At 33.0% G+C, this 72,089-nt stretch overlaps 5 protein-coding genes across 5 annotated transcripts; 2 read left to right on the top strand and 3 right to left on the bottom strand.

The window, feature by feature from the left end:
• Window positions 1-9,728: 9,728 nt before the first annotated feature.
• LOC120276433 (ubiquitin-conjugating enzyme E2 28-like) lies at window positions 9,729-13,275 on the top strand. The gene is made up of 4 exons (XM_039283179.1): window positions 9,729-9,883; window positions 11,660-11,787; window positions 12,285-12,389; window positions 12,934-13,275. Exons 1-4 carry the CDS (start codon window positions 9,814-9,816, stop codon window positions 13,075-13,077), a joined length of 447 nt encoding a protein of 148 aa, XP_039139113.1. The 5' UTR covers window positions 9,729-9,813; the 3' UTR covers window positions 13,078-13,275.
• An 18,268-nt stretch (window positions 13,276-31,543) lies between these two features.
• On the top strand, window positions 31,544-35,154 carry LOC120276324 (probable receptor-like serine/threonine-protein kinase At5g57670). Its single transcript, XM_039283046.1, has 12 exons — window positions 31,544-31,828; window positions 32,052-32,275; window positions 32,346-32,431; window positions 32,512-32,630; window positions 32,718-32,833; window positions 32,921-33,331; window positions 33,420-33,668; window positions 33,769-33,929; window positions 34,013-34,092; window positions 34,172-34,319; window positions 34,406-34,555; window positions 34,685-35,154. The coding sequence occupies exons 2-12, from the start codon at window positions 32,107-32,109 to the stop codon at window positions 34,931-34,933; spliced, it is 1,938 nt and encodes a 645-aa protein (XP_039138980.1). The 5' UTR covers window positions 31,544-31,828; window positions 32,052-32,106; the 3' UTR covers window positions 34,934-35,154.
• A 2,200-nt stretch (window positions 35,155-37,354) lies between these two features.
• Window positions 37,355-40,556, bottom strand: LOC120275697. Its single transcript, XM_039282367.1, has 3 exons — window positions 40,286-40,556; window positions 38,384-38,723; window positions 37,355-38,301 (listed from the first exon to the last, which is right to left on the bottom strand). The coding sequence occupies exons 1-3, from the start codon at window positions 40,349-40,351 to the stop codon at window positions 37,643-37,645; spliced, it is 1,065 nt and encodes a 354-aa protein (XP_039138301.1). The 5' UTR covers window positions 40,352-40,556; the 3' UTR covers window positions 37,355-37,642.
• An 8,018-nt stretch (window positions 40,557-48,574) lies between these two features.
• Window positions 48,575-52,096, bottom strand: LOC120276159. Its single transcript, XM_039282888.1, has 3 exons — window positions 50,920-52,096; window positions 48,665-50,845; window positions 48,575-48,582 (listed from the first exon to the last, which is right to left on the bottom strand). The coding sequence occupies exons 1-3, from the start codon at window positions 52,094-52,096 to the stop codon at window positions 48,575-48,577; spliced, it is 3,366 nt and encodes a 1,121-aa protein (XP_039138822.1).
• A 15,826-nt stretch (window positions 52,097-67,922) lies between these two features.
• LOC120275729 (SKP1-like protein 1A) lies at window positions 67,923-70,661 on the bottom strand. Its single transcript, XM_039282415.1, has 2 exons — window positions 70,239-70,661; window positions 67,923-68,345 (listed from the first exon to the last, which is right to left on the bottom strand). The coding sequence occupies exons 1-2, from the start codon at window positions 70,560-70,562 to the stop codon at window positions 68,172-68,174; spliced, it is 498 nt and encodes a 165-aa protein (XP_039138349.1). The 5' UTR covers window positions 70,563-70,661; the 3' UTR covers window positions 67,923-68,171.
• Between the last annotated feature and the right edge of the window lie 1,428 nt (window positions 70,662-72,089).

Raw genomic sequence — 72,089 nt, 5'->3', positions numbered from 1 at the left:
AAGTGTATTATAATATTTTTAGAATCATGATAATCATTGATTTGCACTCTTTCAACTGTAACCTTCCAGTTTGACAGTGGCTTTTCATTATGATATCATTAACCCTCAAATGCTTAAAACTTGGAGCAACTTTTTAGGTGTATATCAATGATTATCTTGTGATTAGAAATTTAATTATTTGTGCTTACTGAGCCTCTAGTCACATAAACCTGCAATTCAAGCTACAATTCTATAGCGCCTTAGTAAGTTGGCTGATGATTTGCTATATCTTGGCACCTTCAATTCTTAAAAAATTTCAATTAGATAGCTCTTGTGAATCTGTGCTATTTTTTAAATGTTGTAGTAGAATGGCCACCCTATGTTGCTCCAATGTTGTTTTTATCGCACCTGGGTATCTTCAATAAAGTATTCATTGTGATTTATTTTATCCTATTGGTTTGATGATGACATTGATGATCTCTCTTGATTGGATTACAATCAATTGTAGAAATTTTTTTTATTCAATGTTGTTGTACAATTGATTGTCTACACATTGAGCATAATTTTTTTTAGTCCTCTGCTATATCTAGGAGGTTAATGTTTCTCAATTTTAATTTGCATCAACCACTTGAGCTTATGCAATATCAACATGAGATAATATCTTATGCAGTATCAACATGGCATAAATCACTCCTATAAATCATAAACCTAATTTATTATTACTAATTATTAAATATAACATTTTTAAATATAATAATAAATAATATAAATAAATTAAATAATAAAGTTAATAATTATTAAAATATTTAATAATTAGTAGATCATAACAAATTGATACATAATAAAGTATAGGGGTAATCTTACCATGAGTAACCATATCCTCAAAATACATCCAACCAAACATGTGTTTTATAATTTCAGATATACAAATCCTTCCAAACAAACATAAAATCTTATATATAGTAATTCCAGTTACATCCAACCAAATACAAGATTTGACTGCAGTGCATTTTAAAAATCAAATATTTCAAGTTACATCCAACCAAACACAAGACTTGACTGCACTGTATTTTAAAAGTAAAATATTTTCAGTTATATTGTAAATGAAAATCCACTGCATTTAGAATTACATCCAACCAAACACCACCTTATCTTTTTTTTTATGAAGCATTTTTTTACCATTCTTTTGAGTGTTATAATGTACCTTTTTTTTAATTAAAAGTATGATAGGATTTTTCTTTGCCATCTTATTATGTCAAGTGACTTTAAAAAGTCTTATCAACATGCTTATCTAATTTCTCCTTGAATCTTTATTTGTGCATTTATAAAGAATCCATTAACTCATAAAGAGGTATGGTAAATTAGTTTTAAGATTCCTTTAAATTCATCACTAAATAATCAAATAGTAAAATAAGTAACCAAAGCACCTTCTCAATTATCTTGTAATAATTATTTTTTGGCTATTGGGATTCATCTATAACTAAGGCCAATGTGATGCACTTCTAAGAGAGGTCCTCCAAGATGCAATAAATAATCACAAAACAAAGGCTCTACTCTGCTAGGGCATGGCTTAAAAGAACAAACAAGCTAGTTTCTTGCAATAGAAAATACTCAACCAAATATCAAATGAAATAAATAGCAAGAAAATTAAAGGGTAAAGGGAGAGATGATCGACAAGGGTGAAGCAAGTCTAAGATAAAAGAACTCACCCCTCATATTAGCCTCTAAGCTTATTACCACTTTTGGAGCACTAAAAGATAAAGAAACAAAAGCATTGAGAGGCCTACTTTGCTAGACCTTATATTAATGTTCAAAAATTGTTCCATAGATTAGGGAACCTTTTAAACTAAGATTACAACTTATAAAAATAGAAATAAAAAGTTATTAGAAAATCCTATATATTTGAAGAAAACTAGAAAATAATAGGAGACTTTAGATTAGTTAGGAAATAATAAAATTAACTATAAATTAAGGAAAATTTATCAGAGGTTGATTAATTCACATAATCTTATCTTACAATACCTTCAGGAATAGGATTACTAAGAATATGATTCCTAAGTCAAGTTAATGGAAACATATGCAATTTTTATTTGGTTGACAAAGCTGTAGTATGGCTGAAATGTAACATTACGATATTTGATTATCTAAGAATCTTATATTACTAATTGTCATTTTACCAAAATACCTTAATCTAATATATGTCAAAAATATCAAAGTTCATAACATTTTGAAGTAAATATATAAGTTATTTATCATATTATATGTATATATATATGCAAACCTGGATTCAATGATTTTTTTCTCTATATCCTATCTAGCTACGTCTCTATTAAAACCAAGTTAATTACAATCAATATTAAAGTTACTAATATATTATATTTTGAATAAAGTGTTGAAAGATTAAAATGTCTTATTTTTATAATTTTAAAAATATTTACCAAAGTGATATTTTTGAAATTTTAAAAATTTTGAAAATTTTTTAGTCAAAAAAGGTAAAATAATGAGGTATAATTCGAAAAAAAATGTTAGTCAGAGACATTAGCTACCAACTCTACTCTTCTAAACCATCAGCTTAATCCATTTGCTTAAACAATGGATTACAAATCAACTTGCGCCCATTTGTTAAACGCCAAAAATGGTGGCTGAACTCTTTCTCTCATATCCATAAATAAAGATGGATGAAGAGTGAGAAGAGTGAGAAGAATATTTTGAGAATTAGTATATTCTCCTAGTATAAGAGAGAGTATTGGTTTTCTCCTTATTATTAGAGAGATTGTAACTCATAAATTTTCTCACTTAGTAAATTCTTCCATCCTTTCCCATGGTTTTTACCCTAATTATTTAGGGGGTTTTAGCGTAATATATGTGTGTCTTTTACTTTTCAGTATTTTTTTTTTGCCGCTGTACTTCTTTATTCGGTCCTACATTTTATAACAAATGGTATCAGAGCTAGATTTGGGGGGGTGTGTGTGTGTGTGTGTGTGTGTGCGCTTACTTATCGGATGCTCTATAATTGCCATTATAAGTGGATCCTCCACATCAAAAAATATGTTAGATTATTATTCACTCATTGAATAAACTGATTATTACTCTTGAAGCAATTGTAATTGAAGCAATTGCAGCAAAATACGAGATGAAAAATTCAATGTGAGTAATTTCTCACTATGGAAGCTGAAGATAAAGAAAATCCTGAGAAATTACAACTTACGAACCATCACCGAAAGACGAGCTGAAGTAAAAGATGACAAGTAGAATGAGATGGGTGGGAACATTGTTTCCAATCTTCATCTAGCACTTCCTGACGGAGTTCTATCAAGCATCGTAGAAAAGAAGACGACGAAGGAGATTTAGGATTACCTCATTATGTTGTATGAGGCCAAGTCACTCCACAAAAAGATTTTCTTTAAGAGAAAACTCTATACTTTGTGTATAACAGAATCCACTTCAGTAGCGAAGCACCTGAACACACTGAATACTCTATTTTCCCAACTCACATCATTGGGACATAAAATAGAATCAGGTGAACGTACAAAAATTCTACTCTAGAGTCTACTATATTCACATGATCAACTCATCATCAACTTAACAAATAATGTCCCCACAGATAGTCTAGTCTTTGACAACATTGCAGTTGTTGTTCTGGAGGAAGAGAGTCGGCTCAAGAACAAGGAAGGCAAATTAGCAAGTTCACAAGCGGAGGCCTTAACGGTGATGAAAGGAAGCCCAACAGAATGTGGCCCCAGTGGGAGCTACAATCATGGTAGATCAAAGTTAAAATTTAAGAAGACTTTCAAGTGCTATCACTGTGGCAAGAAAAGTCACTTGAAGAAGGATTGTTGGAGTCTAAATAAAAAAAATTCCAATCCTCAAGAGAATGTTGCAAACACTTCAGATGATGGAGATTCCATGGTGTGTAAAGCAACAACGACAACATGTACAAGATTTGCTGATGTATGGCTTTTTGATTTAGTAGCCACTTTTCACATGACCTCCCGAAGAGAATGGTTCTATCACTATAAACCTATCTCTGGGAATTTGTGTACAGCTGCGACGATCAAGCCGTGAAGATTGTTGCCATTGGCATCATCAAATAGAAGATGTATGATGGCATGGTATAGATCTACCAGAAGCCCGACATGTGGAGGGGCTCAAGAAGAACTTGTTGTCTATAGGATAACTTGATGATCTTGGTTCCAAAACTGAAGTCAAAAACAATATCATGAAGGTAATTTGAGGACTTCTTGTATGCATGAAGGGAGACAAGACAATTGCAAATTTATACATGCTAAAAGAAGAAACTTTACAAGAAGGAGTAGCTTTAGTTGCTATAAGTAGCTCAAGTGAAAGATGCACAATGACATGGCACATGAAACTTGGACACATATCGGAGCAAGAAATGAAGATTCTTGCAGAGAGAAATCTATTTCAAGGTCTCAAAAAGGTAACACTAACCTTCTGTGAACATTGCATTATGAGCAAGCAGCATCAAATGTAGTTCACTACATCTAATTTTAGAAGCAAAGCAATTCAAGAATTTGTTCATTCTCATGTGTGGCAAGCACCGGTTATGTCCTTGGGAGAAACAAATTACTTTGTGTCTTTTATAGATGACTATTCCATGAGTTATTGTGTGTATACTATCAAGAGGAAGGCAAATGTGTTTCCAAGTCTTCAAATTTTACAAAGCGCGGGTGAAGCTTGAATTTGTCGAGAAGATCAAGTGCATAAGGATTGATAATGAAAGAGAATATACTGTCAAAAAATTTGATGAATTCTGCAAGAAAGAAGGCATCAAAAGGCAGTATACTACAGCATATACTCCTCAACAAAATGAAGGGGTAAAGTGGATGAACAGGACTTTATTGGAAAGAACAAGAGCAATAATGGGAGTTGTAGGCCAAGACAAGAAGTTTTGGTCAGAAGAAATAAGCACCACTTGTTATGTGGTGAATCGGGCTCTATTAACTGCAATTGAGTTGAAGATACCGATGGAGATGTGGACTGGTAAGACAATTGACTATTCAAACATTCATATATTTGGAAGTCCCATGTATGTAATACACAATACCCAAAAAAACTACAAAGCTAAATCTAAAATCTCAAAAATGTATATTCTTAGGATATACTGATGGAGTTAAGGGGTACTGCTTGAAGGATCTCATTGTCCATAAGGTTGTAATTAGCAGAGATATTATCTTCATAGAAGATAAAGAAAAAGAGCAAGTGGACAGTTAAAGCACTTCAAAAGAAAGCACAAAGACAACAACAATACAGATAGAAAAAGAAGCTGAAGCTACACCAGAGCACATGGTATAACAACCAGCTGAATCTGAAGTCTAAGAAGTTCGGCGGTCAACTCGTACAAGAAAGACACCAAGTTGGCATTCTGATTATATTATAGAGGGTAACATTGCATACTTTCTACTAACTGAGGATGGAGAGCCATTAACTCTTCAAGAAGCACTGAACAATTTAGATGCATCTCAGTGGATGGCAACAATGCAAAAAGAAATCAAAGCTTTTCATAAAAATAGGATATGGGAACTGATGTTACTACCATAAGGGCAAAAGCCTATTGGCATCAAATGGGTTTACAAGATCAAGCACAATAGTGATGATCAAGTAGATTGTTATCGTGCTAGATTGGTGGTGAAAGGATATGCTCAGAAGGGATTAACTTTAACGAAACATTTTCACCTATGGTTCGACTCACAACAGTTCGAGTAGTCCTAGCAATATGTGCTATATTCGACTTGCTGCTTGAGTAGTTACATGTCAAAACTGCATTTCTTCATGGAGATCTTAAAGAAGAGATTTACATACTCCAACCAGAGGGATTTGAAGAAAAAGGTAAAGAAAACTTGGTTTGTAAGTTGAACAAATCTATGTATGATCTAAAATAGGCGCCAAGATGTTTGTATAAGAGATTTAATTCTTTCATTATAAACCTTGGATACAACAGACTCAATTCAGATCCTTGCTCATATATCAAGAGCTTTGAGGAAGAAGATTTTGTCTTATCGTTGTTGTATATTGAAGATATGTTGATAGCAAGCCCCAACAAAGATCGTATCCAGGAGTTGAAGGCACAATTGACTAAGGAGCTTAAAATGAAGGACTTGGGACCGGAAAACAAGATTCTAGGAATGCAAATTCATCGAGACAAAGATACTAGGAAGATTTGGCTTTCTCAGAAGAATTTTTGAAGAAGATCTTGTGACGCTTCAACATGTAAGATTATAAGCCAATTTCTACCATACTTCCTGTTAATTTCAAGCTATCCTTAAGTATATGTTCTAGCAGTGAAAATGAGAGGATGGAGTTGTCTTGAATGCCATATGCATTAGCAGTGGAAAGCTTAATGTTCGCCATGATCTGTATATAACCAGACATTGCACATGCACTAGGATTAATAAGTTGGTAAATAGCGAATCCTGGTTGAGAGTATTGGAATGTTGTCAAGAGGGTTCTCAGATATGTAAAAGGAACCTCAGATATTGCATTACATTATGGGGGATCAGAGTTTTTTGTCAACGGATATGTTGATGCTCAGGTGATCTTAATAAAGAAAATCCACTACAAGATATGTGTTCACACTAGCATGAGGAGTTATGGGTTGGGTTTCAAAACTGCAGTCAGTCGTGGCTACATCAATGACAGAGGCAGAGTATTTGGCAGCTACACAGCCAGCAAAGAAGCAGTGTGGTTGAAGATGGTGTTGGAAGAACTTGGACACAAACAAGAGAATATTACTCTATATTGTGATAACCAAAGTGCTTTGCATCTTGCAAGAAATAAAACATTTTATTTAAAGGCAAAACATATCAGAGTTTAATATTACTTCGTTCGTGAGAAAGTGGAAGAAGGAACAGTGGACATGCAGAAGATTCATACCAAGTATAACCTAGTAAACTTCATGATAAAAGCAATCAACGCTGATAGATTCATATGGTGTCGATCCTCTTGTGGCCTGATAAAGATATAGGCAACATCAAATGGCAAGATAAAAAGAATGGTATGAAGATCTGATTGTCTTTTAATCACATCTTCAAGTGGGAAAATTGTTAGTCAGAAACATTGGCTACCAACTCCACTCTTCTAAATCATCAGCTAAATCCATTTGCTTAAACAATGGATAACAAATCAGCTTGCGCCCATTTGTTAAAAGTCAAAAGTGGTGGCTAAACTCTCTCTCTCTCTCTCTCTCTCTCTCTCTCATGTATATAAATAGAGAAGGATGAAGCTCTCATTCTTACACAACCAAGTCAATGAAAGAGTGAGAGTGAGGAAATTAGAGAGAAAGAAAAAAAAAGTGAGAAGAATATTTTGAGAGTTAGTATATTCTCCTAGTATAAAAGAGTACTGGTTTTCTCCTTTTTATTAGAGAGATTGTAACTCCTAAATTTTTCCACTTAGTAAATTTTTCTATCCTTGTTCGTGGCCTTTACCCTAATTATATAGGGATTTTCCACGTAATATCTGTGTGTCTTTTACAGCATTATTATTATTATTATGCTATAGTAATGCTCTATTCGATCTTACATTTTACAAAAATTTACATTCCTCCAGAATATAAGATTATTGCCTATTGAGTTGATAATCACATTATCGGTAATATTGCCAAAGCTATCACATTCCATAAATGAAATACTTCCATCATAAAGAACCAAACGAAGTAATTTAATATGACTTGGTATAGATACGGGGTACTATCAAACCAAATGGCACCTTAAGGAAAATTCATATTCCCTCAAAAGTAGGTCCTTATCTTTTATTAAAACTCCAATCAAATATATAAGAAACTTCTATGACCAGGCTTTACCATTTGGGGCCTCCTTGTGTCTCTTGGACTACAGAAAAAAAAACATTTAAAAAGTCCTAAAGAACCCAAGAGAGCATAGGAAAAACAAACTCCAATTCTTCTTTCCTTATTCAAATCAAACCCAAATAAGATTCACAATATTTGAACTTATATTTGGACTACAATGCGTATAAGAAATAATTTTGATTTCTCAATTTGAAGAAATTCAAATAGTCTTTATAATGCCTGAAAACAGATCTCCTAAACCTTCTCAACATTTTTGTAAGCTTTTACATGAGTATCTCATGCCTTTTTTCTTGTGTTCACAATCACCACATTCTCAAATATGGTTTCATCAATCCTTGAAAAATGTAAAATAATTTTTTTAAGATCTTCCTTTTTTTAATTTCCGTCAATACTTTTTTATTTGCATATGTTAATGCATTAGGTCATTGTAGATTCTGTGAAATCTTTCTTGGCTGACTCTAAAAGTTTCCATCTCACTTTAAAAATTGAAATTGAAATAGCCTTTGTTCATATTTGGAACCCCTTATTTATAAATCACCTGCAGCAATTTCATATATGCACTTCCCTCCTCAAACCCTATTTATTTATTTATTTACTTTTATGGAAGATCTAGAAGTGTAGAAACTTATGATAAGACATTAAGAGAAAATTAACACAGATATGTTGATAAAGGTGCAATCACTCTATTCTAACAAGCTTCCTAATCCAAGTGTGTGGGTGATGATGCACCACAATACACTTAAAAATAGTTTGCAATATAGCGTGTTTACATGGACATGTACCATATGAATTAGCTTCTACTAACTAATTCTATTTGAACTCAATGTGCATAAATAAACATAAACTATAACCTGTTGAAACTTATAATCACCTTCAATTAATATTTGGGTTATCTGTAGCATTTTTTTTAAGCAACACATTCTTCCTTTTTCTTAGTAATAACAATTTTCTTCTTTGTTTAAGTACTTACCATCAATGGATAACATCAAATTTCTAACATTACTAACTCTTTCCCATTCAATTTAATTTTGTTTAGACTCTTCACAACCTTCTTGAATTAAAAAAAAATAAAAAATAGATGATGATTTTCAATACTCAAATATATATATATATATATATATGATGGTCATTCAAGGTTTTTCATGCTCGCAATCAAAACTATGTTGTAGTCTATATCAATTTTCTGGTTCATCTTATATTGACCATAAGTTTGTAGGAGCATGTTGAAATGTATTTGGTATTTAGACATATCTCTCTATATATTATTTATGATTACTATATATAAAATATTTTTCATTAAAAGAATATTCTAATATATAATCTTGCTAGAGTTCAAGTATTATATGAACATAAATGTTTTCTGTAAAGGTGGACTATTATCCTTTTTTTTATTCTCTATGGATTAAAACATACAGCTAAAATGAATAGCCATTGGATTCAACTTGACTAAAGCTGAGTTTAAAAAAAAAAATCGAAGTTTCATGAGTTGGTCTTTTTGCCATCCTATGTGCTTGTATATACATAGAAGATGTAAGAGATTGAAATAGAAAATGTGAAAGTCAAAAGTAGTTGATTAAAGCTTAGAACTAAATGAAAAACACATTATTCTCATACCATCACATCAAGCTGCAGGCAAGAAAATGCTATGAATTGATATGCATGCATGACACCAAAAAGTACTTCATTTTTCTGCAAGAACTTGTTCTGAACATGACAGCCACTCACAGCAGCCACCAAAATAAAAAATTAAACAAATAAATGAGCTCCTTTTCATTTCATCCCTAGTGAATCTTTCAATATTCTTTCCTCACTTGCAATGCCTATCCTCTCTAAAGTCTAATGAAAAGAATCTGTGCCTTGGGCTCCACCTTTCACTACTCTCTATATATGGGCCATGGTTTTGGCTCTCTTTCTTGTTGTTCTCAAGGTCTCCAATTCATTCATTCATTCAACCAAGTAATTAGTTTTGGAGTTTTCAAGTTTTGTCAAGATTTGAGCTTGTTCTGATGGCTTCAAAAAGGATCATCAAGGAGCTCAAGGACTTGCAAAGAGACCCTCCAACCTCTTGTAGTGCAGGTGAAACATCTTTATCCTTTTTTATCACACATGCCCCTAGCCAAGATTTAGAATAATTAGGGTTGTCAATTTACCCCAGGCCCTACAAAAAACCCAATTCTCTGCCATGATAAAACTAAGATGAAAACTAATATTTAAAAAATTAGGTCCGAATCGGGGCAAAGATGTAAATCCCCATCAAGGACGGAGAATCTCTCCCTTCCTTGCCCCATCTCTGAAATTATAAAAAATAAAAACCCTCTATAATATGTTTATTTAATCATCAAATTAGTGATGATTTCTAAAAAATATTATTAAGAAAATTAATAAATAAAACCCTAGACTAGTATTTTTATATCTTATCTTTTGAATGTTTTTAAGTGATTTATTTTAATTTTTAAATCATTAGTAGAGATATTTGTTGATGGAAATAAAACTTGGATTAGGGATTGTGAGAATAAATGATGGGGGTTTGAAAGTGAAACCCATGGATTTTAGAAGACAAATTTTATTTATCTATTTTTAAAAGTTGTAATATTATTTATATTAAATAAAATAAATTATTAAAAGATACAATATTTGGTAGATTTGTATAATAAAAGGGAATAAATACATGATTTAAAAAAAAATTGAGGAATCTCTGAACCCTTATAATCCCCGCGAAGTTGAACTCTATTAATCCTCGCAGGGTTGAGGATGGGGTTGACAATTCAAAGTCAGGATTGGAGAATACATCCTCAAGCTCTGTTAACATTTTTAAGAATGATACATTAGGGTAAATAATCCTTTGTATAGCCATTGCAAGAGAGATTCTATGTTTGATTTGAATTTATGACATGATGAGAATATTATTTCAAATTAGAAAATTCTTTATCAGGGTTGTGATGCATCATTTATTCATTCTTATTTAGCGAACATATTAGTGCAATAGCATTGTTTTATTATTATTATTATTGTTTATCTTTTTGAAAAAAAGACATTCATTTGGTCTAATAATTTTTGTTTATTTAATGAATTGTCAATAAGTCATAAGTAGAATTCAAAAATTCTAGACGCATGAATAGAAAGAAGAATAAAATACTAACTGCTCTATTTGGGTTGTTAATTTTCCTCTGCACCTCACAGAAAACCTAATTTTCTGTCAGGCGGGCCCTACACTCTAAAATTCATAAAACGGGGTCGGGACTGGGTGGGGATGTAAATTCCCGAGGATGAGGTTGGGGACGAGGAATCCCTTCCCCGCCCTGCCTTATCTCCGAATATAAAATTTAAATATTATATATATATATATAATGTCACAAAATTATTTATATTAAATAATATATATTATTAAAAGATAATATATTTGATGTATGTATATAGTAAAAGATAATTAATAGATGACAAAAAGCTCGGGATCAGTGAATTTCCGAACCTGATTAATCCCCTCTGGGATGGGGATGGGGAAATTTTTTTTTCTAGTACCCTGGTTCAGGGACAGGGTCGGGAATAGGTTTGGCAAGTCGGTGTCATGGCCATAGAATACATTTCTTGGTGAATCCCTGCCCCGTTGCCATCCCTATGTAACTCTATTACACTAATGGTCGAAAAAAACACACAATGATCTCCTTGTCTAGAGAGGGATTGTGATTTTAATTAGAGAAAATAATATTTTCATATCGAATTAAGTTGATTTTAATCCAGTTGATTTTCACTCCATATCAAATTAAGTTTTTAAGATTGAATTGAGATTAAATAACATGTATTTGTTTAGCATGTATAGAAAATATAACATACCTATATGAGTACCTTTTACAGGACCTGTGGCTGATGATATGTTCCATTGGCAAGCAACCATCATTGGACCAAATGACAGCCCTTATTCAGGAGGTGTTTTCTTGGTTACCATTCATTTCCCTCCTGACTATCCATTCAAGCCTCCCAAGGTATTATAAACAGCTCTTATTTATTCATTTGTTTTCCTTTTCTTTTCCTTCACTAAAATTTTACTATCAACATGATAACCCATAATTTAGATTCATTTTAAAACCGAATAAATTTAACATGATATCAAACTGAATTAATTTGTAAAATTGAGCTAGTAGTCCACCAAATTATTTAATTTAACAAACAACTCTTATTTATTTATTCTTTTTTTTTCTTCTCTAAAATTTAAGTACGAACATGATAACCCATATATAATTTAGATTCACTTTAAAATCGAATAAATGATATCAAAGTCAATTAATTTACAAAATTGAGCTAATAGTCCACCATATTATTTAATATAATTTTGTCAAAGAATCTGTACGTTAATCCAGCAACTAGTACAACGGCTCTAATCTAAAATTAAGCATTTATGATTCAAAGTTAAGTTTTAATTTGGATTAAGTTCATTTAATAATGCATTACTATCAATAATTTTTTTGATGAAAATACATAGGTTGCTTTTCGAACAAAGGTTTTCCACCCAAATATAAACAGCAACGGCAACATCTGCCTCGACATACTCAAGGAACAATGGAGCCCTGCCTTGACCATTTCAAAGGTATAAACACTTTTAATCATTTATTAAAAAACTAAATAAATATATAAATATGTTTAAGTCTCTCATCCTGTTACTTTAAATTTTAACTTGAGAAAATCAGTTCCTAGTAGAATGATTTCTCACTTTAACAGTGAATGGACTAACACTGCGTCTACAATATTGTAGACTATTATTCATTCACTGTTCATTTGGATTAAATACTATACACTGAGTATCTTTGTGGGTCTCACATCGAGGAAATACTGTATTTTTCATCTGTTACATGACAGAAGAGATTTACAATCGTTAGATTATTGTACTTGATATATATATCATTTTACACGTACGTGACAGATTATCATTGCCCCTTCCACCCTTAATTATCTTGTCCCACATGGTAAATCTCTAAGATGTCATTAACTTATCGTAATTAGTGCACTGCAAGTTTCTTTGACACTCTTAAATGAGAGCATTTGTCACCCATATATTAAAAATAAATAAATAAAATTAACATGAATGGAACTTATCAAACATTGAATAAAAAATATTGCCTTACAATGTGCAGGTTTTGCTCTCCATATGCTCACTCTTGACTGATCCAAACCCTGATGATCCATTGGTTCCTGAGATTGCTCATATGTGCAAGACAGACAAATTCAAGTATGAATCTACTGCTCGCAGTTGGACTCAGAAGTATGCAATGGGCTGATCACTTTGGAAATTTCACAAGAATGTATCACTATTGATCCATCCTGAATAAGCTTTTGGACAAGCATGTTCACTTCATCTTATCTTTTGTTACTTCTCAACACAATGGATTTTGATGTATGAATTATGATCATTTTAAACTGTGTAATTTTCATTATTTGTGAAATGAAATTATGCGGTCGTAAACCGATTTTTATTTGATCTTGAGATGTTACTATTTATTATTATTATTATTTTGTAAAATGATGTCTATTAGCCTATTTGGCCGTTTGTGATGAGATGTTACTATTTATTATTATTATTTTGTAAAATGATGTCTATTAGTCTATTTGGCTGTTTGTGATCCTAGTGTTTTTATCACATTTTTCTCTTAATACAAACATTATTGGGGCTCAACCACAAAAGATGAAATGACAAAAATATTCTTAATAGATTGACATATAAATAAAATGGGTTTTAAATGTTTATAAATAAAATTAACAAGTTAATTTAAATGATATATAAGAAAAAAAAAAGAAGCTATTTTTAATATCTATTAAGAAGTAGACTTTTATAATCAGCTGTATAAAGATAAATAGTAGTTTTTTGGAGTTCAAATAAAAATGACTTTTTCCAAAGCAAATGAAGGACTTTTGTTATTCAAATAGAAAAAAAGTGTTGCTAAAGAAAAAAAAAAGCTCAATTTAAAAGACAATTGCAATTAAGCAAGGATAAAGTTAGTGAGTAAAAAAAAGTTGTACAAAAATATAAATGATTTGTTGTCAAATATAAGAGAGCTTAGCTTTCAAGCGTAAAATAAAATAAAATAAAATTTAGTTAAGTAGAAAAAAGAAAAATTTACAATAATAAGAAAAAAAATTATTAAGTAGAATAGTGATTATATTTTAAGTAGAGATAAATCTGTATTTAAAAAATATTTAACAAAAATAATTTATAAATAAACAAAGGAATTCTAATTCCATATGGACCACAAGAGAAATATCACAACATTTATAAAAATTAATTTAGTGAAAAAATTTAAAAAAAATAAAGAGATAATAGAATTAATATATCAGACAAACCTATTGAGAAAAAAAAAATAATCTCAATCCATTGTTGATAAACATTTTTCTACTCGAATGACTTAATGAGGAGCAATATGATGACTACTATGATTAAACAAAAAAAAAACCTAAAAATCATAAAATAAATCACATAAAATGAATACTATGTTTAACTTAGAAAGCCTTTCTAGTGTGAAGTGTAAAAACTTCAAAACCAAACAAATCCATCAAAAGAGCTTCAATTTGAGTAGATGAAGTTTATAACAATTATAATCAACCCACAAATTACTCATAAATTTAGACTATAGTAGAAAAGAACAAATAATGAATAACAACAATTACATTAACAGAAACCAAATAAGAGACACAAATACTTGGTTTATGTTCGAACACCCAAAAGCAAAGCTTAGCACTTCAATTGCAAATCTCACCATACAAATCAAAGAACTATGCATCTCAAACATGATATCAAACTTTCAACTCAATCAAACCGCAAATGACCTTTTCATTGTTAGTTATGATCAAACTTATGAATACAAAAAATTGCAATAAAAATAATCTCTTCCCCTCTCACTTTATAGTTCAATTTTAGTTGTAGCAATTCTTAACCTCAAAATCCATGCTTAGAAGTTTGCGCTGTTTGGAGTTAGTCTTTATACTATCACCCTATTTTATCAAGGATGGGACCTTTCTATAAGGATTATGAAATACTTCTTGTCTAAAGACTTCAATATTTAGTTTGTTTCCATTTGTTTAGATTTCTCGGAAGTTATCCACTTCCAAGGTTTTTAATTTTTCTTTTAGTAAATAGCCCTTCAAGCTCCTTTCATAATAATTTAAAAAAAAAAACATAAAATTTTTGGCTTGTCTCTATTTTTTTACATAAAAAAAACCCTAAAAATACACAACAAAAAGCAAACTATTACAATATGTTCTCCGCATTGATACTTGGAGTTGTAAATGTTTACAGTTTCTTATATGAGATAATTTTCATATTCATGCGGTTCTTTAATTAAAAATGCATTCATCTAATTAATATGGAAGATAGGAGAAGTGAAAGAATCAATCTTCATTCATTGATCAAATCAAGTGAGAACATAGGTCTTCATATAGAAGCCAAAGATATGAATATACCCCATTGCCTACATACATACATACATACATACATGTATATATACATATATATATAACACCCCCCCTCAAACTCAAGGAGGATCATACGTCTTGAGTTTGGATAACATGAACTGATGCTGATCACGTGTCTGTGCCTTAGTGAAAAAATCAGCGACCTGGACCTCAGTAGGAATATAATGAAGTGATACAGTGTGAGCACGGACATGACAGCGAGTGAAGTGGGCATCGACACCAATATGTTTGGTCAGCTCATGCTTGACCGGATCGGTAGCAATCTGAAGAGCGCCTGTACTATCGCAATAAATGGGAATGGGCAAATGGATCGGTACACCAAAATCCTGCAGAATCGAATGAATCCAAAGTACCTCCTGTACGGTAGAAGCTAAAGCACGAATCTCAGCCTCAGCACTAGACTTGGCAACAGTCTGCTGTTTCTTAGTCTTCCAAACAACAAGTGAAGACCCAAGAAAGATACAAAAACTAGTGACAGAGACCCGATCATCAGGAGAGCTAGCCCAAGTAGCATCAGAATAGGCTTGTAGCTAAAGAGTGGACTGGTGTGAGTAGAATAGACCATGTGAGACAGTACCACGAAGATAGCGCAACACCCGGAGAAGATGCCCATAATGGACAAAAGTGGGGGCCGCAATGAACTGACTAAGAATATGCACAGCATGAGAAATGTCAGGACGTGTAACGGCAAGATATACCAAGCTACCAACAAGATGCCAATAGCGAGAAGGATCTGATAATGGAACCCCATCAGAAGTACGAAGCTGCAAATGCAACTCCATCGATGTAGCAGCAGTACGAGTATCTGTCAAGCCAGAGCGATCGAGAAGATCGAGAGTGTAACGCTGCTGAGATAGTCAATAGCCATCAGGATGAAAGGTGATCTCCATACCCAGAAAATAACGAAGCGGACCAAGATCAGTCATCAAGAAAGTCTCACACAGTTTCTGCTTCACAAAAGTAATGTAAGCAGAATCATCACCAGTAAGAATCATATCATCCACATATAGAAGGAGAATGGTCTGGCCACGAGGTAAAGAATGAATGAAGACGGCCGGGTCATGTATACTCGGAGTAAATCTAGCAGCCTCAACTACTGTGCTGAACCTCTCAAACCAGGCATGTGGAGCCTGTTTGAGACCATAGAGAGCCCGGCGAAGATGACAAACAGAGCCTGGAGGCACCTGAAGGCCAGGAGGAGGAGTTATGTAAACCTCCTCCTTCAGGTCCCCATGAAGAAAGGCGTTCTTCACATCTAGCTGATGAAGAACCCACCTACGAACAGCTGCAACAGCAACTAATGTACGCACAGTATGCATATGTGTCACAGGGGCAAAAGTCTCCTCATAATCACAGCTATACTCCTGCTGAAAGCCACGGGCAACAAGACGCGCTTTATAGCGCTCGAGAGACCCATCAAAACGGGTCTTCACTCGGTAGATCCATCGACAAGTAATAGGAGTGGCATGAGCAGGAAGAGGAACTATATCCCATGTGTGAGTCCGAGACAAAGCATCAAGCTCCTCAGCCATGGCAGTCCACCACTCAGGGGATCGAACCGCTTCCCTGTAGGTACCTGGCTCAATGACATCTGAGACACTGGTGATAGTAGAGGCATAACGAATAGGTGGATGTAAAGAGGAACGATCCCGTAAAGAGTAAGGATGAGAGGATACCTCAGGAGCTGGATCGATAGCAGGAGAGGCGTCAGAGTGGACCTGGCCTGTTGGAGCCACTGTGGGATCCTGACGATGGTAAAATAAATGAATCGGTGGGTGAGCAGGGGAAAGTGAAGAAGAAGCGGTAGACACAGCAGGAGACTCAACAGATAGTGGAGAAGGAGGGTTAAGAGAGGAGTGACTAAGAAGCTCTGGTGGAGTACGGAATGAAGGAGAGGAGGGCACAGGAGAACCATCCTCAGGAGAATTGGTAGGGAAAAGAAAAGATAGTGGAACCGAGGGAGAGTGAGACTCAATAGAAGAATGAGAAGCATAAAAGGGGGTGGCCTCATCAAACGTGACATCACGAGAGATATGAATACGACGGGTAACGGGATCATAGCAACGATAACCCTTATGCTCAAGGCTATATCCCAGAAAAACACAAGAAACAGACTGGGCGGTGAGCTTGGTCCACTCCCGAGGTGCGAGTAAAACAAAACAACGACAACCAAAAACACGAAGATGATCATAGCGAGGAGATGTCCTGGGCTGCGATCATAGAGGTAAGATGAAGGTTGAAGGTTAATTAGATAAACTGCCGTACTAATAGCATCATCCCAAAAATGAGAAGGAAGAAAAGCACCAAGAAGAAGAGCACGAGCTGTCTCTAAGATATGACGATGCTTGCGTTCAGCTACCCCATTCTGAGGATGAGCCCCGGGGCAAGATAACCGAGGCAATGTACCCTCAGAAGACAAAAAAGGCACGAAAAGCCTGAGAAGTGTATTCGCCACCAGAGTTAGATCGAATGACCTTAACTGAGGCATCTAATTGGGTGTGAACCATGGCTATAAAAGATCGATATATGGACAATAATTGACTACGATGATGCATAAAATAGATCCAAGTAAAGCGAGTGTAGTCATCAATAAAAATAACATAATAACGGTTACCTCCTTTAGAAACAAAGGGAGAGGGACCCCAAACATCAGAATGAATAAGTTCAAAAGGAGCAGTAGTCTGAGATACACTCACAGGATAAGGGCGTTGTAGTTGTTTACCAAGCTTACAACCAATACAGACAACATCAGAGGAAGGAGAGACAGCTCCTAAGACTCCAAGACGAACAAGAGTAGACATACGAGAAGAAGACAAATGACCAAGACGATTATGCCACATATGATGAGATAAAACTGTAGCATGACACTGATGAAGGAACCTAGCTGAAGATGACAAGTGAAGGGTATCCAACACATAGACTCCATTAAGGTGGCGGCAAGCTCCAATTATCGTCCCACTGTGATCCTGCACACGACATGATATGCGATCAAAAATAATCTGACAGTCATAATCAGTAAGCTGACTAACAAACATAAGGTTCATGGATAAACGAGGAACATGGGAGACAGAAGGAACAGAGAAGGCATCAGAAGAAAAGTGACCAGTAGATAAAATAGGAAGAAGGGTGCCATCAGCAGTGCGAACATGTGTGATATGTAAGGGTGGACGGGAATGATGAAGATGAGTGGCATCAGGTGTCATATGAAGGGAAGTACCAGAATCAAGAAACCAAAGAGGACAGGAACTACCTGGAGTAGAAGGAGGAACCTGAGCCGACTGTGCATGGCCAGTGGTGTCTGCTAAATGGGACTGCTGGAACTGACGGAACATCGCCAATAGCTGCTGATCAGTAGTAGACAGTGAAGTAGAAGATGGTGGAGCAGAAGACAGTGGAGCAGGGAAGACCTGAACAGAATGTGCCTACTGGAGGGAGTGAGGCAGTGGGAGAATAGGTGGTGAAGAAGTACCATAGGAAGTAGTACGCGGAAGTCCACGCTGCTTCTTCCGGCAATCACGCTCGAGATGACCAAATATGCCACAGTAGTGACAAATCACACTGCGCTTCAGCTATGAAGAAGGCCGAGATGATACAGGAGGAGCCGGGGGTCTAGTAGAGGAGGAAGAGGCCGATGAGATGGAAGGAAGGCGGGAGACAACAAGAGCATTACCTCCCCCTGGGAAGGAAGCCCGGAGATGGGTTTCCTCAGCACGAACAAATGCAAATGCCTCATCCAAAGAATATGCAGAGGGGGCATGAAGAAACTGAGCCCGAGTTTGCTCAAACTCAGGGCGAAGACGCATAATGAACTCATACATATGCCGTGTCTCATCATAGCTACGACGACGAGAACTGGAATCAGAACATGTAAGAATCTGGGCAGCATGAACAACACAATAGGGAGGACTCAGAGCATCAATCTGACGCCATAGGGCGCAATACCGGGTGTAGAACTGGTCGACTGTATCCTCACTCTGCTAAAGACTAGTGAGAGACTGGTATAAGGTGTAGAGTTGCGCCTGACTGGAACCACAGTATCGGCGCTCAAGATAGTCCCACATCTCACGAGCGGTGGGAAGATCTTCAATCTGAGTACGAATATCAAGAGTAACTGTGTGACAGATCATCATCTTGGCTGTGGAATCAGCAACAGCCCATTTTTCAAACTGTTGTTCAAAGGCTGTGAGAAGAGTAGAGGCCTCTGTGGAGGCAATGGTGTCCGTGAGAGAAGGGGCAATAGGAGCAGTATAGGTACCGTCAACGTGACCAAGAACGCGAATGCCATCAAGAATACGCTTGATAGTGAGTCGTCAGGCAATGTAGTTGGTGCCATCAAGCACCACATCAGAATGATGAAGATTACGGTGGCGCATGTCTGATAACACCCCACTGAATCCATATTCCTTTTTTTTTTTAATAATCTCAATACAATGTTTTGTTTGATTCAGGCAAAAGTAAATAAGGCAATAGTAATGTCACATCAATGTGTTTATGTGTGGCTAGGCAAAGAGTCACTTGTGATGAAATGTGATGGAATGTGATGGAGACCGGTGTTTGGAAGCAAGCTTTTGGAGGTAGAGATGATGGAGGTGTTGACGGTGGGCGGATGATGATGGTGGTGGAGTTGGTGTCGCCGGTGTGATGGTGTACGGATGGCGGTGGTGGAGGATGATGAGGATGATGGTGGCCGGGTTGGAGAGATGATGGTGATGTTGGTCGGATTATGGTGGAGGTGGTGGTGATGATCGGCGGGTGATAATGGTGAAGGTGGTGAGGATAATGGTGATGGTCGGTTGATGGTGGGGATGTTGTCCGATTGGTGATGGTGGCGGTTGATGGTCGGTGGATGGTTGAGTATGGTAATGAAGGTGGTGAGGTTGATGAAGATGGTGATGGAGGCCGGCTGATGGTGGGGATGTTGTCCGATTGGTGATGGTGGCCTGTTGATGGTCGGTGGATGGTTGAGTATGGTAATGAAGGTGGTAAGGTTGATGAAAGATGGTGATGGAGGCCGGTTGATGTTGGGGATGTTGTCCGATTGGTGATGGTGGCCGGTTGATGGTCGGTGGATGGTTGAGTATGGTAATGAAGGTGGTGAGGTTGATGAAGATGGGAAGAGTCAGGTTGGTTTTGAGTGGATGATGAAGGAAGGGATGATATAGAGAAAGAGTGCTGAGGAAGATGACCGGAGCCGAGGAAGATGGCCGGAGAAATTGACCAGAGAGGATAGTCGGAGAATGGCTGGAGTAGTTGGCCGGAAAAAATATTCTAACCTAGCTCGGATAACATGATATGGAAGATAGGAGAAGTGAATGAATCAATCTTCATTCATTGATCAAATCAAGTGAGAACATAGGTCTTCATATAGAAGCCAAAGATATGAATATACCCCACTGCCTACATACATACATACATGTATATATACATGTATATATATATATATATATAACACTAATAACCATGAAGTCATAAAATATATATCAAATTTCATGGGTAGCCCAAACCACCGGTCTTGCAAATAATGCATAGTTATAGCTTGTCATATATTAAGCCCAATTTCTCATCATGGACCACTGCATCAATTTAAGTTAAAATAATTAATTTTAAAAGTTTAAAGGTTATCACATAATTTTAAAATTAATAACTTTAATATTTTGTAAGAGAAATTTTTATCCAACAATTTTTTGTCCAAAAAATAAAATGAGGGGCTATTAGAATTATTAATTACAGGCTTGAAGAAGATTTTTTTTTATTATTATTAAATAAATGAAGGACACTCTTACAAGATTCAACCTTGCTTATAAAAATGGCAAATTGGTAGACATTTAGAAAGATGAAACTATCCGTCCAATTTGTTAGATCAGAGCATTCATTTGCCGAACATTAACTTTTAATAAATTGATGGGAAGGTTACATTAATAAGGATATAGGACCAGTTAATTGTACTATTTAAGTTTTAAAGCAATTAACTTAATAAGCTAATGGGAATAGATCCAGGGAATTGATATTTGGAAAATCTAATATAAAGAAAGACAAAAAAAAATATTAAAATATCAAATAAACCTTTGTTTAACATGAAAATCAAAGTTGAAATAGGGCAAAATAAACTAAATAATGATAAGAATATATTACAACAAATTCATTGAAAGTAATATTCTTTTTTTAAAAAATTCTACAATGATTTAAACTCAAATTACAAGAACTTTTTTTAATCCTTTCCTACTATTTTATTTGTAACTAGTTATTTTTGGAACTTTGTTGTTATATGTAATTTCTAATATTTATTTATGGAAAAGGGTAGTTTGGAGATTTAGAAAGTACATATAATCCATCAATTGAGAAGAAAATTTTAAGAATATTGTTTTGATGTTAACAATAGATTGAAGGACGAAGTTGTTTGCTGCTTTTAATATAGAGGTTTTTTTTATTAAATGTTTATAAAGTTGGTGCAAAATCACAATTAAGACATTAGGTGGGGCTATATGCAAAATAAATAAATGACATATAATATATTATATTTAAATATGTGAGGTGCATTATTTAGGGAGGTACTATATGTATAAATGATTTAAAATTAAAGCATGTGACTTGCATAAATATTGTGGGGTTGGACAAGGTTTGGTTGTTTATTTATTTATTTATTTATTTATTATTATTATTATTTAAACCTAATCTATTTAATCTGTTTGATAAGAAAAATAAATAACTTATTATAGTCTCTCATTAATTGAATGAATTACAAATCAAATTTAAACATCAAATAAAATATTTTACCAAACCTTAAGAATTCCAAAGTTCAAAAGAATTATAAACAGAATAGTAAACAAATAAATAAAAATAAATAAATAAATCTTCTCAACCATTTTTAAAATAATTTGCATACTAACAACACAAATTAACTAGAAATTAATTGTATTTTAAAATTTTGATCACAAATTAACTTAATTAGGTTGTTTTGACTAAAATATGTTAGTTAGGTTAATCAATTTAATTCTTTGAAAACATCAGTAAATTATTTTTTTCCCCTCTCTTAACATCTTTATTTCCATTAATTATAAGATTTGGCCTCAAAATATATTTTGTATTATGATATATGCTGTAATTGTTCTAAAATTTTCTTATTTTTAAGTTTATAATAGTTGAAATTTTGGTTGTTGATTAGTATGATTTTTTAAACTTTTAATTTATTACTATGAATTTCAGAAATATTTTTATATGATATATTTGTTTATTGAGGGGGGTTTTTTATTTTTTTTACTTTTTAATGTATATACAAATATAACAAACTGCATTGAGATTTTCATTCCCTTAAATATCATTGTTAGGTATACAATTATAACAATACACATTTTTAAAAGATAATTCCATTTAAAAAATTTTAAACAGATATCCTTTAAATAAATTTCCTATAAAACAAAAAATATATATATATATATATATATTATTAACAATTTATAGCTTATTTATTTGGAAACCGACACATAATGTTCCTCCTCATAATATATTATGTTTTAAAATTAATGATATTTTTTTATTTTTTCCCCCCATGTATTAATTAATGGCCTCATTTATGTTCAATGTACTAAGAAATTCCCTAAATCTAAAAATGATTTTTAGTTGTGGGTCATATAATAAATCTAACATGCTTGATAAAACAACACCTCAAAGGACAAAGATTATGAGCCTCTTCTGTCTTTTTTTTGAGTTCCTACATAAAATAAATATATTCCTTTTTATAAAAATCAATATAAAAATAAATATTTATAATAATGCTATATATATATATATATATAAGAAGCTATGAATATACACGTGTGTTCTTTTATATTTTGTCGGTGGATTCTTGTGATGCATGATCTCCCACCGGCTTGTGATTTTTTCCCAATCAAATGGACCACTCCCTCACCTCACATTATACGTATTGTTATTGTGTTAGTTATATATATATATCTAATAAAACTAGATAAATTAATAAGTTTGGTTAAATAATATTTTTTTTAAATCCCAACTTGGGTCAATATGCTAAATTAATAATTTTATTTAATATATAAGATAATTATTAGTTCCGCCAGTTTGTGTTTGTGGGTTTTGGGGAACACTTAAGCACTCATAGATCTCACACAAACCATTAAAGAAAGTTCACACAAACAAAACAAGAATGAGACACACAAGATTGGTAACCCAGTTCGGCGTCCACTCGCCTACGTCTGGGGGGCCAAGTCCGGAGATAAACAATTCACTAAAAGAGGTAAAAATAAATGAGTACAAACACTTATCACTCGCTCTCTCAATAAAGATCACTACCCTCTCTAGATTGTCTTGTGTACCCACACTCTCTAGCTCCGGTCACACTTACAATCTACGAGCAAGGTAGCTTATATAGACGCTTCAACGTCCCAAATATAGCACATACCTCTTTTGGAATCTCCGCGGATACTAATTTAAAAACCTTCCGAAATTAGTTGTTGCAACTCCTGTTGTAACATTAGTTGCAACATGACCCTGACTGCTGACTTGATTGAGTTCTGGTTACGTTACGGACGACGTCAAGACCCATCAACCTCCTGGTCATGCTTAGTCCGAGTCGATGCAGCCAAATCTCCCGATCTCCACTGCCGGCAACTAGCCTACCTCCTCAGTTCCTCATCACGTAGTCCCCTCGCAAGGGGCGCGCGTCCTTGTGCGTCTTTCATGAAACTTGCCAAACTTACTTTTCAATCTTCCAAGTTTGGTCTTCAAAGATTCTCCAAACTTGATCTTCAATTCACCCAAGTTTGGTCTTCAAATCTTCCCAATAATAGATCTTCAATAAATTAATTCAATCATCAAGGATTCTTCAAATCATATCTCTTTCATTCATACCACGAATAGATATTTCTTCAAATAAGCTCCACCATATTTAGTCTTCAATCATGTCTCTCTAAGTATGGTCTTTATATGATCTTATCTTCAAGTTGAACAAGTTACCAAGAATAATACCACCAAGATCTTGAAGATATTTAGCCCCATGTTGTAGACTTACTAAAAATAGCTCCACCATATTTAAGATGATTTGCCTTGCACCCCAAGTCTTCTTGCCATGTCACCATACTCTCCATGTCATCAATTATGACTTGTCACCATGGTTGCCACGTCATCTGTCTTTGTGTCAAATCATGCCAATAAATAGTGCGGTTGCACTAACAATAATAATTTTTTTAAAACTTTTTAAGGCCAACGAAAATATAAATTAATAATTTATCGAATACATAAAAAAATATCATACAAAATTCATATAAAATTAAAGTTTTTTAGACTAATTACATTTTTAAGTTTTACTTTTTTTTTTCTAAAGTATGCATGTAGAGTCAATATTTTTGTATGAACTAAACTCAATCTCATCTTTAAGTTTTTGCAAAATGCACATTATATTTAGTATATTTTTCTCATATTCAAAGCTTTTTTGTTAGAAATTCCTCTTTCGAAGAAATATTTGGTAAAACAAACATATTATCTAGATTTATCTATACGTGACTTTAATATTATTCTTACTAGGATAGTTCAAAAGCCACTTAACATCCATTCAAGGTTTCAAGTGGCATTGATAAAATTCATAGCATCTAATATGTTAATGTTTTCAAATTTTGTTACTCCTACTCAATTGTATAAAATATAAAATCCTCAAAGGTAATAAATATTTATTTATCAATAAATTAATAAATTATTCATTTATCATAAATAAATAAACTTTATAAAATAATAATTCTTGACGAAATTTCACTGTATATATACACAAAATATGGACAAACCATATGTCAGTCAGAGCCATGCATAGGCGTGGAGTTATTGTGTCATATATCTCTTTATTTTGAATGGTCAATTAAAATTGTATTGCATTTTTTTTTTTTGTGACAATGTGGATAAGCAATTCTAAATACGCATACTTTTAGGAGAGAGTCAAACCCTTGACCTTATTCATGGAAATCAAGTACCTTAACCCCTTTGCCATGTATTTTCCCCGTGATTTTAGTTTTACTTTTATATTTTTAAAATCAAGATAATTCTTATTATTTTTTAGGATAATAAAATAGTGGTGAAGCCTATAATAGATATAATTAAGCTTCTTAACCCCTTTTGTCTCTAAAATCTATCTATTATTACCTTTATTTCTATGAGGAAAGTAGACTGAAGGGAGTAACCCTTTTAATTTTAGAATTTTAAATTAAAAAAAAGCTAAAAACAATTACTCAATTATTCAATTATTATCACTATCATAGAGTGGTTAAGACATTTGACTCTCATATGAGTGGCAGAAAATTTAACTCCCTACTAATATATAATTTATGTTTGGTATTGTCCAGCGATTAAAATATTTGATTCTTAGATAAAAAATTTTCCCTCCTAATGCGTGGTTGTTTGTGATGGCTTGTCATATTATTTAAAAAATTAAAAAAAAATAAACAATTATTGTCATCAACTGTTAAAGGATGCCTAAGATGAATAGTTTACTATTGCAGCACAGAGGAGGTTTTTGGAACTTTTTTTCCCCAAATCAAATTAAATACTATTTAGAAATCCATGCTATTTATTATATTTTGTTAAATGTCCATAATTGATAGTTTTGACATGTAACTGAAGTGTTTATTACCATTTATTGTAGTTCAAAGAAGCCTATTAAATAAATTATTTGGATTGATTAAGGAAGTGGATAAGCATTATAAACTCTTAACCCTAGTCAAGGCAAATGTTATTTTTAAACCAAATGATTGTGTTTTGATCAATTAAAAAAATATATTTTTGTGAGCTACTGAAATCTAGTTCAGGTAGAATAAGATCATAAATGTCAGGGGATGTTGTATCTACTTGCAAATAAATATCTATCATATCAGTGGTAGCAAGTTAATTAAATTTTACTCAAAACAACACTCAATATTAATACTATTATATACCATGCACATCGCATGATATCAGTGGACATGCATAAATGTTTTTAAATAATTGTTTGAAAAAGTTGTACCTAGAGTAACACTAAACATATAGCATCAACAACCTTTTTAAGTAATATAAAAATATGTTGATTATGTTGTTCAACAACAGTAAAATACCTCTTCATCAAACATTACATTTCGACTGATAATAATTTTCTTTGAGATAATATAGTTTTAGTTGTAGTTTTGTTTAGCTGTTTGTGCAATTTATTTGTTATTTGCCGTTCTTGTTTTCCTAATAAATTCGTGGTTTATATATTTTACTCAAAAAGTAGTTTTAGTTCTTTTATTGATTAAAAACACTTAAAAAAAAATTATACTTTTTACTTTTATTGTCTAGCTTTGTCCTGGTCTGGAGTATGAGTATTAGCAACTATCCAAAAATTTTAAAATGAGCTACATTTGGTTTTTGTCAATTTTACACTCCTTGGATGTCATACGGAGCAAAATGCATAAGTGTCTTTAGATTGGCAAATGCAAATTACATTGTAATCAATCATCAATGTAAGTTTTCTTCTGATAAATCAAATATTAGTTTTGATAGAAATAATATATATATGTATATAATTAAATATAAAAAAATTTAAACTATATGTCATCGACGCTTAGTTATTAGAAATATATATATATATTTTTTGACAATGTAGACAAGTCTCCCATATGCACTCTTTTATTATCAGGCCTCAACCAAACATCAAGGGGAAATCAAACCCTCCACCTCTCATTTATCAAATATCTTACGGCTTAACTATTATGGCTGGGATAAAGCCAATTTTACAAATATCTCAATTTAAATAAAATACTAATTTTAATTTTTTCTTAATAAAAAAAAACTTGTCATTTTAAAAGTCTATAACTAATATTTCAACTTTAACTTTTTCTGAATTGTTTTGTTGCATTCAATCGCCAAAATCCTAAATACTAAATAGTTTATGAGCACAAGTCATGAAGCTAATTTTTTTTTTTAATCTTGGATGTCTATTATAATTACTCTATAGTTCAATTAACCAAAAAAAAAAAGTTAACTTCCTTTAAAAAGCCATAAAACCATCAACTAATATTTATGTGATTACTATATTTGAAACTTATAAATTCATCAAGAAATAAATGCTTCCACCACTAGTTATATAGGACAACTTCTAATAGAACAATTAGGCATGCCACTTCGAATACATCACCTCTTAAAATTAAATGAAGATATGATATCCTTATGGTGGTGGTGATAGGGAAGGATATGCCATTTTTTTTATTATTATTATTGAAACTATTAATGCCACAAATGTTTGGCCTTGATTTCTTTACCTACTTGTGTCCTATAAAAACAAAAGTTCAACATTTAAAATTCAGACTCTTTATATAATTTATAGTAGATGCTTGAGATCTCACACCTCATGCTTAGATCTTATAATTAATGTTTATTTGTCAAATTATTAGTCACAAGTAAATAAAATAAAATAAAATAAATCAGACATCAGTCTATAGTTTATAGGACTCCCTCTTCCTCAATATAAATGTCCAAAATAACTGAATTTCTTCCATTAACAAAGTTAATTGGTTTCCAAAAATTACTAAGAATTTTAATTCACTTTTTAAAATTACCTTTATTTTCTTTGACTAATTTTTTATTCTATATATTTTAATATTTATTTAAAAAAAATAAATTTTAAAAATTATAATAAATACTTTCTTATGACAGAAAAATAAATAAAACAAGACACTGGTATAAGATATTTATACAGGTACAGAAAAAGTAATTTTATTATGCTTATAATCTTATAACTAGTCTTTGGTTCTCCTCTTGAATGATCAACAAAAAAGTTAATAAATTAAAAGTTTTATTTTAACTTATATTTTTCTTACAATCTTGTGATCAAATAAAAAAAAAAAAAAATGTCAGAGTCCAGATTTCATTACTTCTCCAAATAAACAAATAATTTAAAGATTTATTGATTTATTTATTTATTTATTTATTTGCTACCATAACATTCTCACAAGCATTCCACATCTAGTGGATATTTTATACTTTTTATCTTCTTTTTAATATTAGTGGTTTATCCACCTTCTCAAAACATTCTCACAAGCATCCTGACATGACCATTCAAGCATGAGGATAAATTAAAGGTTCCATACTTTTTTCTTCACCCAATTTTGAGTGATTCATCAAGCACAAAATAATTAGATACTTTTTTTAATTATTAATTATTAATTATTTATTATTTATTATTTAATAAAGTGGCCGGTGTGCTTTTATAGTCTTTTTGGCCCACTTAAAATAAAAACAGATAGATGATGTGTGATAGACATAGATCTTCATAAAGCTTTTATTGTTCCCATTAATACCACCGAAGGCCACTTGTTCTTGTTTTTGGTTTGTACGGTCATAGTCTCATGTGTATCTATCTATCTATCAATTTTTATATTTATCTTGGACATATGATAAGTTGGCATTATTTCCATTTAAACCTATAAGTTTCCTTTTCTTTTAAAAAATTTATTTTAAAAGATTTTGATTTAAAATGATTTCCGAAATGCCTATTATTTTCTTTTTTCTTTTATTCAACTCTTGATATACATATATATTTGGTCTTATATCTATTTCAAGGAGTCATGAGTTTAAAACTTTAAATTACTCTAGTGAAAAATACCGTGAGTCTAACAAGGGATAAATCTCTTCTAACTGATATTTTTCCTATATATATATATTCAAACTCAAACTTAATTAAATAAAAAAATTTATTTGAAAAACAAAAATAAAATAACTAATTGATTATAATAAAAAATATGGACGGGCTAATAAATAATTTAATCTTGCTTTGTTATGATGTTTTCATTAAACACTAAAAAAATAAATTTTTTGAATCATATAATTTGCCACCACTTCCTATTGAGCTTCAATTTTACCAATTAAACTTTAACGTTAAGATTTGTTGTAATTTAACATTCTTTGATTAGTGCGGAGTTAATAAAGAGAAAATAATTTAAAAAAATTATTTTATTAAAAAAATACATTTTCTTAACAATATGTATAAATAAAAAAACTATTTTTCGCTCTCTAGCATTTGACAGTATCCAAATTACAATAAACTTAAAATTAAATGAGTTGAACAAAAAATCAAAATTAAAAAAAAAATAAATTAGCAAATTATTATCTGTAGATCTGTATTTGAAATAAAATAAAATTTCTAACAATCTTATTTAACTCTGTGGTAATTCAATCCATCAGTATTTTTTTATTAATAAAATTATAATAAATCATTATTAAATATAAAAGATACGATCATCCATTAGTATCCAATTAATTTGAAATTTTGACTCATGTTATTTAAAAGGTGAATTAGACCTTGTGAAAAACATGATACTTGCCTTCTTTTCATATGGTAAATACCAAACAAAATAGGTCCAAATCAAATGGAAAGAAACCATGGACAAAATCTAATTGTTATAAAAATTAAATTTTAAAAGTTTTAAATAATTATAATTATATATAAAAAACATATATATATATATATATATATTCTACAAAAATTGGAATTATACCTTTCGTCATGAAAACAATTAGATTAATTTATTTTGGAAAATTTTAAATATTTTGAAATTCTTATTGTCTCAACTATTTTTGCCATGTGCATAATTTATCCTATAAAGAGTTATAAATTTAAAAAATTCAAATAAGAATATAACATTTATAGTTATGTATTCAATGGCAAATACTCCATATAAAAGTATACATATTATTAGGGAATAATAGGTATAACATGCCGTTAAACAGACACCATTATATATATATAAGAATTTAAAATTTATGAGGGTTCATTTGTCATTTTGAGCTTTTATATGGATATACATACATGACAAACATATATTTATTATTTATTTTGATCTCTTAAATAAGATCAGATTTTTATTTTAGCACTGATATGCAATAATGGACCATCTGTTTATTATATCGATTGATAGCTTAATTTTAAAAAATAAATAAATAAACCTATGTTGCAGGGAATTGATATTTAATTCTAGTTCTAAGTTTCAAGTTCTGCAACCAATGTGGCTTATTGAACTCCGTTGCAACAAGTGAATATACCGTTAGGGTATACACATTCGAAAATTGATCTTCTGATCATGTTTTTTCACCCGGCAATATAAATATTAGGTTAACAAGTCTACTCTCATACCAAAATTTTTTGGTACTACTATATTTGTTGCATTTCAAATTCGACCAATGAAAGTCGGTAAACTAATCTTTTGTAGTGAGGCTAGTGTTGTTTGATCAAATGCCTGTTAACTTAAATATATTTATAAATAAAAATAAATATGTATTTTAATATATGTATTTTTTTTTTGACAAATAGAAAACAAACGTCTTTATTTAAGGAAAATTAGGAATGTGTTCATATGTAGAGTTAATACCTTAACACGTTTGCACCCTTACCTTATACAAATTTTAAAGTTCAATCCCAGTTCTCTCTGAAATGAACACCCTACGTAAAGGATCAAGTGCTAATATGTCATGAGGTGGTTAGCTTATATATATAAATATATCGGTTATAGGATGGACAGCGTTTTGATCTGAATTGTTCAATTAATTTAAGCACAATATTTAAGAACAAACGCCTTTATTTAAGAAAAATTAGAAATGTGCTCATATGTAGAGTTAATATCTTAACACATTTGCACACTTACCTTATAGAAATTTTAAAGTTCAATCTCAGTTCTCTCCGAAATGAACACTCTACGTAAAGGATCTAGTGCCAATATGTCATGAGGTGGTTAGCTTATATATATAAATATATCGGTTATAGGATGAACATCGTTTTGATCTGAATTATTCAGTCAATTTAAGCACAATATTTGAACAAATCTTAACCATTCAATTTTATTTCTACTGGATCTACATGAATTATAAAAAATCAAAATACTTAAACTAATGAACTCTACTTAATCCTAATCAGTATTTACTGTGCAACTCTAATGGTTCTACGGATGTCCGCAGTTATTCTATATATATATATATATAAGTATATATTTATAATAAATAATAAATATAAACGTGGATATATATATATATATAACAGTGACCGACAGTGGTAGCATAACCCCCTTTTATGACAGAACTCAATACCGTTTGCAACAACCGGCTACACCCGGTCACCAAAACCCACACCATTGTGTCGGTCGCGATACGGTCCACCGGCTATCTCGGGTTTCCCGCGAGAAAACCGGCAACGGTATCTTGTTCCACCGGAACTCCAACCTCTCTCTCTGTCTCTCTTTCTTTCCTCTCATCGTGGGAGAACGGAACTCACCTTCAATGCTCCATTTTTCTCTATAAAACATCTCCTTTTCATTCTGGTATTAGAAAACATACAGCTTAACTAAGTTCAAATCATCATAAAAAAGCTTCCACCTTTTGATTTTTCCCTTCTTTTTCTATCTATTTTTTTAGTTAGTTTTGGTTTTTGGAGTTGTTGGTGGTTGATGATATTTCATCTTCAATCTCTTCTTCTTGTATCAATGCACCACTTTTTTTTATTCTTTTTTTTTTCTTTGAAAGAATGTTCTCTCCAATTCAGAATGTGACAAATGAACCAGATTTTAGGTGAGTTCCTTATGATTGATGAGTCACTCCATTAATTTATACTGCTTTTCTGTTACTTTTTCTGTTTATTTATATGTTCTTGCTCTTGGATGTGTTTGTCTGTGTTTTGCTTTTTAAAGCTGAGATTTTTTTTTATTTATTGTCAATTTGGTTTGTAATAGTGAGTGTTTTTTTTTTTCCTTGTCAATGTCTGACCAATAACTTGTTTTTAAACATGTTGAAGGGGGGCTGTTTGTGGACTTTGATGTGTTGAATGAGGAATTGTTTTTTTGCAAGTAATGAAGGGTGTGGAGGAACAATTGAAGGAGATGAAGAATGATGGGAGATCATGTATTTTGGTTGGTGTTCAAATTGATGCAAATGGGAGAGAGTTACTTGATTGGGCATTGAGCAAAATTGCGAAGAAAGGTGACAGAATTGTCGCCGTTCATGTTTGCCGTGATTCCGGTATTCATCGAGTAAATGATCTTGTGATCCTTGTTTTTGTTTGGCTTGTTATTTATGATTCTTTTTGCAGACCTTTCGAATACTACGACGCTTTCTTTGATCAAACAAATCGATGATTATTTAGCTGTGTATGAAGGCCTTTGTAGCTTGAAACAAGTTAGTAAAATTCATACTTTGATTTGAATAAGTTTGTCTTCTTTTTTCGCGAGTAGTGAAAGTGATTTTTGGTTTGATAGGTAGTTCTCGTTGGCCGGATTTCTAGAGGTAATTCCATCAGAAGAGTTTTGGTAAGAGAAGCAAAACTGAACACTGCCAAAGCAGTGGTAGTTGGAGCTAACAAGACTTGCAAATTTGGGTAAGAATGCAAAGATTGAAGAAATAAAAATTTCTTTGTGTCTGTTTCCTAAATGTATTTCGAATCTTTACTTTATTTGTCTTTCAGGGGTTCGGCTTCTGTCGCCAAATATTGTGCTAAAAAACTACCTCCAACTACTACTCTAATTGCGCTTCAAAATGGAAAGATCATATTAGAAAAGGGTGCCGCAAAGCTCCCTCCAGGTTTTGTATTCTTCTCTCTCAATTTTCAGCTTTTATCGGAGTATTTTCATCGACGATGTTAGCTTTAAGTTAGTATTAATGTTATAGGACAAGAGCAGAAGACGAATCTCCGAAGTATATTACATCCAAGTATTGGTATGGATCCAAAAGTGATAATTCCAAGTAGCAAAAATAAGAGTGTTCTGGATGATCGATGCGTGGTCGATCGCGAACCGCAGCTGATGCCTGGTTGGCCTCTTCTCCGAAAAACAGTCTCTGCAAACATCGAAACTGTAAAAGATAATCGAGCGAGGAAAATGTCTGTTGTTCAGTGGGTTATGAACTTACCAGATAGGTCTCTGCCAGCAATTCAGTCTCCTGAAGATGCCGAAATTGTTCATAACCATTCAATTGATCTTAAGAAGGAGTTGGAAATTGTACTTGGAATGAATCCATGTTCTTCTTGCAAATGGTTTACATACGATGAACTCCGTATTTCTACTGACTATTTCTCTTCAGGTTCGTTGTCTCAGTAATTTCTTTCATATTAGCATGCATACCTTTTTTTGTTCTGTTTATGATTAGAAGTCATTGTGAATTTGTACAGATAATTTGATTGGAAAAGGAGGCAACAGCAGAGTATACAAGGGATGTCTCTCAAATGATCAACTAGTTGCGATAAAAGTATCAAAATTATCTGCAGAATCATTGAAAAATTTTCTCTTGGAAGTAGATATCATCACCTCACTTCAACACGATAACATCGTACCTTTGATCGGAATCTGCATCGATGAAACTCGCCTTCTCTCTGTTTACAGTTACTTCTCTGAAGGAAGTTTAGAGGAAAACCTCCACGGTGAGCTTTTAAAACTCAATAAATTTTTATGTTTATCAAGATATCAAGATTGGCGAATTGAATTCGGTTATCTGGTTTGTGTTATGTTCATAAATTCAAGGCCAAAAAGCTAAGCATTCACTTTCATGGGACATGAGATACAAGATTGCAATTGGAGCAGCAGAGGCTTTAAGCTTCATTCACAGTGATTTTTCTAGACCAGTAATTCATAGAGATGTTAAATCGTCGAACATCCTTCTTTCGAATGAATTTAAGCCTCAGGTAGTACCAAAAATCATTCAAGTTTTTAACTCTAAATTGATTGTATTATACTATAAATTGATTGAATTTTTTCTGAATTTCAGTTGTCAGATTTCGGGTTAGCTCTGTGGGCACCGAAAAATTCTTCATATTTGACACATAACGATGTTGTCGGGACTTTCGGGTAATAATAATTCTTGTCCACATCAACTCGAGTTTTGTTTCAAAATTTAGTAATGATTGTTTTTCATTGATCTTGTTAGGTACCTTGCGCCGGAGTATTTTATGTATGGGAAAGTTAGTGATAAGATCGATGTATATGCATTTGGTGTGGTTTTACTTGAACTATTAACAGGGAGAAAGCCGATAAATGATGAGAACCCGAAGGGTCAAGAGAGTTTAGTTATGTGGGTAAGAACTAAGAACTATTTCACTTGTTACAATTATTTCGCCTTCTTTAATGCTAATTTTTATGTTTTTCTTTTACAAATAAAAAGGCGAAGCCGATACTAGAGAAAGGCGAAATGACACAATTGTTGGATCCGAAACTAGAGGGTAAGTTCAATGAGGATCAAGTGCAAAGAATGGTATTAGCCGCGTCTCTTTGTATCAATAGAACAGCACGGTTAAGACCGGAGATGAACCAGGTACTAACTTCACTTATGAGTACACTAACTTGTTTGCGTTTACATTTCGAGGATTGTAAGTGCACTTTCATAGTATAATACATAGAATACGAAAGTTAAAAGTTTTTTGCTTTCATTAAAATGAAACAGATATTGAGACTCTTGAGAGGTGATCAAGAAGTCGAGGAATGGATGAATGCTCAATTCAAAAACAATGACAATGACTTGGATTGCCAAGATGAAGAAACGTATCCTGCTTCGAGCTTTGGCTCACATTTAGGCCTTGCATTGCTCGATATAGATGACGATGCATCGGTCACAAGTTATGAGCAACATAATATTAGCTCATGGGAGGATTACTTGAAAGGGAGATGGAGCCGATCTTCGAGTTTCGAATAAACTACTCCATTGCTACAATTTTAAACAGCAAAAACTTTTTTTTTTTTTTTGGGTTGGATTCTTAATTTTTTAAATTTGAGAATCTTTGGCTTGAAAGCTTTGTACAGTGAGACCCTAAATAGATAACAGAGTCTCTTTTGTTTTTGTTTGCAAGGGATGTATGGATATGAATAATGAGGGAATTATATAATGGAAGAACAATACATAATGCATTTTGTTCTTGTTTTGTGTTATTAAATGTAAACCGAATATATTTGTAAATGTGTGATTTTTTGTGGTTATTTGTTGAAAGTTTTAATCAGTCAAACAAGGCATACTGAAAAGATAACAAGAAGAAAAGCATCACAAAGACTTGGACTTGGAAATCTTTGTATCATATTTTAGAAATGTTGATTTATATAATTTGGTCAATTTGATGGTGGATGGTGGATGATGGATATGGTTTAGAAGCATGTTTTTTGAATAAGGTTAGAAGCATTTGAGTTGGATAAGAAGTTTGCCTTTGTTTCTTTATTATTATTATTATTATTATTATTATTATTATTATTATTATTATTAAGAGAGTTTTTCAGATACACCCTTACAAAAGTGCTTAATTCTAAGTTTATATGTATCCTTGTAAAACCCCCATATATATATATATATATATAAGAGCATCCATCATCTACGAACACCCGTACATTAAAAAGTTATGGTTTAATGTACAGATGTTCGTATCAACAGTTGAATTTCAATCCAATAATTGTGCAATGAACAGTGTTATTGTGCTTATGTATAATAATATAATAAAAAGTGAGATGCATAGTATTTTGACCGGAAAAAAACTTAATGAACCCTACTAAATACTAATTAGCATTTGTTGTAGTTACCTAATTATTACTATACTCAATTGTAGATGTTCAGACGTATTATATATATATACATTCTATGGTCAAATATCAACTTAAATTTTTCTAAAAAAAATGCCGTTTTACCCAAATCTTTTTTTCTCCCTTAAATCTCACTAAAGTATGATGATGTGTAAGAGATATATATATTTAGAAATGATTTATTTATGTCTCTAATAAACAATGAAATCAAGGATACATGTGAATTTGAAAAATATGAAAATAAAAACATTTTCTAGAGAGGTAAATAATAATAATAATAATAATAATAATAATAATAATAAAATTAAAACTAAAGAGAAGACTTCCTGTTAAATCTTTGGAGGGATTTGTTCTTGTTTGTTGGTATTGTTTGTGAAAATGATATATATACACAAATAAATTGTTAGTTAGGTGAGTATGCTGCCATCTTTGAATGACCTTAGGCTGAATGTTTTTTAGAGGAATGAGGGTCACTTCATTGAATGGCCACCATCGCTTTGTAAATGAAGTGGGTTGGGCATAATTTTTCTCTCACAAGTCACATCATGTCATTTTTATGTTTTAATAAGAAGAATAAGACATTCATCTCAGCCAATGTTTTAATGTTGTGGAAAGAGTTAATCCTTCTCATTCATCCATGAATCAATACCAGTGTTTTAATGTTATGAAAGGAGTTAATCCTTTGATAACGTCATGGAGAGAATTAATTCTTCGATCAATAGTCTTTAGGTTAATTGATATGGGTTTCTTCGTAGGGTATTTATTTTAAAGGCCCAATTGATACAAGTTCCTTGCGTAGAGTATTCATTTCAGAGAGTACCCAAGATCGAATCGGGTAGATGTTAAGCTCTACTCTTCACACGTGTAGGTCCATGACTTACCCTTAAATAAAAAGAACTTGTTATTATAAAAAAAAATTAATTCTTTGATCTCAGCCAATATTTTAATGTCATAAAGAGTGTTAATTCTTTGATCATCCTTGAGGAATAATCCTTTAATTTTGTAATGTATTTTAAAATTTTTGGTGTTGTCCTAGTATTTTTTATAAAAAATATATTATTAAAAAGAATACACCTTTTGATCTTTTTTGTACCATGGATTCTCAAACTGCAAAACACTGTATAATCTTGGTTTATATTCAAAAAAGTTTTTAATCTTGGAATAAAAAGGGACATTCTTATTTTTTTAAATATCCACAAAAAAAGTAATTCAGGCAAATAAAAAAAAAAAACAGGTTATATACACAAATCTTGTTCTCTTATATGAAAAGATCAGCACCAGTGACCCTAAAAAAACACACAAATAATCATGCAACACTAACATATATATAGAATAATATACAGAAATAATAAAAAAAAATAACCTCCCTTGTTATCATTTCTGCAAAAAATCAAAACAAACATCTCATCACAAAAAAGCATCTAGGAAAAACTGTAAACAACTCTTTTCTTAAACCATATTTCACTTTCACCTCAATGAAAACAAGAATTCCCAGCAATTATGTACAACATGCTCATGATATATATATATATATATATATCACTTGTTAATCTGAAAATGGATCATCATCAACATTGATGAGGAATAGAGGCAGAATGTCCCACAAACTCCCAGCAACAAAAAAGAAACAAAAAAATATATCAAAATCAAAAAACATTGCCCCTACATTTTCTAAAATCTTCAGTTTCCAAACAGAACCACATATAGCAGGCTCAAGGTTTAAAAGATAACACACCAGTATTTCCATAGACCTCACCTTGGAAGTCCTAACCCCCATTGCAACAAAATCACTGCTGCCACATTTTCTAAACACTCTTAACCATCCTGGCAACCTTCAAATTCAAAAAGGAACCACATATGGCAAAGCATACATATCCATCTCAGGTATATAGCAGGCTCGAGGTTGGAAAGACACTGCAGTGGTATTTCCATAAACCGAAGATTCAGCACCAGTCTTACACCCCGCATCATCATCTTTCCCTTGTCGAGAGCCAAATAGCCAGTTGTCTTCACTGTCATCTGACAATTCATACTGGAATTGTTGAGGATTCCAGTTTGTAACCAAATCTCGGTACCGTTGTTCCTTTCTTTCAATGCGGCTAGGCCTTTGGTTGGAGGTAGAAGGTGTATGAGCACCGGCAGGCACTTTGTCTACTTTTTGTTCACCAGGTGTTTTAATATATCTTAACTGGGAGCTAGACGGTTTCCCATCGGGTTGTGCAACATCTTGCTTGTAAGTTTCTTCGACTCTGCCTGAAGGGCCACTGTGCCTTTGTTGGGAGTTGGAGGGTTTGTTCATGGTTTCAGCTGCTTCTTGATTGGAAACAGTTTCAGATTGGTCTGCAGAACTGTACCTATGGGAACTTGATGGGCAGTGTAAACTTTGAAAAGGTGTTTCAAGTCTGCCCGAGAAGCAAGGATCTTCTTCATTGGGGCCAAGTGCTTCAGCATCCTTCTGCTTCTTCCCTAATGGGAGTCTGACACGGACAATGAAGCCAACTTTGCAAAGAAAGGAAAACCAGGATTAGATCCCCAATCTAGAATACATAATCACATTAAGGGAAAAGGTCAGCTGATCTACCATTATTATGATTAATCGATGGGGCAGTCGCAGCAGGGTTTTCCCTCTGCTTGGTGTTCTGAGATCTATCAGAATCATACGGGCTATATGTAGACAAAGGCAAACCAAGTTCTTCTGTAATGCTGCTTTTCTCCAACTGTTCGGATCCATCATCTCCGGCTTTAGCCGGGCAACCCTTCCCTTCATCATGCTTCCTTTTCTTTGGGCTATGCTTGCTAGGTTCAAAGTTCCCATGATCCTCTCGGGATCTCTTTCTATTCTCCTTCTTGTCTTTCTTCTCCCTGTTCTTTTCCTTCCTTCTATCCTTCTTTTCCTTTCTACTTTCTTTACCGTTTTGGAGCTTCACAGAAGCACAAGAACCATCAATTCTCATGCAGAATAGATGGAGGAAACTCAAAGAGAAATTCAGAAGATACATTCTTTCATGACTCCTCAATACAGCATACAGCTATATTGAGCAAAAGAAATAAATCTTGTCAGCAGAACATAAGCTTCTTTATAATAGAGACAATATACACAGCTGCTAAGACAATTTCCTAGACAGTTCTTGAACACTTCCCTATGGAAAAAAAAGGGTGGCACTAACTGACAACAGTTGGAGCCCAACGAAAAGCAAATCTAGGCAAATAGGAACACCACATAAGCTAAAAATTTCAACAATACTCATCTAAGTTTACCTACTAGCAGAAACATGGTACCCAAGCACCAAACTCATTCCAAATCATATTACAGTTCATAATCCCACAGGTACTTATTCCAATTATAGCTTCAAGATACACATAAAACTCTTATTCGAATTATAACTTCGAGATACACATAAAACACTTCATTCCCCACGTCATAATTCATGCCCATCCCGTATCTACTTGAGAATCATGCATCATGCAAGTTACACATCTTGTAGAATCCACAAGTTAAACTGATCTAAGTCAAGGTTAATAATCATAAACTTTGAACCAGAAGCTACAGAAGCATATAATACAGAGGAACCCATCACTTCAATATCAGTGACACTTTAACAACAATACAAGACATGATACATCATGCATAATTGTCAAAGGCTATCACCAATACAAGAAAGTGCCCACACCTCACAAGAACAAAGCAGATGGGTTCAACAATATACCAGAAGTTGATCAGCTTAATGATTAGAATACTAAGATAAGTTTCATTGAGTGAGAATCATGACACTAACCAACATAAATCAAAAGTTCAAAACTAAAACACTTCCAGATCACACCAGTGATTCAAATTCAGGTTAGCCAGTACATGAAAGCTTTATATCTACTCAATCTTCTAAGACAAATCAACTTCAAAGCTTAAAGGCTGTTGATCATAGCCTCATGCTTGGTGCTTCCAACATTCTTTCATTTATTAGTTATTTGAGATTAAAAAAAATCAAACTTTTCTCTATCTGAGCATAGAATTATTCTAAACCAATATTACCCCATCCAGATGCTTCACCACTTCACTCCACAACAAAAATCCACTCCATTACTTTCTCATGCAAACCACCAACAAAAAACTTCTTGTTTCAAGAACTAACTCATACGCTTCAAGAAACACCAAGCACCTTTTTTATATAAAAAAATACCAAAATCGGAGACTCTCCAGATTTATCAAGTTACTTTATTCACAAAGATGATAAATTGGATCAGATCTCAATCAAAGCTACTTCCAATATGCAATCCATATATCCACCGGATCATAAGCGCAAACAACCAAAGCTCGCCTAAAAATTACAACCATAGATTTACAAACAAATCTATATTGACATGATTTTCTCAGATTATATACATGTTAATACACATCAAAGATGTCACACAAAAGGGGAATCGATCATCAAGGAGCTGAGCATGAACGCAAGGAATCAATCGCAGCGGACATTAATGCTCAACAAACCTTAATCGGTTCAATCAGAGCCTCAGCCTCGCGGTTTGGATGCAGAAACGGGAAGCACCTCGACATGATTGAAAGCTAAATCAAAAATCAAGAAACAAACACCAAAATTCGCGGCAAATATCCCCAAAATCAACACGAGAACACCCGAAAGGGTCAGAAAACGAGAGGCTTGGGCGAATTCTAGGGTTTCTGATCGAGAGATCGAAAGCGGCGAGATGAGATTTGGAAAAGGGGGCGGAAATTAGGGTTAGGGTTTCGCGAGAGGGAGGAAAGCAAGCGTGCTAAGGAAACGCTGAGGGGGATATATATAGGCCTGTGAAGCGGTATGATGTCCTGCGGTTTATCGTGTGACTACACGTTTTCTTCATGAGAGTTGAGGTGTCAAAACGGGCGGGCCATGGGCCTGATTAGGACGGGCAGCGTTGGCCCACACACGCATTTAATTTTTAATTTTTATTTAAAAATTAAAATTTTTAATTTTTTAAAAAATATCAATTTTTTTGGAAAAATATAAATAATAAACAAATAAATTTTGAACGTATTTAAAAAATATTTTATATAAATAACTAGGCATGAATGGTTTTTGAATGAAAAAGGTTAAATTATTTATTAATATTTTATATAAATAATTAGATAAATGTGTAATAAAATTAAGTTATTAACTATATCAAATAATAACATAGTGTTTGGATTTAAAAATAGAATGGAAAATAAGGAAAGGAAATGGAAAGTAAAGGAAAGGAAATGAAGAATTCAACTCTTGTTTGAATAAATAAATTTTATGGAGGGAAAGGAAAATAGGGTTTTTTTATAAATCTTTTTTGGTTAAGAAAGGGAAAGAAAAGAAAAAAAGAAGAAGGATAGGGCATATAATAATATGATTTACTAATTATACCCTTATTACTAACTAAAATAATTACTTATTTCTATTTAAATACATGCATTATAAATATCTCAAATAAATTCACACTTTAAGTAAATATTTTTAATAAATATTATAATTATTATAATTATCATCATTATTTTTATTTTTATTTTTATATTTTAATTTTGCCTCTTTTCAAATACCACAATTTATTTTTCCTGTGGAAATATATCATATATTATTTAAAGACCAATTCCTCCTAGAGCTCTATTGGATCATCACAAGATCACTTTATCATATTGTTAATAAACCTATTCTAATATTTTAATTCATAGCATAATAATAATAATGTTGAATTAGATAATTATTAGACCAATTCCTCCTACAACTTTATTGGATCATCACAAGATCATTTTTATTATATTGTTAGTAAACTTATTCTAATATTTTAATTCATTGCATAATAATCATGTTGAATTAGATAATTATTAGTTTTTTTCTCACTCAAAAAAAATTTAATTTATCTTTACTTCGAATAAAATTTGGATAGCAAGGAATTCTAAACAAACAAATTAACAAATAAGCAAACAAAAAAAATACATAAAAACAAAGATCCGTGATGAGTGTCATATGAATACATGATTAAAATAACATTAGATTGGAAAAAGTGAAAGAAGAAACTTATGGAGTTGGGTTATGTAATTAATTTAAAAAATTAAGAGCATTAAGGTCTTTTAAAATATTTTAAAATTTTTAGGCGGTTCTCCCTCCCCTAACACCCTAAATCAGAGTCCGAAAAAAGTGAGATTTCGGAGTGTCAAAGTTAACCCTTCTTTTTCCTTCGTTAAATTAAAAATATCTATTCAAAAGAGAGAAGGGTTCACTCTGACATTCTAAAACCCTCGTTTTACTTTACTTTCCTTCTCCGTCCCTCAATCTAAACATATCATAAGTTAAGAACTAAATTGTAAAAATAAATTATTACATAATTAATCATTTTTTGAACCTCACACCTTGTGATTTATTTAAAAAGTAGAAAATATGTTATCTCCGCCATAAAAAAACCAAAATAACCAACGGCCTAAATATTTAAAAAAGTTATAAGATAAATTATTAAAAAATAATTCTATACAATTGAATAGAAAATTTAAAAAAATTTATTTAGATTTAGTATAGAATAGTACATGAAGAAAAAGGTAATAACAACCAAATTAAAAAATAAAACCTTTTTATAGTAAATTGATGTAGGGAAAAACGTAAAAAACATTGTGATTTATTTGAAAAGCACAAGGGAGAATATATTAATGTCTCATGAATTTTTTTTTAAAAAAAAAAATTCTGGCCTTAATTTGAAAGTTTGAAGCCTTGAATCCAAAAATCTTGAGTTTTAGGTTTTAGTAAAACCTAAAAACATAAAACAAAAAACAAAAAACCTTAAATCCTTGTTGAAACCTTACCTTAAAGTATAATATTAAGTATTCACATTAGGATATGAATCTTTAGTTAGTATAATGAGTTAGAAATTTCTCATAATAATCAATGATTTTTTATTAACAACTATATAGAAAAACAATAATAGATTTCATGAATTAAACGAGATATACAATCTACAATAACGAGTTCAAGCATCATAATGATATACTAAGGGATAAGATATTCAAACTCCCACTAACCTTAAATATCAAATAACTTAACTGCATTTGTAAAAAAATTAGCCCAGAAAACAACAAAGAATTATTTAAAATGCATGTAAACAAAAATTAAGAACATAGAACCACAAATAAATAATCATTTGGCCATAAATAAATATTTCTTGCTCATTATGATCCCACCTATGGGTCCCAAAACATGACAACCAAAACTATTAGACAACAATCACATGTCAATAACCAAATTTCCAATTCTAGTAAGGTATACGGAAACATAATTGACATTGTTTATATAGACTTAAAAAAAAGAAAAAAAGATGAAAAAATCAAATAGAAAAGATATATGAGGGCCAAAATGAAAAAAAAATTAAAATAAAAAAAACGTGCGCGTGGAAAAAAAGATAATAAAAAAAAATTTAAATCAAAATTAAAAAAAACGAGTGTGAATATATAACAAAAAAGAAATAAAAAGAAATGGATAAGAAGGGATTTTAAAATAAAAATTTGAAATTTAAAAAAAAATTGAAGAAGAAAATACAGAGAGAACAGGGAGGAAAAGGAGGGAGACAACAAAAAAAAGAAGAGAACAAGGAGAGACTAAGAAGGAAGAGAAAGAAAGAGAAGAAGACGAAGAGAATTGATGTGGTGATTGCCGTGGCGTCGTAAGAGACCTTGCTCCTCCTCGTCTTTATCTTTTTTCTCCGATTCCAGGTTCCGATCTTCATTCCAAGGCGTTAAGGAGATCAATGACCGATTCTTGTGAAGAGGAACTTGAGAATCCAAACATCGTCGGAGTCCTTCGCCTCTATTAGTTCCTCTTCCACACTCTTTTTCTCTCTCCAAACACTACCACGAGATCTGCCTGAGAAAATCAAGGACAAGACAAAGGACAGCAGCGTGGTGGTGACGATATATGGCTTCTGCCGCCGTCACCACCCCGACAAAACCCAAGAAGCCTCATCGCTAGTTTTCATCTCCGATCCTAGATCTTGATCTCCATCCCAAGGCTTTGAGAAGATTGATGGCGAGAAACAACATTCGATGATAAGAAAAATACTCTCCGGAATTTGATGTTTTCCCATTCATTGAAACCCTCGTCACAAGTCGTCGATGAGGTTCTTCGTCAAATTGACTTGTCGGCAAGCAAGATGATGTTCATAACCCTAGCATGAATTTTTCGAGGCATGCTTGAGAAACTCGTCAAGTGCTTATGACTTCGAAGAGGTAGATGCTCTTATAGAATTCCATTAAAATATATATATACATATACATGTTCTGGTTGCATCCATGCAAAATGCCTAGATTTTAGTTTTACAAAACAAAAATCCTCATAAGCCATGCTTCACTGTTCATTCATTCCTATGTGAATTTTAGTCATGGTGGGACATGCACTATGGATTGCTTTGTGAACCATGCATTCCTTGCTTAAATGAGTAATGAGTTATATACCATAGTAGCATGTCTTTATGTATTACTTGCCAGCATGCTTTCTTAATCAAAATTTCCATCTCATGTCTTGGCCTTTAGATTTGGCTAATATTTCGATGTAATCCGAGACAGAATGTTATTCGTTAGATATCTGGATTCTTTGTTAAAAAAAAAGAGGAAAAAAAGAGAGAAGGGGCTTTGTTATAAAATTCGGCAAAAATTTTGTAAAAAAATTGGGTTTCATTGCAAAATCTATGGAGAGATAAAAAATGAAATAATTGAGGGCATATATGCAAAAATGTGAAAATGTGTGAAAATATGAAAGCTCGAGGGTTTAATTGCAAAAAAATAATAAATATGAAAAAATATGAAATGTGAAAGTTTGGGGGTTCATTTGCAAAATTTCATCAAAATGTGAAAAAAAATGAAAAGTTAGAGGGTCTAAATGCAAAAAAAAGAAAGAAAAAAGGAAAAGAAGAAAAAAAGGGTTTTTTAGCAAAGATGAGGGGTATTTTGGTAATTTTACAAGACTCCCTAAAGCTTACCGTGATGTCCAATGTATGGCGACTGCTCTCCTTGAGAGGGCCTCCCCATTACCTCTTGATAGTCACAAAAGCGAATGGATTGTTGAAGACTCTTAAAGACCCCCTTAAGCTTACCGTGACGTCTAATGCATGTCGACTGCTCTCCTTGAGAGGGCCTCTTCATTGCCTCTTAACAATTACAGAAGCGGATGGGCTATTTGAATAAAAGGAGCTCGAAAGCTGATTTATTAGCAAAAGAAAAACAGCAAAGGATACAAGAGACTAAACTAATACAAAGATGCTAACAAACAGTTAAAAATCAAAACCATTATTTTTGAAACATTTCATAATCCAATAGGGCAGGTCCCTGCCATAGAGAAAAAGACTGAGATTGTGCAGATTGGTTCCATGGACAGCAAGCTTGAAAGCAGGAAAAGCCCAGGATCTGGGAATAAGATAAACAGGAGGATTGCCAGCATTGATCAAAAGGAGATGGACATCCGATAAATTCGCATAAGGATGCAACTGGAAAATAGCTTTATAAGCTTCAGCATTAGTAAGGAAGATGTGATTGATTAGAAGTCCACGTTGATTAGCACAAGATATGGCATCTTCAAGGGCTTTAATCTCAGCATCAACAGCATTCAGGGCAGGGTGAGAACAGGAACCTGCAAATGAAATAAAGGACTGAGAGTTGGAGCAGAAAAAGCCAGCACCACTTACCTCATTAGCAGGATTTGTAATACCCTGAACCTTTGGATACCTGTTGGAAAATATATTTAGGGAATTACTACAGTTGCAGTAAGATTTTTGTACGGAGTAATTTTGGTGAGTAACCCAAGTGGAAAGAACAAGGACTTAAATGTAAAAGTTTTTAAAAGATTTTGGGTTAAAGAATAAATGAAAAGGATGAACATGAAATGTTTATGGAAACCGAGGACTGAAAGGTAAGATGGAAGGGATCTTTTTAAAAATGTTGTGTTATAACATGGGGACCGTTGGGTAATTTGAAAGGACTTTTTGAGAATACTATTTCATAATTCAGGGATCATTGGTGAGTTTTTCAGGGACTGTTTTGTAAGAAATTATATTTTGCGGGACTAAACGTGAATTTCGGCTGAAAACTTAAGTTGGAGAAAACTCTAGATTTTGATGGTTCATCTTCTTCTCCATCTTTGTGCTACAGTACCCGAGAGAAGAAAAAAAAAAGAAAAAGAAAAGAGTGAGAGGTTTGGAGAGAAATTTGAGGAGATAAAACTTAGTACTTTGAGAGGAGAATGGATGAAGTATTCTTGGTAAGTATTTTGGTAATTTATTTATTGATATACTTGGATGAATGTTTGTGTGTATTTTGGTTTGAATTTTCATGTTTTGCTTTGAAAAGAGAAAGTTTGGTGATGAAAAATGATGAGATTGTTGTTAGTAATGATTGAATGCTTGAAGTTATTTGGAAGAATCTTGTATTTGAGTTGAAATTGCTTGAAATGGAGGATGAGATTTCGGGTTTACTGTAGCAATTACTGTAGCACCGAGATTAGGGTTTGGTTTAGTTAATTAAGTTGATGATTATGATGATTAAGGTGTTAATGATGATGGTTGGATTGGAATTGGTTGGGTTTAGCCAAATTGATTTGGTTGAGTTGAATTGAATTGATTGAGTTGAGTTTGATTTGGTTTAACCAAGTTCATTTAATTGAATTGGAATTGGGTTTGGATGAGAATTGAAGTGGTTGGGTTTAATTGAATTGATCTGGTCTGGGTTTGATCAAATCAAGTTGAGTGTGGTTGGACTTGAATGGTTTGGTTGAATTAAATTGGTTGAAGTTGATTTGGGTTTGGTTTAGATGTTGGGCTAAAGGTTTGGGCTGAACCAATTGGAAGAGAATTGGGTTCGGTTGAACCAAGCTGGTTCAACAGAATTTGTATAAGAATTAAGTTGGTTCAAGGCTAGTGGGTTTAATTAAACCTGGTTCAGTGAATTTGAGTTTGGTTCAGTGGAATTGAGGTTGGTTCAGGTTGGTTCAGAATGGTCTAGCCCAAATTGAGTTGGCTTAAGTGCAATTGGAGACCAATTTGATTATGCAAGGTCAGGTTTGAACCGATTGGAGTGAGTGGGCCCAATTAGAGAGTCGGTTATTGCTTTCATGTATTTTCTGTTGGGTTCAATTATGTTTTTAGTTGTCATAATTGTTTATTTATTTTATTATGTTATCCTGTTAGGTGTTGATTAGGCTTGGGAGGGAGTTCCGGGCCTAGCAAGGAACTCAAGGACACTAGGTGAGTTGGTAGTGGCTATTATTTTAAATAATTGATTAATTATTATTATTTTGAAATAATTGTTTAATGGCTAGTATTTTGGAAATAAATGTTTAAGTATTTCATTTTATCATGTTTAACTTCGTATAAGGTCGAAATATACTTATATTTATTTTCCTACGATGTGCCATGATAACCGTATTGATACATCAGTTTTGTATAATTATATGTATTTGTGAATAGTAGAAATACATGTATATGTGATTTAATTATTCAATTAATGTATTTATTTTTGGATGGGTACATATGCTGCTTTGATTTGGAATGATTTGTGAAATCATGTGCGCGTATTAAAATGTTTTTACCGATAATATTTGTGGAATTGGTTTTCATTCCTGGTATAGGAATGGTATCGTGGATCTGGGCTTTACTGGTATTATACATTGTTATACTTTTAGCATTGGCTTTGTGGAAAATAATGGTTATTTCCGTGATGTGAATGTTTGTCCTGGATAAGGATCCTGTGATATGATTTATATCGATTGTATTATTGCTGTATTTACTTGATGGTTTGGACGGTGACGGCGGGCTAAGGCCCGACTACTCGCGATGAGTGGGTCCCCACGGGCCGACCTTTAGAGGTGGCGTGGTGGACCCGAGTATTGATTTCTACGAGGGCCGCTTCGGTGGGAGCGTAGAGCCCTGACTGGATATTCATCAGGTAGCCGGGGTCACCGACTGGTGAACCGATGGGTCAACGTTAAGGACATGAGTTCCTTGACGGCTCTGAACCTAGCCGCTGCCACGGCGAAGGTTTAGAGAGTTTTCTAGACCATGTTATGCTGGGTGAGTGTTGGGTATTGCTTTATTTTTGAATTTGAAATTTATGTTATTTTTTTGAATTGTGATGAGGGGAGTCTCTCACAAAATTTGTGTTTTCCGAGAAAAATCAAATTGATGTTGATCTATGTTGAATTTATGTTTCAAAAAGTTCTTTAAAAAAATGTATTTTTGCTAGAATTCGGTATTTTTGGAAAAAGTTGGAAAAAAATTATTTGAGAAGTTGGTATTTATATACTTTATATATACTGTATTTAAGTATTTGAAATTATTAAGCCACTACTGACCAACTGAATGTGTTGTAGCTGCAGGAGCAGGACCCTAGATTGCCTGATCGAGTATAGAGCTAGTCAGGGTTGAATCCAGGATTGCAGTGGGTCCCCCTTCCTTTCTTTCTATTTATTGGTGTTGTGATCTTGTAGCGGTTGTACCCGCAAATTTGAGTTATTGTATTCATGATATTTATGTATTTGAACCTGTAGTTGGAGTGAAGCTGTAAATTGTGATTTGTAGGTCTGATTTTGTTTAAAAGCAGGGTGTCAGTTTCCAGTTAAAAGGGAATTTTAACTGATGGGTGCCACATTTACCTCGGTAGAAGGGGTGGGTGTGACAGGATTCCAATGGCTAGATACAAAGAGGAAGGCTCCAAGCTGATTTGAAAAATTATTAAGCATAAGAAGCTTCCCCTCCATAGATCCCTGAGAACAAGAGAACTCTAAAGCATGTGTCACAGCCCTGCAAGCAACCACATTGCTAGTAGCAAAATTATTTCTGAAAATTTTATCACAACGATTTTTCCAAATGCTCCAGGCAGTACCAGCAATGACCGATTTGATGAACAAGGAATGCCCATCAAAAGTAATCCAAGAACCGGACCGAAATCCATCCAGAAAGCTAATAGATATATTAAGCTTCTGACAAACCGAGGTCCAGACATCAATAGCACGAGGGCATTGAACAAAAAGATGATCAATCGTTTCCAATTTCAACCCACAAAGAGCACATGCATTACGGGGACCCAAACCAATGGAGTATAAGTATTCAGAAGTGGAAATTCTACCCCTGAATACAAGCCAAATAAAGTGTTTAACCCTAGGAGCAACATTTAACTCCCAAAGTTTCTTCCACCCCACCCAATTATGGTTATGATTAAGGAAATGATAAACAGAGGAAGCAAGTTTAGAGCTCCCAGACTTGGGAGACCAAACCCAATGATTGGAGGATCTACAATCAATAACACCCAGCTTATTAGTAAAGAAGAGGAAATTCTCTCCAAAAAGCATGAACAATTTGTTCCAGTCCCAACTATCATTGCAAAGAAAATCACATAAATTCATCGACTGCAAATCCAAATCAGAATTAATGTAAGTGGGTTTAAATGCTAATGGAATATCCAAGCACCAAGGATGATAAAGCAGAGATGTTTTATTAGGATTCACAGTTTTAATCCAGAAACAAGATCTAAGTTTATGAGCCGAACTAAGCAGACCTTTAAAGAACCAAGAACATTGGGCGGGAGGCACATCAACCCAAGAATTATTCCCACCATATTTAACATGCAAGATATCCACCCAAATGAAGTCATCATAATTATAATAGTGGAGAATGTTTTTGGCCATAAGGGAATGCTTTGCATGAATTAGATTACGGATAGCCAACCCCCCCTCAGTTTTAGATCTAGTAATATCATCCCAAGCAACAGCAGGAATACCGTTTCGATTGCTACCTTTATGCCAAAAGAACCTCCTAACAACTCTATTAATCTCTTGGAGGGTAGTGTCATAAACAGGGCAAACAGAAAGATAATATATAGGAATTGAGAGCAGAGAATAATTGATAAGGACCACCTTAGCAGCAGGAGAAAGAAAGGACTGATTCCATCTAGAGCATTGTCTAGTAATTTTAATAACCATAGAATTAAATACCTGCTTAGCTAACCTCTTGGGAGAAACGAAAACACCAAGATAAGTAAGAGGGAAAGATGCTATATTAAAGTTAAGAATGGAGCTGATACTTTTGGTCACCCGAGAGTTAAACCAAGAGGGAAAAAAGACAGCAGATTTGTTGACATTAGGACATTGACCAGAGATATTAGAGTAAATAGATAGACACAAATTAATATTCCTGGCAATCCTTCTAGAAGCATGAGTGATAAGAATAAGGTCATCTGCATACATAAGATGGTTAAAGTTATATTTAAGTAAATTACAGAATCCAGGAATCATCCCAAGATTTTGAGCATGATTAAGAATAGAAGTAAGGTTCTGAGAAACAATAATAAAAAGGAAGGAAGACAAAGGGTCACCATGCCTAATACCCCTGCAAGATTTAAACCAAGGTGAAGGTTGACCATTAATAAGCAATGAAAAAGAAGTAGAATGAAGACAGGCACTAATCCAAGAGATCCAAGAAGAAGGGAAGTTCATTTTAGTTAAGGTAGCAAGAATTGCATTCCAACTGACAGTGTCATAAGCTTTCTCGATATCAATTTTAATTAACATCCTAGGGGGGTGCAGGTAATCCTTTTCAAGAGAATGCACAACCTCTTGCAAAGCAATTATATTATCGAAAGCACACCGACCAACCACGAAACCAACTTGTTCTCGACCAATGAGTTTAGGAAGGACTAATTTTAATCTATTAGCAAGAATTTTGGATATAACTTTGTAACAAACATTGCATAAAGATATCGGCCTATAATCAGAAACAGAGGAGGGATTATCCTTTTTAGGGATAAGAGAAATGAAAGTCTTACCCCAAGAAAATGGCATAATCGAATTAGCAAAGAAGTATTGAATCGCATCCGTTAATTGATCACCAATATCAGCCCAAAAAAATTTATAAAATTCTGCATTAAATCCATCGGGCCCAGGACTTTTACCTGAAGGAAGGTCTAAAACGGTCATGTGAATTTCCTCCCGAGAAACCTCCCTCGAAAGGAAATCACAATCAACTGAAGAAAGACAAGGAAGGTCATCCGGAAGGGCAGCTAAAACATCTGCAAAGTTATCATTGGAAGACCCAGACCAAAGGCAAGAATAAAAATGAAGAAAAGATTGCTCAATACCTGACCGATTAGAGAAAGAAGCCCCATTGATATCTCGAATTTGAGAAATGGTGTTGAAGTGCCTACGGGTGCGTTAATGTTATGAAAAAATTTTGTATTCATGTCCCCATCGCGAATCCATTGCATTCTAGCACGTTGAGACCACTTTTTGGAATTAAGACGCTGGAGTGCAGTGAGCTTCGCATACATCTCCTCAAGCACAGGGAGATCATCTGCATTAAGGGAATCAGTAACTTCCAAAGAGGTAATGGCATTTTCAGTATTAATAATATCAGCATCTAAGTTACTCAACCCAGAAGCACGCCAATCGATGATTTTACTGCGAGAACGAGCCAAAAGGTGAGTAAACGCATGTATAGGATTACCATAAGGATGAAAATCCCAAGCAGAATGAACAGCATTATGGCAACCAATATAATCAATCCAATAATTTTCAAATCTAAAGGAGCTTTTATGATTAGAGATATGCTTAAAACCAGAAAAAAGAAGAGGGGCATGGTCAGAATGCAATCTCGGAAGATGCCGGAGAGTATAAGAGCCAAACAAGGAAGACCAAGCCAAATTAATCAGGCCACGATCAAGCATAGCCCATCTTCTAGCAACTCCAGATTGATTATTACACCAAGTATATTTAGGACCTGAAAACTGAAGATCAAGAAGATTATTAGCCTCAATAAAGTTAAGAAAATTAAGAGCCTTACGGGAATAATAAGCAAACGAACCACCACGATGCTCCTCGCTAGAAGTGATAGCATTAAAATCCCCGATGAGAAACCAAGGGATATTAAAAGCAGAGAGTTTAGAAAGCTCATACCAGAGATTACGCTGAGACTGGCTATTAGAGGCATTATAAATGACAGAAATAAGACAATTAGAGTAAACATTATTAGAAATAACTAAGTGCAGGGCTCTCCTAGAAGAAACAACAGGAGAGACAGTACCAATAATTTTATTCCAAGCAACTATTATACCCCCTGAGAATCCATCAGCAAGGATTGCGGCCCAATCCCAATCTGCAGGGAGCTTTTGACAGAAGCGATATACCCGATCTTCATTAGCTTTAGTCTCAACAAAGCAAACAATAAGAGGTTTAAACTTACGAATGAAGTTATGAGCTCTGTTGGAGATATCCCCCGAAGAGATGCCCCTACAGTTCCAGCACACAAGATTAAATCGGTTCATAATCATAAAATAGGAATAAATAAGGACAAGGTCTGAAAGACACAACTTAATCATTACTTCCCTCAACGAGAATTCTTCCCTTTTTAGGGGAACCTTCTTCAGCATGAGATCCCTTCCGGATCAAGGCATCCCGACGAACTTCGGATTGGTAATGAGAAAGAGTCATCATGTCATCCGGGCCGTCATCATCTCCCATTTCCTCATCACTATCTTCAAATGACTCCTCCTCATCATCATCTACATCATCCTCTTCACAAATATCATCAGAGGCATTCTCCTGAAGAACCTCATTAACTTTATCAACTAGCATGGAATGGTGCAGAGATGGACCCACTCCCACGCTCGAATGCTTTAAAGAAATGAAAGATCGAACATCAGGGGGTGATGATTTTGAACGATGAGCAGAGGGTTGCACAGTCTTCGAAGGGATTTGGGGAAGAACAATATCCTTGGGAGGGGGGTTATTCCCTTGAGTGGGTATCTCGCCAGGAAGGGGGTTTCGAGAAACGCCAGAGATAGAATCCCGAGGCACCTTTGGTGAGATATATCCCATCAGAGAGTCAGAATTGGTAGTGGGAACAGCAGGAGAAGTTACATCCACTTTATCTTGAGCAGAACGTTGGGCGTGATGACCAAGAAAGCCACCTCGAGCCCTCCCACCCATGCCACCACGTATGCTACTCGAAGTGACCTGTCGGGGAACGGAAACGTCCGTTTGTCCCCCCAAACTGGATTGTTGCTCAGCGACTGCCCCGTTAGTGTCCGTGTGATTATCGCGACCGCCGTCACGGCGACCACCTCCGCGGCCACGCCGGCGAGCAACAATCAGCCATGGACCAAAATCCTTCTCCGACTGAGAACAATCAATATTCATTGGCATATCCGACTGATCAGGTACCGAACCAGACCCCGACGTCCGAGCATCTGCATCTAGAACAAAACAAGGCTCGACCGCCGGCTCTCGAGGAACCCGAGAGGGTGGAAGATCACCTGTTCGTCCAGTTGTAGTCACTCGAGGACACGAGTTGGTACCATGACCCACAAGCCCACAAGAATAGCAGAAAGTGGGCAAACACTGATATTGCACAAGAACAAACACTCTGTTAAACTCATCACCAATCCAGAAACCACGAGATAAGGGTTTAGATAAATCGATCTCAAGACAAACCCTAGCATACTTAGACCTGGTTAGAGAGGATGTAAGTTTGTCCACCTTAAGGAGACCTCCAATATGAGAAGTAATCGTTTCAAGTATATCCGTCTCCCAGAAATCCACCGGTAAGTTATGTAGCTGAACCCAAATAGCAGCCGTATTGAGCTTGGCAAACGTAGGCTCAAAGAATGGCTTCCAGGGAGAAAGCTGCAAAATGATACCGTTGATAGACCATGGTCCGCCAGTGACCAAATTCTGCATAACTTCGTGAGAATTACAGCGAATTAAGATAAAGCCGTTTGGTAAATCAGAGATAGAGATCTCACCGAGTTTTTCCCATTTTACCAGAAGATACTGCTTAACTTGCTCAAAAGGAGGGGGTTTACCAAAGAATTTTCCATACAGGGCATGTTGAAATCTCATTCGAGCTCGGTTCAAGATATCTTCGTCAAGCTTGATGAAGTCCGAAGTGGAGTTTTTGATTTTATTAAGGAGCTGAGCATTTTGAAGTGGAGAGTTTTCAAGAGTGCGAGTTGATTGTGAGGCTATTTGAGCCCAGGTTTTCGGAGGCGGAGGATGTGGATGAGAGATGTTTTGCCCCCCACTTGCCATGGCAAGGGGGAGAGAAAAAGCAAGAGACGTTCAGGAGGTGAAGGGATCGAACGGCTAATCCTAAGCGGATGGGCTATTGAAGATCTTTTTAAAACTCTCTTTGAGCTCATGGACACTGTTTGAGACCATTGACTCTCTTAGGAGTAATGAAAAATTCCAAAAAAATTCTTAAAACTCTCTTTGAGCTCATGGATCCTGTTTGAGGACATTGACTCCCTTAGGAGTGATGAAAAATTCCAAAAAATTCTTAAAACTCTCTTTGAGCTGATGGACCATGATTGAGGCCATTAACTTTCTTTCAAGTGATGAAAAATTCCAAAACCCATAAAACTCTTTTTGAGCTCATGGACCCTGTTTGAGGACATTGACTCTCTTAGGAGTGATGAAAAATTCCAAAAAATTCTTAAAACTCTCTTTGAGCTGATGGACCCTGATTGAGGCCATTGACTCTCTTTCGAGTGATGAAAAATTCCAAAACCCATAAAACTCTTTTTGAGGTCATGGACCTTGTTTGAGGCCATTGTTTCTCTTTGGAGTGATAAAAAAAATCCCAAAACTCATAAAACTCTTTTTTGAGCTCATGAACCCTATTTGAACCCATTGACTCTCTTTGGAGTGATAAAAAAAATGCCAAAACCCATAAACCTCTTTTTTGAGCTCATGAACCCTATTTGAAGCCATTGACTCTCTTTGGAGTGATTTAAAAAAAATATACCAAAACCCATAAAACTCTTTTTTGAGCTCATGGACCCTATTTGAGGCCATTGACTCTTTTAGGAGTGATGAAAAATTCCAAAAACTCATAAAACTCTTTTTGAGCTCATGAACCCTGTTTGAGGCCATTGACTCTCTTAATAGTGATAAAGAAATTTCAAGACCTTCAAAAGCAAAGCATTCTAAAACAAAAAAAAAAGACAAAAAAAAAAGAAAGAAAAAAAATCAAAATCAAATCAAAATCAAGGCATTAAATAAATGATGAACAACAGATGAGCTCAACAACCTCAAGACTAAAACGTTGAAGAGTTCATAAGTTGCGAAAAGTTTCACAAGCCTAAAGACCGAAACTTATGAAAAGTTAAATCAAGTTCCAAATCAAATCAAAGAATGCAAATTCAACAAATGAACCCAACAACCTCAAGGATGAAGAGTTGAAGAGTTCACAAGTTGCAAAAAACTTCACAAGCATAAAAGCCGAAGTTCATGAAAAGCCAAACCATGTTTGCGATTCCTTAATGTAGAGAATCTATAACTTAAAATCCAAATCAAATTCAAGACAAACTCAAAACAAATCAACAAATGAGCTCAACAACCTCAGAGTTAAAGTGTTGAAGAGTTCACAAGTTGCACAAATGCTTCACAAGCATGAAAGCCGAAGCTTATGAAAAATCAAATCAAGTTTCAAATCAAACCAAAGGGTGCAAATTCAAATGTCCAAGTTTCAAGTTTCAAATGAATCAACAAATGAGCTTAACAATCTCAAGGATAAAGTGTTGGAGAGTTCACAAGTTGTCAAAAGCTTTACAAGCATGAAAGCTGAAGCTTATAAAAAGTCAAATCAAAAATCCAAATCAAATCCAAGATGCGAAGTTCAATGTCCAAGTTCTAAGTTTCAAACAAATCAACAAATGAACTCAACAACCTCAAGGATAAAGCGTTGAAGAGTTCACAAGTTGTAAAAAGCTTCACAAGCATGAAAGCCATAGTTTTTTTTGAAAAATCAAATCAAGTTCCAAATCAAGTCCAAGACACAAATTCAAATATCCAAGATATAACTTCATTAGTTTCTAAGCCATGATCAAGATGCATATTTCAACCGTTGACGAAGACCAAAAGTCAACAAAAGTCAAAGCGCGATTTTCGGCGAAATTGTCGGAAGGAGATAAAAGGCTACAATTATTGTTGCGTCAAGATGATTAAATTCCAAACTTCTTGTACTTTCAATGAAGTCTATGAATTCCTGAATAAAATTTATTTGTCAAAATCTGTTTCTTTCTTCATACTTATTTTCTTAATCGGAGGTTCCTGTGACAATGTCCAGGGTAATTAACACTAGGGGCTTGCCCCTAATGGAAGTCATGAACCCACAATCCCTTGAAGTCTACAAAATATTAAAATTTGATTTGTGATCCATGCTTTTAACCAGGTCAATCCTAATTAAAGGCCGGGTGGAAAGAAAGGAGCCCACAGACATTAATTTAAAACAAATAGTGCATTGCAACATCAATATAATCACATTAATAATAATACACTAATAGGGTATAATTATCACTAGTGTTATAATAAATGCCAAATCATATCAACTCTAAAAAGAATATTAACTAAATCTATATAAAATTTTGTATAATTTTACTCATGATAGGCAAGTTCACAATTACACAAAATAATAATGCGATAATGCAACCTCACAAACATGCACACCGCCATGTATCTTTCACTTTTCATTATATAGGCTAATTTTATAAGCATGTGTCAAACCCGTGTAAATATTCTATAATAGAGAGTGATATAATTTGGATTGATTTTTTTTAAACAAGTCCAATTTCATAATTGTCATATCATGAGATATTCAACCCATTATTTATGTATCATCCAATTAAACTTTAAAATGCAATGGAATTGAGAGTTGTTTAAAGCTAAAGAGAAAATATAAGAGTAACAAGCACAACAAACAAAACATGTTATTATTATTATTTTTTTAACTTCCCTAAATGATCCACTAAGTGATCATTAAATGCTAAAGTCCATCAATGATAAAAAATTGAACTCATTCACAGGTAACAACAACATATTAAACATTACAAACAAATATATCAATTGACTTATTGATAATATTTCATTATTCTATTCACCAATCTAAGCATCCTACCAAACAATAAACTTATTGATAAGATAGTTTCACTGGCCGCATGGATGGGTGAAAATGCAAATAAAGTAAGTCAAAACTTTTATTTAATTAAAAAAATTAAATTAAAGGTGAATGTACAAATAAAGCATACAAAAACCCTTATTTAATTAAAAAGTAAATCAAGGATGAACTTGCAAATAAAACATGTCACATGTCAAAGTCCTTATTCAATTAAAAAATTAAATTAAGGATGAATTTGTAAATAAAATACGCCAAAACCCTTATTTATTAAGGGTGAGTTTGCAAATAAAACAACAAAAAAAACAACACTCTCTTATTTATGGGAACTTGGAATCTGACGGTTACCATCATGTTGTAAATATTTATTTCTAGCGATCTTCGAGGGCTCCTCTATCCATTTCAAGTTAACAAAAAAGATCCTGAACAAGGATAACTAGTGGTGTCAAACAGGTTGGCCCGGGCCCATATGACCCACGCACTATGCGTGCTCGGGCCGGCACGGCCCTTCTAGAAATTGTGCCAGGCCAGCACGGCCGGCCAACTACCAAGGTCGGCCCAGCATGTGGCCCGGCCCGGTTATATTACATTTATATTTTTTTATTTTAAACCCTGAAAATATAAAAAATACCCTAAAATTTGATAAAAAAAAATATAAAAAAATATCCTAAAATTAAAGAACATAGAACTAAATACCTTATTGACTAAAAAAACAAAAAATATACCAAAAAATTAAAAAAATGAAAAAAAAAACTTGCATTTGGCGTGCCGGGCCATGTTGGGTCCCGGGCATGGTCAGCGTCTTGGGACAGTGGGTGCAGAAACCCTTAGCCCAAAGACGGCCCTGGGGTTTGGGCCATGCCTGGCCCGAGTACGGTACTGTAGCACCGTGCTTGGGCCAAGCACGGCCCAACTCGTGCCGGGCCCAGGCCCGGGCCAGCACCGCCCGTTTGACACCACTAAGGATAACTTCTCTGATACCAATTGTTAGTATTTTGACACGATAATCAATGACTTTTGATTAACAACTAAGTCAATGACCAAAACATCCATAGTATATAAAGTATATTATAAATCGATATCATAAAAGATGTTATCTCCCACAGATGGTAAAACTTAGATATTGTCATTAGAGATTTAATTTTTTGTTCCTCCCACAAATGATGAAACTTAAATATTGTCATTAGAGATCTAATCTTTCATTCCTCGCACAGATGGTGGAATAGTGATGTTTGCCATCAAAAGTCTCTTGTGATAAAATAAGAAAGGTGGCACTAGGGTACGATAAATCCTTTTTCTTCAAATTTTCAAATACATCCCCCACACCCATCATAAACATATATTAATATGCCACATTTTTTGTAGCCCCAAGCCCAATGGGTTGACTTGGGTAAGTTTGAAGAGTGGATCTAAGGGCCCAAAGCATGCCTAATGAAGAAAATATCTATCCCATATATGGCCCAACATGTCACATACATATAAAAGGATGTTGATTGTCTTTTAGATTATGTTAATTCATAAAATAATTCATAAAATAATTCAACATAATGTCATCTCCAATATCACAGTTGGTATCATTTCCTTCTCGGTCTTGTAGTCTACCTTTTACATCCAGTCAATCTTTCAAGTATATGCACAATGATGTTCTTATGGTTTTTACTGCGTTAAAATATTAAAATTATAAATTCCCTTTGGAGAAAAAAAAAATCATTAAAATTAGTTAGTATGCCTTGCCATATGCGGTTGCTTTTTGAAACTAAAGTTAATGGAGTATGGAGAGTGTTTAGAAAATGTGGCACAACGATTTAGTTAATGGAGTTTGTAGAAGCACTTTATGGAAGACATTTCGCCTCTCTTCTCCATCGATGTTGATGAACATCTATTTGCAAGTTTGCAAGGCGTCTAGCATGTACATAGCCATTGAAATTCTTGTTTTGTTTTCCTTATGCTTTTTGTGACAAAATGACTGTTTTTATTTAAGAAAATAATGATAATAAGGTTTCTGTATGTAATTCTAGAGATATGTTTATTATTCAGGGTATGTGTTTTTTTTTATGTTGAACTTTTGATTAGAGAGAATTAACAACTTTTATATATATATATATATATAACTCTTTATCTGCCCAAATAATTTTTTAAAATATTTGAAAATTTAACTTGGTTTTTAAAAAACAAAAAAATATATTAAAAGCTTTCAGAATATAGGCCAAAATTATGGCATAATTCTTTTATCATTAAACTATGGATAAAATACCTAAGTAGTCATTGAATAATTCGGGTATTTTTATTTGGATCACCATATTATATATATAAAAAAAATCAATTTAACCACCCAACTTAAGAGTTACAGTTATTTTGGTTATTGACACATACGATGTTAATGGTGGGCTAACTTGATGGCCCATATCACCACCCATTTCTCACCGCATTAGCAATACATGTCACCCATTTGATGCAAAGCTAACATGGCAATGTTGCATGATGTAGCATTATTAACCATTTTGAGATGTGACGGGGAAAACAATGCTTTTAGTAGCTACAAAGTACTGTTTACTTAGGGAGAAATGTGTAACATGTTTCTCTACATCAGTACGCCGTTAACAACATGAGCAATAATGACTTAATTAACTGTAATTCAAAAGTTAAATAACTAAATTGAAATTTTAATAATTTAATAATATAAATAGGAGTAACCAAATAATGGGGTAAAATCTTGATTTTTTACCCTTAATTTTTATTCACAAAATCCTAGTACCAAATTTATATATTACAAAAAAAGAAAAAAAAAAAACATGCTTGAATCTCCCTTATTAAGTTCTAGAAAAACAATTCTGGGGTGTTTGATTGCATGTAGTTAGTTGTATGCAGTTATAGAGAAGTCGACATTTTTTTTATTATTATTTTTATGATTAATTTGCTATAAGTCAACTGTTTACATATAAAAACACTTATATGATAACCATAATAGGATGTAGGTTGAATTACAATAAATTAGTTCTATATATACTCACCATGATCATATATCCTCACTGTTTAAATTTTTTCTTTTATAATAAAAAACATGTTCTTAAATCAGTACATTAGAAAAGGTTTTTTTTTCTTGCATAACCTATAAAAATATATCATTATTTATATACCTAAAAAAATAATATTTACTTATATACCCCATAAATAATTCTTAATTATATATAAAAAAATTCAATTAAAAAATTTATGAAAAAAGTCAATTTTCTCGTTTAAATTAATTATATAATTTTTAATAATGTGTTTTCAAAAACATTAAAAATGATTAAAAAATATTGAGAACTAAAAAAAAAAAAATCACAGCCACAATAAAAAAAACATTTAATTCTATACTAGAGGTCAAGAATTTGACTTTTTTTCAATACATGATTAAAATATAGTGATAATTGATAAAAGTGTATGTTAGAAATGACTTGCCTATATTATTTTTTATAAAAAAATAAAAAATGATCATATATGGTCCGTAGTATTTTATTTCTTTCCTTACTTACATAGTAAAATATATTAAAATTTTTGTTTTTATTTTTATTTTGTTTTTTTCCCTAGTCCTTATACATTAATTAATGCTTCAAACTAAAGAATACCCATTGGGCCATTTGGGGCGTCACCATCAACCAACGCGGAAACATCATAAGAGATCGCTTAACGTGTTGATATGATAAGGTGCACCTGCAGTGTAGCAAACCTTTGCAGTGTAGCAAACCTTTCCTTTGTAGAAAGCTTCTAGAATTCAGATTTGAACTAGATTTAAATTTGATTAACACATTTAGTTTTTGAGTTTTTAAGTTTTATTTTATTTTTAAAATTTTCCAAAACATTTCCTATCTTATGGTTATCCCATGTGGTATATTTTAACAGAATTTAAATAAATAAATAAATAGACAAATAAAGAGAAAATAAATAAATAAATAAAGGAGTGTGGACCAAAAGGTTCTAGTTAAAGCTTAAACAACAGCCTTCATCATCCCTACAAAGACTTGAATGACCAATAAATGCTTACTCATCCCTGATATTTTGAATTTCTTAGTGTATCCTTGCAAAATCCATGATTCAAAGAGGAGGGGTATGCCCTAGAATAAATAATGTTCGAGGCAATGGTTCTCGTATTAATCATTTATTTTGATGTTTCTCCTCATCTTGTGTTAGTATTTTAAATAATTTTAAATATCATAGTTCATATATATATTAAGTTAAATCTTCTACGGTTTATAGGATAAGAAAAAGGGTATTATAAAAGTTTAGTAGATATACATTAAAACAATTTAGAAATAAGAGAATCTTTAATTGGGTGTTAAAAATTCATAAGGATTGGTATAACATTTTAGACACAGTACAAATAAATTCCGATCCCTTTTCATTTTTAAATTTCGTATTTATTTTTCATATTTATTCATTCCTACTTATATTATTTTACGGTGTCTGTATAAAGTTCATTGTTCAAAACTTTTTTTATTCATCCTATTTATTGTTTTTGCTCATACGAAATGGATTTTCCAAATTGGGAAATATCAATAAATCCCTTTTCTTAGCACGTACATAATACGAATTCGAGTCCAATATGTTTTGACAAAAATTGCTAATTGAACACTCTGAGATAGTGGGAATATATGTGGGAATATATATCATAAACACATTGATGGGATTGATGTATTCGAATATAACTCACTATAATCTAATCACATAGGTTTTACTCTTTGACCATTAATAATTGGGATTGTTGATTGTGATCATATGAGTATGCCTTAGACTTAAGGTATCATAATCACCATGTGCTTGTAACGTCTAGCTTATTACGAGAGAAGTTAATCCCAATTTACCTTTTGATACGATCAACCTCACAATGAGACTATGTTTAGTAATAGCAGTTGTGAGTGATCATGAACAATGAATTTTATCTCTCGGAAGTAAACAAATTACTATCCTATGCAATCAGTAAGAAAAGAAGACCTTGATCATCGAAGGCAAACAGTCGTGAAACTAAAAACATAACGAAGGAGTGTTAACTTTAAATTAAAAAAATTATAAATATCTAAAAATTATACTACATGTCATTCACCATAAAAGGATTTTGAAAAAAATATTTTCAAATAGGCCTAACAACATAATTAACCTAAAAATAAAAAATTTCCAGAAAACCAAGTTTTTTTTATTTTAAAAATATATTTAGTCTATATATATCTCTAGCTTTAATAATTTAAAAATATAACTCAAAAGAAAAAACAAAGAAATTGCAAAAAAAAATTAAAATTTAAAATTTATGAGATAAAGTCTAGCCCAAAGTTTCTTTTTCCCTTTTTAAGAAACCTAAACATCAATAAACAAAGTAAAGAAAATTTTATTTCATTTCAATTTTCGTTGTTAATTATAAACAATTCCAACCCAATATTCATTAGCTTTAAAATTACATTCAAAACCTAATAAAGAAATAAATAAATGTATAACTTATCAGAGTTCTTCAACTTTTTAATTTCTCTCATTTTTTTACTTCCCCACTATAAACTCGACAGTCCTCGGGGGATTAAATAAAAACACAACTAAATTTTTTTTTTTTGGAGAACCTAAATAAAAGTAATTTATTTGTCAAATAGACCAAACAACAGATTTTAATTAATATTTTTCTAGAAATATAGTTTTTAATATTTTATATACCAATTTATTAAAAAAATATCATATTTTTACAAATAATTTTTTTACAAATATTTTTTCTTAAAATAATTTTTTTATACTACATAAATAAATTTGTAAAAAATAAGAGGGTGAAATAATAGATTTTTGAATATATTTTCTTTAAAAAACCTAATTTTTCTAAAATATATATATATTAATTTATAAGAAAATTTCATATTTAAAAAGAATATATTAAAAAAATTTGAAAAGAAGACGAGGCCCGCTAGGCCTTTTTGCTAGGAGAAACACCCCCTAAGATCAAACAGGTGCTCACACCCCCTGAAAGGCCTTAACCCACCTCTCTCTCCACCCATGGTGTGAACACAAAGGGTAGTTTGATAATCTTGCTTTATTATGTCTTCTATAACTCTCAATCAATTGAGATACAAAAACAAAAAGTTAGAGTCTGTCTTTGAGATAATGGAGGCATAAACAAAATCATAATAAATATTTTTTATATAATAAAAACTAAAATAATATTAATAAGATAAATTTTATTGTTTAAAAAAAAATTTAAAATTTTCAAAATTATAATTATGTGGATAGGATCATATCATAATAAATAAAAAAATTTAAATATAACATTATTGTGAGGTCTTAGAAATTTGTGGGGCCATATTATAAGAGTATAGTTTAGAGAAAATTACTTGCATACCACTGCAAAACTATGAAATTGCTTAAATACTCCCATAAAAATACTATTTGCTTATATACCCCATAAAACTAATTTTTTTACTTATATAACCCTGCCGTTAGTTACCGTTAGCCAACGTTAGGGTTTATAAAATTAACCATAGTTCCCACTTAACCCAACTTAACAAAATTACCCAATTACTCTTAACATCATCCAACCAAGCCATTTGACAAAAATTTCCAAACTTCTCAACCACTCAGCCGCCATCTTTTGAGGTTCCCTTCTCACCAATTCCTTCAAGCCACACCATCTCACTTGTCGGCTCTTTCAAATCAGCGTTAAAGACGTCTACACCGTCCCCGGAGGTTTCAACTTAACCCTACTGGATCATCTCAACGCCGGTTACGCCCGACACCGTGGCATTTGCATACGTGCCGTTACCTTCACTGTCAGAGATCTCAGCGTGATCAACCCCGTGATCAACCGCGTCGCCGGAGCTTACTCGGAGAACCTCCCAATCGTGTTTTCTAGAAGTTTAATGTGGTTTTGCATTAATGAACATATGTATTATTTTAGTTAATGTTAAAAAAATTGATGCTGGATGTAATTTGTTTTAAAAAATTTTATGGGGAACTTGTTTGTTCAAAAAATTTGATGTCCTTTAGAGAACTTGATGGTAAAAAACTTGATATTGGATGGATGTTAAAAAAAAGTTATTGGACTTTTCTCTTATAAATTTCATATGTGATTATATTTTGAGTAGGTGTATGAAATTATTTAACTTATATATTGTTACATGTCGTAATTTTTACCTATTTTTAGGTTGTGTTTATAAAAAGCATGTAATAATGTAAAATTTTTTAGAAATGTTTGTAAAAACCTTAAAAATATGAATTTACTCAAAAATTCATGATTTTTAATAATTTTTAAAAATAATTAAAGTGTATATAAAAAAATTACATTGGTTATCTATAATTTAAATAATTTAAAGTTCATAAAATATAATAAAAACTTTGATGGGTATATTAACAAACCCATAATGGTCATTTGTTGAATGAAATGAGTAATGTTTACAAAATAAGAAAAAAATTAGAGGGATATATAAGCAAACCCATTTTGGTAATTTACCCTTATTCCATCTATTGATTTAACACCATTAAGAGTCAACTTAACCATAGAGACATATAAGCAAATATAATTGATTTGTAGGGTATACAAGCAAATATCATTTTTATGAGGGTATTTAAGCAAATTCATGATTTTACAGGGTATGCAAGTAAAAATCCCTATAGTTTAAAAATAATTAAAATTTTCAAGATAATTATATGTATATGATTATAGGATGATAATAAATAAAAGTTTAAATATAAATTAAAAAAAAAAAACACATGCGAGACTGCGAAAAAATAATGAAGGTGCTTTAATAAGGGTTGACCCATTAAAAATAATGGACCACAAATCAAATTTTAATTTGTTTTTTAAGATTTTCAAGAGATTGTGCATGACTTTTATTAGGTGTAAGTCCTAATAGTAATTATCCTAGACAATACCATGGAAACCTCCGATTAAGAGTAAATATGAATGAGAAATTAGTTGGTAGAAACATATAATAAATTATATTGATTCCAAAAGCGCATAAGTACATAAGCATGACCAGAAGTTAAAAAAAAACTAAGAATCTAGTTCTCCTAACACTACTTTTCTAATTTTTTTCCATCTTCACAAGGTTTGAGCCCATTAGATTTCAATTCTCTCGACTCTTTCGGCGAAAATCATGCTTCAATATTTCTTTTTGACTTTGTTGACTTTGTTGACTTTGGTCTTCTTTTATTTCTTTCTTTGAATATGCATTTTTAAGCATCATCATGACCTCCAGTTGTGATCTCACCGTATTCGAGAATAACAAACTTGATTTCCTTCGATGTTGTTTCTTGAAGTGAAGTCTTTAAATCTTTGACTTATGAGAGTCTTTGATTCTTTGACTTTTAATTTCTTGAGATCTCAGAGTTTATTCATCATTCATTTGTTTTATTTTTTAATTTTTTTTTTAATTTTTTTTTTTACATCCTGATTCTCCCATGCTTTGAGCTTTAATTTGCACATCATCAAGGTGTGGCTTTTTGTATGATAGCTTTAGCTTGTTTAGTCTTGGATTAGATCTCAAGTTCTAATCATGAACCTGATCTTCTTTAATTATGGCATTTGAGGACTTCGGCATTTCATGTTTGTGAAGCTCTTATAACTATGACTTGTGAAACTTTTTAAGCCTTTGATTTCCTTATATCTTAAAACTTTAAAGTTTCATTTGTCATTTCATTTAAAATTACCAATTAATAACTCATTCCCCTTGTTGAGTCATTAACTTGGTTTCTTTGAGATATTTGAATATTTATTCTTTTCACTTCTTTTTGTTGACTAATGAGTGACCCGTTCTTCCATGTGAGACATTCCTTCTTTTTTTTTTTTTTTGGAGAAAAACTTTCTTTCAATTCATAAAACATCATTTGTTTTTAACTCTAAAGTGTGGCATGTTTTACATAAGACCACATTTTGGATCAACACCTTCAAAGAAGAGTCCTCGATGACCTCCTATGAGTGTCAAGAGGCAAAAGTGAGAAATGCTCTCAAAAGAGAGTATCCACTTTGCGTTGGACATCATTAGTGGGTTATAAGAAGAATAAAAATTTTTATAGACCTCGCTGTGAGCGTCAAGAGGCAAGAGTAGAAAAACACTCTTACACATTGGACCTCATCAATGGGTCATGAGAAGAATGAATTTTTTTAAACCTCCCTATTAGCGTCAAGATACAAGAGTGGAAAACACTCATACATTAGACCTCATCAGTGGGTCATGAGAAGAATGAATTTTTTTAGAGACCTCCCTGCGAGTGTCGAGAGGTAATAGTGAAAAAAATTCTAAAAAAAAAAAAATTTCATCTCACATTAGACCTCATCAGTAGGTCATGAGAATTTTTTTAGTGACCTCTCTAAGAGCATCAAGAGGTAAGAGTGAAAAAAAAAAATACTCCTACATTGCACCTCATTAGCGGGTCATAAGGAGAACGAATTATTTTAGAGACCTCATCAGTGGGTCATGAGAAGCATGAATTTTTTTATAGACCTCTCTGTGAGCATCAAGAGGCAAGGATGAATAAACTCTCAACAAGAGAGCCCACCTCACATTGGGCCTCAACAGTTTAGTCAAAAAAACTTGAGAGTCAAAGGTCTTCCAAGGCCTCCCTGTGAGCGTCAAGAGGCAAAGATGAACAAACTCTTAAGAAAAGAGTCCACCTTGCATTGGACCTCAACAGTTTAGTCAAAAAAATATAGAGAGTTTTTTTTTTCAAAGGGCTTCTAAGACCTCCTTGTGAGGTCTAGAGGCAAGGATAATTAAACTCTTAAGAAGATAGTCCATCTTGCATTGGACCTCAATAGTTTAGTCAAACCAAAGTGGAAAGTTTTCAAAGAGCTTCCAAGACCTCCCTGTGAGCGTTAAGAGGCAAGGATGAATAAACTTTCAAAGAGAGAGTCAACCTTGCACTGGACCTCGACAGTTTAGTCAAAGAAGGTTCCTATAAACTTACAAAAAGGCCCCTTCTTTTTTTTTCACAAAGGTTCCTATAAACTTACAAAAAGGCCTCTTCCTATAAACCTGAGGAAGAGAAAATTGTTTTGGTGGGTGATGTTGACACTACGAGACCAATGACAATTCAAAGAATAAATTTGGCACATGTAGTGGTAATTTCTAGATTTTTAATTAAAATTATTTAAAAATAAGATATTGATAAAAAAAGTCTAGTTGATGTGGCAATTTTTTTTTATTCCACTTGCATCTATTTGTATTGTATGTTTTTAAGATATTTTCTTCCACAATGGCCATGGAAGAGATAAGCAACAGTGAAGAAGGAAGCAAGGGAATGGTGACAGACAAATTCAAGGCCTTGGGCAATGTAAGCAATGATGTGGATGAGAGAAGACCAAGATGGGAGCGTGTGAAATCATAGTTCCTTGAGTTTCATTCAAAATAATAATAATAAAAAAGAAAATAAAGATGTGGTGTTCTATGACACACTCTAATTTTTTCTTTTTAAAAAAATAACAAACAAACATCTGTCTCTATAATAAAAATTGGAATTTTCACTATTTTACACGTCCCACGAAAAATTTACTTCTACTAAGTGCTAACCACTAAACTACTCTACATGTCCCACGAAAGATTTACTGTGCCTACCCTTATTTTCCATTATAAAATAAAAGTAAAGTTTCATTTTTTAAAATAAAGATGCGGTGCGGTGCAGGACATGGGGTAAAACTGTAATTTAAAAAAATTAAAATTTTTTGAAAGCATCAAGAACTACATAGTCCTTTGCAATTTTGAGTGGATCCCAAAAAGATTGTTGACTTTTTTCAAAGGATTAGATGGCCATTTGAAATTTTTAGAGGATTTTGTTTGTTGGGGCTTTCTTCATAAACAAATAATTATACTAATTTTATGAAAAGATTAATAATATTATTAAAAAACTAATTTATGAAAACAATAATAATATTATCCATAAACATATTTATTAATTAGCAATATAACTTTTCCTCCTCGCTCACAAAACCAGTTTTTTTTCCCCAAACAATAATTTCAAAAATTCCTGGGGAAAAAAATAATTAAACCTAAAGAACAAAACTGTATATTTTATAAAATAAACACTTTTTTTTTAAAAAATATATACATAAACTTAGTTTGGGTGTTCATTCAAAGGATAAAACACATCCAAGGCTGAGAAATCACAGAATTTACTGGTATTTGACAAATAAAACACAAAGCAAAGACCAACAAACATGAAGAGATAAAACAGAGAGAAAAAACAGAAGCATCAAACAGTTCAATCAAATAACACTCAAACATGTAATAGAACTGAAATCAAAAGCATAAGAGTCTGAAAGTGGGGTTCAGGTGCATGGCACTGGTGCCGAAACCGGCACCGGAAATTAATCCTCAGTCCATACATCCTCTGAAATCTAAACACCATCCTGGCACATAAGAAACATAGAAACAAAGAAGGATAGTTTCCTGTCACCATAGACAACCAGATTATACACCGAGTTAAGCATTTGATCATCATCAGGACCTTCACTCAAAGGCCCACTGGTTTTCCCGCCGGATCTCTTCTTCCTCCTCTGGAGTGAAGTCATTCTTGATGTTGAATGTCTTGCGGATTTCCTCCGGAGTTTTGCCCTTGATCATGTCCGCAACTGTCTGGCAGGTGAGATCCAGAAGACTCTTAATGTTGAGGTAGTTTGCAGCCTGGGATTAGTCAACAGGAGATTATAAAAATCGGAAGTTATCATCAGGAAACCGAGAGTACTTCATGAAATAAAAAGTTCAATCAGTTATCTGGTCATATTTAAAACAAGCATTAAAAGACATTAACATGAGGAACAAATCAATTAAATGATGCACTGGAAAAGAAATACAAGAACTGTATTGATGTAAGTTTTTGCAACGAGAAACAAAGAACTAGAATAATCTCAGAAATAGAAAAAGTGACAAAACTAAACAATATCAATAGGACAGCAAACATATAATTAGACAGCGGTCCCTTGTTACATAACGGATTTTCATAGCAAATTACCGTGGCTGAGATACCCACAGAAACACCAATAGAGAAATGCACTACTTCAAAAAAATGTCTAAAGAACAGCGAATTATAAAACTACACAGCAGAGGCTCACCTAATATTTCACCTTCATAGCAAATAATAGTGAATGAGTAGTCAAGATAATCATCAATAAGCAAAAGGAACCACTTCTAAACAATGATGAAAGGACAGCAAATAGAAAATTAGACAGCAGAGGCTCACACACTGGATTACATCTTCATAGTAAATTATGGTTAATGAGTAATCAAGATAATCATCACGGAAAAAAAAATTCTTCCATCTCGAATAAACAATCTCTAAAATTTTGCCAAAGCAATGATGTCAAGCTCACCAGAAAAATGTTGTTGTCCCAGGAAATCATGTGTTACAGCTAGTTCATACAGCAAAAGAGACCCTTGCATGGTTTTAACCCATAAATAACACAAAAGAGATGTCCCAAATATGTAATTTTACACTATTTGACTTTGAACCAAAGGAATTAACAGCTTTTGTAACCTAAGCAATTAATAGTAAGTATTACAAGGGGAAAAGGGAAAAAGTGAAGTTCCAAACAAACACATGAAAATTGTGCAATTTATCAAACAAGAATTTGAATTCATTCCTTCTATTGCATAGTTATACTTTCCTGGATTATCACAACATTTATCATAGCTATTAAGTCAAGAGTAAGGAGATATATGCTGTATAATTCACGTACTACATTATTGGAGAAATTAATGCCGGGGAAAATTCATTTACCGTGGCCTAGATGGATGTTATGTCCATCTATTTAACAAAATTCAGCTAGAACAAGAGGAAAATAAACAAGCCACGTTAGCAACCAACATACCATATGAAGAAGATGACAAAAAACTACTTGGATATATTCCCTGGAGGAGCCAACCCCTTAAAAACATTAGTTAAACACAAGATTTTTATTTCCTTTTCTGGTTATAGCTTAAATACATTACAAATCATTTAAAACACGAAAAATTATACCAAATCACATCTTCAAATGTCAATCCTATAGCACAAGGACCTCACTCTCCTCTCAGCTATAGTTAATAAAAGAAATCCAAAAATACTAGAGCAATAGAAACAAAATATATCCTATCTCAAAGGATATGCAAAAAAGCAAGATAAAGGCCCAAACTATCACTCATCAAACAACCTGAATTATATTGCAAAAACACTCTGCATTAAAACAAAAGGCAAAATACAAAAAACTAAACCCAAAAGCATGTCATAGACATATAATTGCTAACCAAAAATCTCTTTAAAAAATAAAAGGCAAACGTTTATGGACATGCCTCAATGATTCAATAAAAACATGCTTAAAAACTTTCACCTATCAAAAAAACCCTAGAATTATATATCACAATCAATCTCCGCATTACCATCTCAAAAGAACATCCTTTACACCTAAATCAATAGTTAAACACAAGCAACCATGCAAAACCATAAACAATTCAAAGAAATCAGACAGCAACCCTAAAGCACAGATCAACAAATCCCACAAAACAATCACAAATCAACAGATCCAAAAGCGCAGAGATTACCAGAATGAGATCAAAAAGCGTAGCCTGATCAACCTTGACGAAATCCGCATCCCATAACTTGAGATCCTCATCGACGGTCTTATCCTCAGCAGCACCTTTAACAACGGATTCAACATGGCGTTTGCAGTACTCAATTACCTTGGAGAGGATTTTGCTGGTGACGTTGGGAAGAGGGATGCCGTTCTCCGCGCAATCATCCTCAATCATGTGTTTGATGGTCTGGGACTCCATGGCCACCGCTTCCTCCACCTCAAAGAGCTCGCCATCGGAGCTCTTCAAGACGATCATGCGCTTTGCCCCGCCCTCGATCGCTGTTGACGCCATGGATTGAGCTTGGGGGAGATGAGAAGCGGAGCAAACCCTAGAAAGGAATTCTCTCGAAGAAGCGAAAGAGAAAGAGAGAAAGAAACGTAGTTGAATGAGATGGATAGCGATGAAAAGAGAGAGAGAGGGGGATATGAGATCTAAGTTGTGCTGATCTTGAGGAATGGATATCTACGGTTGTGATTTTTCAATGGTTTTTTTTTTAATTTTTTTAAAATTTGTTTTTTTTGAAACACGGAATTATAATCAATATTTATGTGTGTTTTTGGAGATCGACTTATTATGAGATACTCACTCTCATCTTATTTTAACTAAATCATATGGATTAACAAAGTTAGTTGAAATTAATTGATAATTTAAAATTTAAAAAATTATATTAATTTGATAAGATTATCTTTAGTTAAAACATGTTTTAAAAAATGTATAGTTGAATATAATTTATTGGAAGTTGTAAATGTACATTAAATATAAATGGTAAATTTGGAAAAAATAATATTTAATACTTTATAAATTTTATAAATAATAAATAAAAAGGAACAAAGAAGACTTCTAAAATGGGAGAAATAAAAAAGACCGGAGTGAGTGCCATGTAAATTCATTTAATGTAGAAGATAAATAAATCATATTGATATTACAATATATAAATATATATATTTGAGGTTGTTGGAAAATTTATCATAATAACTTAATTATTGACATATTATATATGTATATATATTGATAAATGCGTCAAGCGTTATTAGTCAAAGATGTGTGCTCACAGGTTGAGAGTTGAACGTCCAACCCATATGTCTTCACCTAGTGATATGGAGTGCGGGCTGCAAGCCTTGAACCCACACTGGGGGCATGTTATATCTATTGCATCTAATGAGACTTGAACTTGAGATATTTGAACATCCCACACTCGTTTTTAGCAATGGGGTTTATGCCGCTGAGCTATAAACCCTTTGGTCAATTTTCTATTTTATATTGCTCCTCAACATTTACACATTGATTTTAACAGAAGAACTATTATAATCAAATAGCATTAACCATACATTTGAACCATCACATTAATAGCTCTTGATTGGGTACAAAGATGGGTTTACTATAGAGAACAAAATTGATAAAAAAGCTTGACTAGGGACAAAGATGGGTTTGTTATAGAGGATAAATTAGAGAAAGTAAGTTTGACTTGGGGCAAAGATGGGTTTGTCATAAAGAACAAAATAGATAGAGTAAGCTTGACTAGGGACAAAGATGAGTTTGTTATAGAGAACAAAATAGATGGATTTAATATAGAGAACAAAATAAATAAAGTAAGTTTGTCTGGAGACAAAGATGGGTTTGCTATAGAGAACAATTTAGGACCGGGGATAAAAATAACAAAATAGATAAAGCAAGCTTACCTGGGACAAAGATGAGTTTGCTACAGAGAACAAAATAGATGGGTTTACTATAGAGAACAAAATAGATAAAGTAAGCTTATCTGGATACAAAGATGGATTTGCTATAGAGGACAAAATAGATAAAATAAGCATTTACATC

This window comes from Dioscorea cayenensis, chromosome 14 (assembly GCF_009730915.1).
Source record: "Dioscorea cayenensis subsp. rotundata cultivar TDr96_F1 chromosome 14, TDr96_F1_v2_PseudoChromosome.rev07_lg8_w22 25.fasta, whole genome shotgun sequence".
Classification (NCBI taxonomy): domain Eukaryota; kingdom Viridiplantae; phylum Streptophyta; class Magnoliopsida; order Dioscoreales; family Dioscoreaceae; genus Dioscorea; species Dioscorea cayenensis.
Note: the sequence above shows the minus strand (reverse complement) of the source record. Positions and strands in the feature narration are given on the sequence as shown.

Bases quoted from the DNA above. Each gene is read 5' to 3' on its own strand.
- LOC120276433 (XM_039283179.1), top strand. From the start codon at position 9,814: ATGGCTTCAAAAAGGATCATCAAGGAGCTCAAGGACTTGCAAAGAGAC. The intron at 9,884-11,659 runs GTGAAACATCTT...TACCTTTTACAG, and splicing joins TCCAACCTCTTGTAGTGCAG to GACCTGTGGCTGATGATATG. The intron at 11,788-12,284 runs GTATTATAAACA...GAAAATACATAG, and splicing joins ATCCATTCAAGCCTCCCAAG to GTTGCTTTTCGAACAAAGGT.
- LOC120276324 (XM_039283046.1), top strand. From the start codon at position 32,107: ATGAAGGGTGTGGAGGAACAATTGAAGGAGATGAAGAATGATGGGAGA. The intron at 32,276-32,345 runs GTATTCATCGAG...TTCTTTTTGCAG, and splicing joins TCATGTTTGCCGTGATTCCG to ACCTTTCGAATACTACGACG. The intron at 34,320-34,405 runs GTAAGAACTAAG...ACAAATAAAAAG, and splicing joins AAGAGAGTTTAGTTATGTGG to GCGAAGCCGATACTAGAGAA.
- LOC120275697 (XM_039282367.1), bottom strand. From the start codon at position 40,351: ATGTCGAGGTGCTTCCCGTTTCTGCATCCAAACCGCGAGGCTGAGGCT. The intron at 38,724-40,285 runs GTTTGTTGAGCA...GCTTCTGTGAAG, and splicing joins CTCTGATTGAACCGATTAAG to CTCCAAAACGGTAAAGAAAG. The intron at 38,302-38,383 runs GTAGATCAGCTG...TTCTTTGCAAAG, and splicing joins ATCGATTAATCATAATAATG to TTGGCTTCATTGTCCGTGTC.
- LOC120276159 (XM_039282888.1), bottom strand. From the start codon at position 52,096: ATGAACCGATTTAATCTTGTGTGCTGGAACTGTAGGGGCATCTCTTCG. The intron at 50,846-50,919 runs GTCAGGTATTGA...ATAACTTTGCAG, and splicing joins GGGGCTTCTTTCTCTAATCG to ATGTTTTAGCTGCCCTTCCG.
- LOC120275729 (XM_039282415.1), bottom strand. From the start codon at position 70,562: ATGGCGTCAACAGCGATCGAGGGCGGGGCAAAGCGCATGATCGTCTTG. The intron at 68,346-70,238 runs GTAATCTCTGCG...GACTAATCCCAG, and splicing joins CGCTTTTTGATCTCATTCTG to GCTGCAAACTACCTCAACAT.